The sequence below is a fragment of the Triturus cristatus genome, chromosome 8, assembly GCF_964204655.1.
Source record: "Triturus cristatus chromosome 8, aTriCri1.1, whole genome shotgun sequence".
Taxonomy (NCBI): Eukaryota; Metazoa; Chordata; class Amphibia; order Caudata; family Salamandridae; genus Triturus; species Triturus cristatus.
In genome coordinates, this window is record NC_140591.1 from 30346715 (window position 1) to 30418803 (window position 72089).

The 72089-nt window shown below is 46.7% G+C and overlaps 1 protein-coding gene across 2 annotated transcripts; it reads left to right on the forward strand.

Moving 5' to 3' along the window:
* Positions 1 to 1202: 1202 nt before the first annotated feature.
* On the forward strand, positions 1203 to 60095 carry LOC146799884 (uncharacterized). 2 transcript variants are annotated; one of them, XM_085620815.1, is made up of 3 exons: positions 1203 to 1341; positions 20834 to 20945; positions 54538 to 60095. In XM_085620815.1, exons 2-3 carry the CDS (start codon positions 20870 to 20872, stop codon positions 55722 to 55724), a joined length of 1263 nt encoding a protein of 420 aa, XP_085476941.1. In that variant the 5' UTR covers positions 1203 to 1341; positions 20834 to 20869; the 3' UTR covers positions 55725 to 60095. The 2 variants fall into 2 exon arrangements, with proteins under 2 accessions (XP_085476941.1, XP_085476942.1); XM_085620816.1 differs by having other exon boundaries at positions 54541 to 60095.
* The last annotated feature ends 11994 nt before the right edge of the window (positions 60096 to 72089 follow it).

The window sequence follows — 72089 nt, forward strand, 5'->3', positions numbered from 1 at the left end:
AGGATTGCACAGCATACAACCAAGGAAGGAGTGCACCTCACAGCACAACCAGCAGCAGTAGAGGATTGCACAGCATACAACCAAGGAAGGAGTGCACCTCACAGCACAACCAGCAGCAGCAGAGGCCTGCACACCCCCGCGTACAAGAAGGAGGAAAGGGAACTTACTGCATCTGTACCAGAGAGGACTGCACTGGAAGGAGCACAGGACTGCAGCAGCACATGACATCACACAACCAGTACTAGCCCCCAGCAGTAGAGGACAGCACCCCGTACAGCCAAGGAAGGAGTGCGCCGCACCTTACAGTATCACGAGCATCAGTAGAGGACTTCGCCCCCCGCGTACAACAAAGAAGAAAGAGAACGGCATCTGCACATTGCACCACATAACCCCAACAGAGCTGCAAATGACGCCAAACAACCAGTACTAGAGGGCCGCACCTGCACTTCTCACAATACTTCCTGCAAAAACACAGCTGCTCTTCACGATATACAGCAATAACCAAAGGACTGCAGCTGCATGTCACGACGAATAACCGGCAGAGCTCGGACTGCATCTTCACAATAAACTGCACATTTAAGAACCACGCAGAGACGGGCTACAAGTGCACGACACAAGCCAAAGGGGAGAGAACTACAGATGCAGCCAGGAAGACATGGAACTACAGCTGCACAACACCACTTATGACCCGGAAGAGAGTGGGCTGCAACTGGAGAACGCAACATACAATTTGGAAGAGAAGTGACTGCAGCTGTCTGGATTGTACGGAAGTTGTAAAGCTAAAAATAAGCAGAGCGCCGTGCATTATACAGGGCAAAGGCTTAACGTGGAAGAGAGGACAGCTGTACAACACTCAAGACTGTGTACAATCAGAGAGAGGACTGCAGCTTCACAAGACAGTGTACAATCACAGAGAGAGAGAGTAGACTACAGCTTTATTCACAGCCAGGAAGGAGAGGACTTCAGCTGCCCAACAGACAGCATAGCCTAGAAATACGATGAGAGAGGCAAGCTGATACCCGGAAGAGCAAGGACTGCAGCTGACGAGAACCAGCACAACTGTAAACCAGGAAGTGGCCTGCAGTGCTCAGCTTACTACCAATGAGAGAGGGGACTGCACAACTTCAGAGTTGGCTCTAGCTGAGCAGCATCTGCCCCTCTGCATCCAAAGAGTCGGTGACTCCTCCTGGTACTCGAGTATAATACGACTGGCAGGTTACACACATCTCTTCACCAAACGCGAACTCTACTTGCCTTCCTTTCTGAAAGGGACAATTCCTGTATAAGTAAATACAAAAGAAAGAACTAAGACCCCTGCTGTCTGCCAGACCTTCTGCTGAGGTATGTGCTTTGAAGAATTCTGTGTGTTTGTATTTGCCCGTCTTTTTTCGTGTAGTTTGTGTTATATTATCACTGCACGTGTGAACTTTTAGTATTGTCTGCATTCTGTTACTGTGTCTATTTTTCTAGTATCATTCTTTTTCTATCCTATGATATGTGTGAAGACCTTTATTGTATGATTATTTAAAATCTTTTACAAAGGAAGCAACAAAAGTGCAAGTTAAAAGCATAAGATCTGATTTAAAAAAAACATGTGTAAAAAGCAGAAATACTATACAGTGATTAAACACAGTCCATATAGTAGCAGCATATGCAGAATTTGGCGTATGGAGTGTGCAAAGTACAATTATCGGAGGTGCTTGGTATGATTATTTAAAATCTTTTACAAAGAAAGCAACAAAAGTGCAAGTTAAAAACATAAGATCTGATTAAAAAGACGTGTGTAAAAAGCAGAAATACTATACAGTGATTAAACACAGTCCATTTAGTAGCAGCATATGCAGAATTTGGCGTATGGAGTGTGCAAAGTACTATTATCGGAGGTGCTTGGACATGGATTATTCAGCTGACTCTTCTCTGGCTGTTCGTATGATCATTTCAGCAGCCGCGTAAAACTTCTCGATTAGTGCCAGTTCCATCGGGACAATAGTGGTGTAAATATGCCTTGAGGCCTCCTTACATGATCTCACGCTGTGTTGTATGAACATGGTTCTTAGGTACAAGCGCCTTGGAGAAAGCAAGACTGGGCAACAACAAATGACACGCTCTGCGGTTTCTGTATGATATTGACACAGGCAGCAGCCGAAGCCACTTGGTGACCAGTTTTTCCAGTGGGCTCTGTAGTCTTGTATTGGCAGGGTTAAGAGCCTCACTCTCATAACATTTTGTAGGGCTTTTCTTGCAAGGCCGGCTTTTAAATAAGGCTGGCATGTGGTGCTTTCATGTGAGATGGTGAGGCCTTCTGCACCATGGACCAATCTGATCCGTTCAAGGTCCTGTTGCCTCGAGATATTCTTTCCACACTTTTTTAGCAGGAGCTTTACTCTACCATTTGTTAAAGATATATCTGTAGGAGGTTCGATTGATGGACCCAGTGTTTGTTTGGCACTCTAGAGATACCTCGCCCAACGACTGTTATTGTCTGTGAAAACCACCTGCAGCGCTGCCCTGATAGAGCCCGGACTTGCATTGGTCACGTTGTGTTGGAATTTGACTATCTTTTTTACATTCAATATCCATTGCTGTAATATTGAACTCTAGTCTGATCAATGATCGCCTGGTCATATGGGGTAGCTTAAAGACTTTTCTATACGCCATTGTGTATAGACTCTCCAGTTTTTCAGTCAAGAGACCAGGAAAGACAAGATGGCCATAGCTGTGGGTTGGCAGTAGCTTTGCTTGCATGACACGTCGGATCCCCTCCGTTGAGTGACTTACAAGCTTTTGGTGTAGTCTGCACAAGCCGTATGTTAGTTTAGCTGCTTTTGCCTCCAATGCTTTAACCTGCAGGGCAGGTCTGCAGGTGTCTGCAAATTGTACTCCTAGATAAGTGTACTTGTTGGTCGTGCTTATCTTTAGAGGACCCAGCTGCCAAGCCAGTGTTTGTTTCTTTGGCTTGTGACCAAATATCAGCACTTTGGTCTTAGATGCATTGGCTACAAGCTTGTTTTCCATATTATAGTTGTGTAGCATCTCTAGTGCCCTTTTCATACCAATTCGTGTGTAGTCCAACAGGACAAGATCGTCTGCATACTGCATGATTGGCAAACTAAGGTGGCCCAATTTTGGGGGAAAGATGTTAGTTTTTAGCAATGCGTCTCCCAGATCAGCAGTGTATAAGTTAAACAGGGTGGGGGCGATCACGCAGCCCTGTTTTAACCCCCGGTTTGTGAAGATCCTGGCAGTTGCGCAAGTGCTAGTAAGCTTTACTCGCACCCACGTGCCGGTATAAAGTGATATAATGGCCGCAAGCAGTTTCCGTGGTATGCCCCATTTAGCCAGTTTTGCCCACAGAATGCTTCGATCGACTCCATCAAAGGCTGCGTTATAGTCCACAAAACATGCATATAATGGTGGGGAGACGGGTCCAGATGCCTTCGTCGCCAGATATGAAAGGGCGATGGCATTATCCATGGTCGAGTTCGGACGAAAGCCAGTCTGATAGTGCGGAATTACTTGATTTTACGTGATCCATGTCTCTAGTTCTTTCAAGAGCCTTTTTGCAAATGCCTTTCCTTCCACATCCAGTAGTGCAATCAGTCTATAATTCCCAGGGTCTGATGCATCCCCCTTTTTGTAAATGGGATGTAGAATGGAGCCTTTCCATGAGTCCAGAACAACAGAAGAATTATAGCAATGATTGAATAAGGTTTGTATGTGGGGTGCCCAGAATTCACGATCTTCCTTAAAGATATTCCCAGGCAGCCCATTGGGCCCTGGCGCCCCATCCTTCCTGATGCCCTGGAGGATGGTTAATATTTCTCTTTCTGTTTGGTGTAGCTCCTCTGCGTTGCTCTCCTCATGTTGGAGATCTTCATCTTTAACACTGCATTCCATAGTTGTTTTCTGGTCGACATATAGGTCGGTGGCATGGACAGCCCATTTGTTAGCGGGCATGGCATTATGAATTTGATGGCCACCATATAGGCCATTAATGTATCCCCAAAATTCCTTGCTTTTGTTGGGTGCTAACAAAGTATAAATGGTTCTCCATTTTTCCTCTATGCTGGATTGTTTTAGTTGCCAAACGATTTTTTTGTGATTTTTTTTTTCTTGCTGTCTTCAGTTGACTTTCCGTGTGGATAGACTTTTCCTTCTTATACCTTAATTCTGCCAGTCGGCAGCTCCTTTTGCTCTGAGTGAAGATTTTTCTATCCTATGGTATTAAACCTTCATGTGTGTACGTGCATGTATATAATACTCTATTAAATGCCAATCTTTAATCCTTATAGAAGGACCCGATTACATCTCTATTTCCAACCCACCTTCAAGACTATTGTGTTTCTCATGCATTATTACTTTTCTATCGCTGTCTTTTCTTGTTATTCATGCAAATACATCAATTAAGCACATTAAGTATAAAACCCTATGTTACCTATGTAGATATTATTTTTTTCCATTGATCTTGTAAAGCGCTCCGTTAGCCTTGAGGCAAGTCTGCATTATGTAAATACTTTAGATAAATATGTATGTACCAGACCGAATGTAATCTTCTGTCTTTACTACTGTTGCTTGTGGGATAAGAGCAGACATTCGCTGTAGACAAAGCCTGCTTGCATCACTATCTCTTCTCCCTTTCTCAAAATTAGCAATCAATAGCTTTTATTACAAGCATATGATCTCTCTCATATATATATATATATATATCTTGTGCCAAATTTAGGTTGCTGTCAGCCTCTGCTTAAATCTTCAAAGCTCCCCCCCCCCCCTTTCAGCCTTTTTGGGCGAGACCCTCAGCTGTTGCTGTGTGGTGTCGCTTTCACATTTTGTATCAGCTTGCTGGGGTATTGTGCAGATATTCATTTTGCAATGGTGATTTTGTTTTGGTTACACAAAATGAGAATACCTTTGTGTCTCCCCGGTTATAGCGAGGGGCTGCCTGGGACCTTCCTTGTGAGGGTCGCCCTTTAGCATGTGAGAGCTGTGCCTATCCCCAGGGGGCGAGAGCTGCCTGCTGCAGACTCCGGACATGGCTCAAAATAATGTTTTGAAACACTCTCTGGAGCCTCCTGATGCCCATGTCTGCATTTTGACTGCTTTTCTTCTCGTGGGTCTTTCTCTTGCCCTCCTTACCTCTACCCACATCCTCTATGGTTTTCTAAAGAGGACATACAGGAGGGTTGATTGATTGCTGCACTTTATAAATTTAAAATCAGTTACCTGAAGGTGTCAAGGCACTATAGATCACCGTCCAAGGAGAGAGTCCACCAGTGTTCTCAAGTTGGAAGCTGACTACAAGCATAATAGCCAGGTCTTAAGGGCCTTCCTAAAGGGCAGAGGCTGAGATATGGCCTTTGTGTTTATTAGAGTGTTCCAGAGTTTATTGGCAGCAGTGCTAAAATCTTTCTTATGGTTTTCGGTACATTAAGCTGTAGTTTAGAAACTGAGCAGAGAGGGAGTACCAGCCAAACATGGTTTTTGGTCTTGAAGGACATCGCGGGTGCCAAATTTGGCTTCTGTTGGACGCTTTCTGAGCAAAGACCATCTCTGATCCTTGTGCACTGTTGCAAAGTGACCTGAGTAGGCATTTTACGTGTACTCCACCTGTCACTGTAGTTTTCCTCCTCTACAACTCTGGAACACGGCCTTACCTCTGCCCACTCAGACTAACTCCGGCTGCCCTCAGAGATCCAGTTTCTGTCATCTTTGTGAGGAGCACAACAAGAGTAAAGAAAAACAAATGTATGATGTGTATAGTTAGTATTTTAACATGCCAACATTCATGCATACCAAGCTTCCATCTGTTATCAGTTATTTAGGGACCATTGGGAATAGCAGGGGCTGCTGGGTTACTGAACTGTAAATGAGCGGAACTGAAACTGCTGACCTTTCGCACGTGTCCGAAACATTAACAATGCACCTGGAAAAACTGAATTCCAAACCCACTCACTAAACTCCTGACCAAGGAGACACCTTGCAGCGCCCGCATCAGTGGAGACCTATTGGGTTTGCCTGTCTTTCATCGCCAGATGTCTGCAGCCACAGCTGCTGTCTACTACAGGCGTTTGTCTTTGCTCACCCAGCTTGCTTTACTTACCCTTGTGATGCATTAATGAAGCCGAGTTTCCTTGTCAGACCTTACCAGCATCTCTCTGTGAGTTACGAATTAATACCGTCGTATTCGCCGAGCAGTATATTTATAGGCGTTGCTTGCTTTTTGTTCAGTGTGATTGTTGCAAGCGTTATAACCGGTTCATCCCTGTGTTGATGCAGTGAGCTGAGCTAAATCACGCCTGTCCCCAAGCTTGTCAGTAATCTCTATCTGCAGACCTCTTAAAAAAACAGACTCTACATAACCAGTACATTTCAATAAACACTGAGGGATTTGCACTTTTGAGGAATTTGGAAATACATTTTAAGCATTACTGAATTAAAACTGTACACTTGAGTACATCTGGTACAATTTTACTGGTCTATTTGTGCATTGTAATGCTGTCACATTTTCCAGTATGGGAGGTGAAAAGAAAGGACATTGATTTACAGAGGACATTTGATAACTTATTATGCCATGTGCCGAATCGGCATGTTCACTATAATTTTTGTATGGACAGGGTTTATTACACAGTGGCGCTTGTAGTTAATGTTCGGTCAAACCTTCCATAGGACGATGTTTTTTTGTTTGGCACCATTTGATAAATCCTCATGAAACTTTCCCCAAAAAATTCATCAACCTCGGCTACTTCCTGGAAAGATTTGGGGTGTTCCATAATGAGGGCTTATAAAATGGGGTGGAGGGTCCCAAAACTAGTTTTTCCGGTGCCATTTCCCATAGGAAGATTAGGCATTGATACAGAAAAAACTGCTGAATAGAATTGCACCAAATTTGGGGGAAAAACTACCCCTTTATTCAGAAAGTGTACTGTTGTGATTTGTTGTAAATCTTTTTCCGCCGTTTTTGAAAAATTAAGGTCCAAAAATAAGTGACAGATTGTCCCAAGGGACTCTGCAGAACCGTAAATTAAAAAAAGAAAGAAATCTGATTGGCAGAGAGGTTTTTAGGTCTTGCCTGAGCCAGCACATGCATTGCTCTAGCAAGACTTTTAGTTACTGGGCTTCAAAAAGCCGACCACAGCTTTTTGTGAGGCACAGAGCGTGCGGTTACGCGCACAATCGCACGCGCCTCGCTCCGCCTCTCCATATTGCTCGCGCTTCAACGCTACTCCCCCTCCCCCACCACAGAGCGCGTCTCGCGGCCGCGCGTCTTTTTGTTGCTTGTTATTTTCTCCTGCCTGTGTCATTGGCAGTTGTTCAGCTTCAGTGCCATCTCTGCTCCCAGCTGCTTGTGCCATAAGTAAGTGTTCAGCTTCACTGTACAGCTCTCCTCACAGTTCACTTAATCTCCCTGTGGCCTCCTCCCGCCCGTCATTTTTAGTGTATTTACCAGTATCAGCGGGGCGTTCCAGGATCAGTCTGCGCTGCTCAAGCATGAGGCGGCCTACTGCCTAGGACAGATTGGGGACCGTGCGGCCGAGCCGGCTTTCAGGATAGTCCTGATGGACAGACAGCAGGAGCCCATGGTGCGGCATGAAGCGGGTGAGACTGCCAGTCTACCCACCCCCTCTCAAATCACTTTTATGTATTTTTTTTACCTCATTTTGAAAAATGTTTGAACTACAGGAGTTTCCATAATCACATAATGTTGATGAGGCGATGCCAAGTCTCAAACCCATTGTTCCTCAGTCGGCTTCTCTGGCCGTAGCGTTGCATCCTTCTCTCCCCGCCACCACCACCACCACCTACAATGCAACTTAAGTTGGACATAAAGAGCAGAGGCTTTCACTGTGACATTTCCAACAGCCGACTCCATTGCTGCGACTGGCCTGATTGTGTCTTTATGCTCTTTAGTTAGTTTTCGTTCGTTTTTTTCCCTTTGCGATCGGCTTCAACTTTACCCACCCTCCTATCTGTTCTTCGTCCCCCCCCATGTCGACTTCACTCACAGTTCCTTTTGCTCATTCCTCATATCACTTCCACAAACCACTTATGCGTGTTTTGAAGCTTATACCACCCTTCATGAGCACCTCAGCAACCTACAAACGATGATGTCCGTACCAATAGTTCGCTCAAAAGCTGCTGCCCAAGGTTAGCCAATTTGCACAAATAAACAGTAAATGGAACAATTAAACTATACAAAGACACGGAGGAAGCAGCACATTCATGTTTTTATTTCAGTATGCTGCAATAATAAAGCCTATTGTTTCAGTTCGGAATTTGTGTTAAGAGTCGTTGTCAGGAATTCATGCCTGTCCTCTGGAGTCCCTCTAGGGATGTCACTTTGATGATCCGACACTGACAGGGTCCCAATACCAGCTCAATGAAGACAGGAAGCAGGTACACAGGTCTGCTGTTCCTTGCGGCTTCCGTCCCTGCATTACACACATTCACAAGGATTTGCAGACCGAGTGCTGTCTTAACCTCTTCGCTGCGGCGCAAATTCCGCCGCAGCGCTCCCGCGGTGCTGACATTCCAATCGCGGGCGTGGTCATGTCGTCTCCCGGCCGTCGTCCGCACATGCCCATCGTGACTCATGACGGCCGGGAGACGTCATGAGCATGGAAGAGGTTAAGAAGAAGAATTTTTACAATAATTGCAGTACTGTTGGAGCAGCATTTTGGTGATGCCTTGCAACGGCAGCTTTATGCCCCGTGGAGGGGTTACATGTAACACAGCCCAAAGGCTTGGTTTAGTCGCCAATGCAACACCGACCGCCAGTCTTTTAGCCCCCTCGGGCCCATGGTCTGTATGGGGCGCCAGGCTGCTCGTCGAAGCTATGTTCACGCTATATGAGTTACCTACAGAACTGCATGGAAGTGATGCATTTACTTTCTGTGATCAGCAAGTCAGGACACACAAACACATTTGCGTTGGACTAAGGTGAACCGTGTGCTAATGCCCCAGAGGGCCAGAGCAGCAGGAGAGTCACCAGCCCCTGGGATCCAGCACTCCCGGGGTCAGAACTGGAGTGAAGTTTCAACAAGCATTGGCATAGCCAATAGGTGTCACCCTTGGGACCTTATACATTTTTAGCCATGCAACAGTTGCATGTTGTTGCACCAAGGCTATTGTGCTGCATAACTAAATACTTATAACATCCCAAAAGCGAGACCTATTGGCCATGCCAATGCTTGCTTTTCTTGCAGATCACTACAGTACTGCAGAAACGAAGAATCTGATTGCCTGGCTACATAACGAAAGGTGTTGCAGTCGTTATTACAGGACTCGTGGACTCGGTCCATGTGTCTTGAACTTAACTTTTTTTAAAAAAGGTACCTTGTGGTGGGCATCACAGAGGGACCCCGCTTGGGGCCAAAGTAAAATTAAAACAATTGTGCTGCCAATCTTGGTACTTAAGCTGGGTTTAGCGGTAGCTTCTGCGGCACTCCTGCTGGAGCCAGTGAGGCCCCCTGTGTGTTCTCGCCCTAATATAACAGAACCCTGAAGAAAAATGAAAATATGATTTGGGGGTCTGTAAGATGTTGAGCAATTGCAGGGATTTGTAGCAGAGCCGAACTACTGGCTAGGCCTTGCGCTCAATCTCATGCCATGCACGGCCAAAGTCCCGGTGTTACCCGTCCGCGGGGGTTGGGTGTCTGGCCTGGCTGTGGGCCAGACCCAGCGTCCAACCCTCTGCTATGCAAGGGCAAAAGGTATGCTCAGTGAGTGAGTAGTGTGAATGTGCTTAAAAGAATCCAGAAAGAAATTATAAAATGGCGTTGCAGTTGGAGCCCCAAACGTTCAAGTGACATTATAGTTGGGTGAAGATGCCTGTCATCTCGTCATGTTTTAAACCAGACAAATCTCTGAAATTCACTAGTTGTACTCTACAGTGTTAGCTTTTACCTGTGCCCTGCTATGCATTGCTTAAGACCTCCCATATTATTTAACTCATGACGTGTTCAGTGAAATTATTGATGACATCTCGTATTACACCTTTGATGTTATACGTTTGTTTTTAGGTCTCGCCTACGCAGCGTGCATGCGCTGATAGGAGGGGACCTTTTGGAATCGATCAGATTTTTGCCCAAAAACGGGCACGTTTTTCATTGCTTTCTATTGCAACGCGTGCACGTTTGGCGTTTCCCTTGCGGGGAGCGAGCGGCACCATCTTTTAGCAATTATCGCGCTCTCTCCCGCAAGGTAAACGCTGTGTGTCCCTGCTCTCGGCCACACTACTGGTGAACGCCCAGCAGCCCCCCAACCATAAAGGTGTAAAAACAGTCACAAAACAGAAGAAATGACAAAGTGAAAAGGCTAATGGCCAACGGCAGACCTATTGGCTCCACCCAGTACTTTAAACGGGCCGGTACTCGGTACCGGCACTTTTTTTTTATTTTGAGGGGGAGAGTAGCGGCACTTCTCAATAGAAATGTAATAATTCTAATTGAAGAGTACCGGCACTTCTAATAAACAAGCAGGTACTCTGGTACACAGTACCGCACATTTGTTTTTCCATTTCAAGCACTGGCTTCACCAAAGCTTGTTTAATTTATAAGTATACAGCAAGGTGTGAGGCTGGGGAGGAGTTGAAGATGAGATGAAGCCGAAGCCCTAACCTCCTAATCCAGGGAGTTTCAGTTCGGCACAAGGCTGGCACTCACCTGATCTTTGCCCCACAATTCTTGCCACCTACCCCTCTCCCCTTTTTAATCGGTGTGGTGTCACTTTCCACTATGATCTTTGGCACCTGGCTAAAGCATGTGATGTTTTGCATCAGACACTAGCATTTATTTTCGCAGCATTTAGACACCAAAAATATGGGGTACACCCTTTCCTAGGTCAGCAAAGTTTTCACCCCTTGCAGGGATATATTGTGTGTACTACAAATCCTCCCAATTCAAGGCAGAGGCATACTGCCACTTTTTGTGACAGAATCCACAATTCAAGAAATGTCACTTGTTCAACAAAGATGAATGGTTTGTCTACCTGGGGGACCCAAACTAGCAACAAATACCCGGTTGTTGGCTGTGTCCATAGAATGTCAAGGAGAGGCCCTCCTATGGTCCTCGGGTCAGTTAAAGGAAGTGGGTACTTTTGGAAAGGGTGTGCATCCCCTCTGCTGGTAACCTCTACATGCCAGGTGCCCTCCTGCGGCAAGATGATTTTCATTTCTGTTGCCTGCAGAATAAGCTCATGTGTCAAGCACAGTCCTGAATGCCAGGCGCAGACTTGTACATGAGCGATAGTTCAGTGCAAGTGACAGTCACTCAGCCGGGAAGCGCAGCAAAGGAAACTCAGTGTAGTTAAGAGGTAGTTTCATTCATCCCTTACACACTGAAAGAGGAAGAATCCGTGCCCTTCCTAAAGGACCGCTGAGTCAATCCTGCTGCTCGGGCTGTGGGCCGAGTCTGACTGATTGTTCTAGACTCTGGATTCATGTACCTAGAATCTTTTTTGCTGTTCCCACTTGATGCAAGATTTGGGTGTGGTGAGCAGCTTGTGGTTGTCACCGTTCCAAAGACTGTTAGGTGTGTAAGTGAGAATTGTGTTTCAAAAAGAGCCCATGACTCGCACAGATCTGCTGACATTCGGGCAGTGAATGTTCTTCACTCTCAGCTTAATCAAGACAAGAGAAATGTTGTGTCTTGTTTACTTGGACCGAAAGCAGGCCGTGGGCTTTCAGCTTTCTGAAGTTTGTTAAACTGATATTGCAGTAGTATTTGGCGCAGTGTATTGTATAGCTTGCAGTGGTACCTGTGAATTGTGCCAGTATCTTATGTTGGAGTCGGTGCTTCAGAATGTTCTGCTCAATTGGGTAAATTGTTGAAGAAATGCTCCTGAACTCCTGACACTCAGTCTGAGAGCACCTGTACGGTCAAGCTACCCCCCCCCCCCCCCCAGGGATCTTTTCATTGGGGTCAAAGGGGCAGAGCTGCTGAAGGAGCAGTCAGTGGGTGAGGGAGTATTGCATGGGGCAGGACTTGGGTAAGAAGACTTAATATATTTTCTTTCCTCATTGAATTTCAGGCTGCTCTTGTGCACACCCTTTGATGGTATCTAGGCTATTAGAGACTTAAGAAAAGCAGTCCCTGGGGCCATAAACTTTCATTTGGAGTTGTATATTATCACTTTAGAAATTGGAGAGCAAGTGGCTTAGTTTGACTTCTTGAAGTGCTTGCTCTAGAGGGATGAAGGCCACTTACGGATGTGCCTGTGAGTGTTGGTGACATGCTGAAGTCTATCAGTGAGCGTGCTGTGGGATCTCATGCCCAAGGTGGTGAGCGCTTAAGGAGGCACCTGAGAGTCAGAGTTTTAGACTTGCCTGGGCTGCAAGCTCACCATGCACAGCGATTATGAGTATTTCTGCCCAGTGCCGATGATGGAGGCTAAACTGACCAGGATCTATGCTGTCTTCCAAGAAATGCATTTACAAGGAGTTGGAGTTATGGGGAGCAGGCAGGAGATTAGGCCCTGTAGGAGTTGGCGGGGGCACTGGGTGGCAAGAGGTGGTGTTAGGCATGAAGATAAAGTGCAGTTAGCTGGGATTTTGAGTTGTTACCGCTGGTGGGCTGGATGGGGGTGTCGGGGAGATGGTGGTTGGGGTAGTAGATTAATCGTGGGAGGCAATGTTTTTGGTGGGCACAGTGGTTAGGAATGCTGAAGTTCAAGTTGGTAGTGGAGGAAGAGGAGCCTATTGGGTATGCCAATGCTTGTTTCCAGTGAAGGGTTACTGACGATGTGTTGAGATACGGATTCAGGTATCCGTTGGGGAACACTAATACCCCATTTACGATTGGATCATATCCGAATCCCTGACAGACTTGGTCTAGGATTATGGATATTATTGACTGGCATGAAGCCATACATGGGCAATGAACATGGATGTTGTTGATATCCGCCCATGAGTGGAGGGCGTCCTAGTTATAATTACTCTCTTGTGCGCCTTTTTTGATAGATGATGGATAGGAATAAGCCCTGAGTGAGCTCTGGATGTTGGTGAGTTCGGAGTACACAAGAAGGTTTAAGGCTGTCCAGTTTGGTATATAGCAATGGGGAATAAGTAGGTGGAGGAGTAGAGATGTTGATTTCTTATTTATGGGGGTTATGACTTTGCCCATTTTATCACTGAAGAAGTGCTTGATAGCATCGCACTTGTCAACTGAATGAGGACCAGGGGAATCTCTGCTTTGGTTGTGGTGACATGAGGTTTACAATCAGTTGAATGAGGTCATCGAGAAAATGCTTTTCCTTTCTGCTTATGGTGTGTTTCTTATCAGAGTTATGGGTGTACCATGGTGTGGAGGCTTTGGAATTAGTGGGTGGAATGTTCAGTGGAACATTGAGTTCTGCTTGTGTGTGTTTTTTTTTTTTTTTTTTGGGTGGGGGGATAGTGTTGTAGATGCAGGATGTTGAAGTTACAAGATGGTCCATCTAGTCCACGGGTATCAAATCCTAGCAGTCGATTTAAGGTATCTGAAAGAGACAATTAGTAATAGATTCCTTACCTTTAGAATTACACCCCCAGGCATCAGACTGGATCTGGAGAATTTCTTCGTCAGCAGTACCCCTGCGCGTCGAAATGTGGTGTCGGATTGCTCCTCGTTCATCGCTGGCATCGTTGGTGCACGTTAGAGGTGCCTGGTTTCAAGGCTTGCGGATCCTGCCGAAAACTGATGTCGTTGATGGATCCTCACCGTGTGTCTGTGGTGCCTGGAACGCCACTACGATCCCAAGTCATGTTCCGACTGCCGAACCATGAGTTCGAAATCTTTGCGGGAGCGGTCCCGAATTCTTCTCGAGCCCCGCCAGTCCGCTGTGCGCCGTTTGAGATTTCGGTCGTGTGGTAGGTCGAGGAGCCACCACCTCAATTTGTCTTCGAAGTCTTCGCACTCCTCCAGTAAGTTGAAGCACAAGAAGCATAGTCGCTCTTCGACCTCACCCCGTCCATTGGCCGGCGCGACAAGGGACGTGGGTGGTGCCCTTCCCACGGCTCCGCGTACGGAGCCCGAAGGGTCGACTCAGTTTCCCTCCCTGGGACCCGGAGCAACCCCTGCCCAGCATCGAAGTTTTTACAAAGAGATGCATGCCATCTTTGGGCGGCCCGACTCCGCTAGCGCGCCCTCGGGCCCTGCAGACTCGGCTGGGAGCTCTGGGCCTTTGAACTGGCGGTTTCGGCCTTGGCACCGCAGGGTCCCCTTGGATCCAGGCCTGGATCCGGATTGGCGCCAGTCGACCGCATAACACCTCCACCGGCACCACGCCCGCAGCCGACGGCGACCCCGGCCTCCACCCCGATGTGGACATGGAGCCGAACCGATTTCGGCCAGATCCGGCGCTGACAGGTACTTTTGTACCCCTGTTCCACCCTGGTTCTTTCAGGCCAGATTGGTAACCAGAGGGGGGTGAGGACGACTGGGAGGGGTCTGGAGACCCTTTAACTGACCAGTTGGAGTATGATCTGGACTGGAGAGAGGAGTTGGGAGATGTCAGTGGTCTGGATTACCCCCCCCCACCCCCCGACCATGGCATGTTGTCTCCTCCTACCGTGGCTATGGAGGAGGAAGCTGTGGTTGTGCGTAGGGTGGGCGAGGCTCTCAACCTCGAGCTACCAACGGTGGCGTTCAGGACTAACCTCCTGACGGAGGTGCTTCAACCGGTAGCGAGCTCTTCGGAACCATTCTGCCATTTAATGTAGCCCTAACTGACATCCTTTTGGGCACCTGGTCCAGGCCCAACACAGGGGCTCCTGTGGATAGGATGATCGTCTGATGCCACCGCCCGGCTCCGGGTGACCCCACTTTCCTCTCCCAGCACCCCACCCCTGAGAGCTTGGTGGTCCAAGCCTCGACGTCCAAAGGCGCATTCCCTAACGCTCCAAAAAAGCTAGATCATCTTGGGAAGATATTTTTTTTTTATCCAGCTTGGGACTGCGGTCGGTAAACACTGCATGTCTGTAGGGCCGTTACACGCACTCTGTGTGGGATACGGTAGCGCAGGTGCTGCCCCAGTGCCCGGAGGAGGCTCGTGTCGTGCTCTCCCATACAGTTGCTGAGGGTAGAGACGCAGCCAAGTTTACCATACGATGTGGACTGGACACCGCCGACTCGCTAGGCAAGACTATTTCAACGTCGGTAGCCCTTCAACACTACGCCTAGCTGAGGTCGACTGGTTTTTCCGGGGATGTCCAAGATACCCTGATGGACATGCCCTTCGATAGCCTTTGCCTGTTCGGCGATAAAGCTGACAACACGCTAGAGCGCTTTAAGGACTCTCGGGCTACGGCCAAGTCCTTCACCCACCCTGCCCAGTCTGATTTTTGGCCCTTTCGAGGCTACGGAAGGGGTGCCCCACCACGTTCTACCCAGAGCCACAGGCCGGCGCAAGCTGTTCAGCCTCTAGGACGTGGGAACCACCACCTTGGGTCTGGGGGCCAGCGAGGGGGCCATCCCACTACCGCCCCTCTGCAGCAGCCTCCAAACCCTCCTAGTCCCACCTTTCAGGGCCTCCAATCGCCAGTGGGCGGTAGGATTCGACATCACCTCCCCCACTGGCGCACCATCACGTCGAACAGGTGGATTTTGCAGATAGTCCGAAGGGGCTACTCCCTCCCCTTTGGAACTACCTCCCCGGCCATGCCACTTCAGTACCATCAGGCCCTTCACCAACTGGAAGATGCAGCTCTCTTGGCCAATGGAGCAATCGAGCGAGTTCCTACCCCAGAAGTAGGTCGTGGTTGCTATTCCCACTGCTTTCTGGTGCCCAAGAAGGACAAAGGCCTGCGTCCTATCTTGGATCTCAGGAACGTAAACCGCTTTCTCTGGAAGGAAAAGTTCGAAATGTTCACGCTAGCTCAGGTCCTGTCTGGCCTTGACCCTGGAGACCGGATGGTAGCGTTGGACTTAAGGGACGCTTACTTTCACATCCCCGTCCTGCAGGCCCATCTGTGTTACCCGCGGTTCATGGTGGGCCACAAGCACTTTCAGTTTACCGTGTTCCCCTTTGGCCTTACTAGCGCCCCTCAGGTGTACATGAAAGTGATGGCGGTGATCGCAGCTCATCTGCGCAGGTCAGGGTTTCCAGTCTTCCCCAACCTTGTTGACTGGCTGTTGAAGGCGGGCTCGCCCCAGCCAGTCGTCTCCCACCTCTAGACTACAGCGGACCTCCTGCATTCGCTGGGGTTCACTATCAACGTTGCCGAAGTCACACCTGACTCCCTCTCAGAAGCTCCTTTTCATCAGAGTGGTTCTGGACACGACGCAGTTTCGGGTTTATCCTCCTGAGCAGCGAGTCCGGGATATTCGGGCTATGATTCGGATCTCTCAGCCTCTATCTTGGGTTTCGGTCACAATGACCCCGTGGCTGCTGGACCTCATGGCTTCCTGTATCCTGCTGGTAGAGCGTGCCAGGTGGCATATGCGGGCTCTGCAGTGGGACCTAAAGTTTCAGTGGGCACAGCATCCGGGTAATCTGTCCGATTGCGTTCAGATCTCGGAATGCACTGCACGTCAATTGCAGCGGTGGCTAAAAAACCAGTCTGGGCTCCACATCAACCTTATGGAGCTTCGGGCGATCTGTCTTGCACTGAAAGCATTCCTTCCTTCTGTCCGGGCAATAGGAGTGCAGGTGTTCACGGGCAACGCCACTGCCATGTGGTACTGCAACAAACAGGGCAGGGGTCGTGGACCCTATTTCAAGAAGCTGTCAGTTTCTGGACATGCTGGAACATCAGGGCATATCCCTGGTCGTTCAATACCTGGCAGGTTCTCTGAACACCAGGGCGGACGAACTCTGCCACGGATGCATGATGGATTACCAATGGCGTCTTTACTCTCAGGTGGCTCAAGGTCTCTTTTCAGGGGTGGGGCGAGCCTTGGTTAGATCTATTCGCCAATTCTGCGAGTTGGAATTTCCGAGGCTAGCTAGGCTGCGCTTTTTGAGTTGCGGTCTTCTATACGTCTTTCCGCCTATACCGCTTCTGCCCAGAGAGCTGAAGATCAGGCGCGACCAGGCCCAAGTCATCCTTGTGGCTCCGGATTGAGCACTAAGAGTGCTATCCCAAGCTGTTGCACATGGCCATCGATCCTCCGATCAGACTGCCGCTTCGGGAGGATCTTCTATCGCAGCAGTGGTCCTCCACCTGAACCTGTCCAGTCTCCACCTCCTTACGTGGCGATTGAGCGGCAGCAGTTGACCGCCTTCGACCTTCCTCCCAAAGTCTGTGATGTTATCTTGGCAGCCAGGCGTCCCTCCACTAAGACGGTATACGCCTGTAGATGGTACAAATTTGTGGCATGGTGCACAACTAAGGCTGTGGATCCCCCCCTTTTCGCCCCTCTTTCTGAGGTTCTCTTGTTCCTCCTTCCTCTGGCCCAGCAGGACTCTGCTCTGGGCACTCTCAAGTGCTACCTCTGAGTAAGTTCAGCCTTTCCTAGGCTTCCTGATCAGCCTTCTCTTTTCAAGTCCCCTGTTGTAAATCACTTCCTTAAGGGCATTACTCCTCTTTTTCCTCCTGTTCCCTTCGTAATTCCTCAGTAGGACTTTAACTTGGTTTTTACTTACCTTATGTGCGCTACCTTTGAGACACTTCATAACTGTCCTCTCTGACTTCTTACTTTGAAGACTGCCTTTCTGGTTGCCATCACCTCTGCTCGCAGGGTGAGTGAGCTCCAAGCTCTTTCTTCAAAAGCTTCCTTTTCCGTCTGTTCATCAGGACAAGGTTGTCCTCAGAACCAGACCTTCTTTTCTTCCCAGGTGGTTACTTCTTTCCACATTGGTCAAACCATCACTTTGCCCACCTCCTTTCCGCCTCCTCATCCTTCTAAGGCGAAAGAGAGGCTCCACCGTCTGGATCCAACACGTGCGCTTCCCTTTTATTTGGATCGCACCAAGCAATTTTGGGTGGATGATCAGCTCTTTGTTTGCTACGTGGGCTCCAAAAAAGGTCGGGCCGTGCACAAACTCACCATCTCTAGGTAGGTCTTTTTTATGCATTAAAACTTGCAACTCTTTGGCAAAGAAAGAGCCTCCAGTGGGATTGCGTGCCTATTCCACCTGGGCGATGGCAGCTACCACTGCTTTGGGACTGGAAGTCCTCCCTCAATGACATCTGTCAGGCAGCTACGTGGGCGTCTCTGCACACGTTCACAAAACACTACTGCCTGGACAGCCAAGTCCGGAGAGACGACTTCTTTGGCTGTTCTGTGCTCCAGGACTTTCTGGTGTGAACGTGGTTCGCAGACCCACCATCGTGGTTGGTATTGCTGGGGTATCTATTCTAAAGGTAAGGAATCTATAACTAATTGTCTCTTTCAGATGAACAAGTTACTTACCTTCGGTAACGATATATCTGTAAGAGACATAGATTAGTTATAGATTCCTTACCGCCCCACCCATCCTCCTTGTTTTATGAACTGACTTTCAGGGTCAGGGAATTCCTTTCAAGGCCCTTGTTTTGTGCACCAGTGGTTAGTGTCTTGCATGGCTCTGTGCTTCTGGTGTGGAATGTCGTGTAAAAACAGACGTCCGCGAGGGCGGCATCTAAGTAGCTATCGCGCCGTCATCCTGGCGACCACGACTGCAACGACGAACACGGAGCCGACTGACTCCACCTTTCGAAGCACATGGGTACTGCTGACGAAAAAATTCTCCGGATCCAGTCTGACGCCTGGGGGTAATTCTAAAGGTAAGGAATCTATAGCTAATCTATGCTCTTATAGATATATCATTACCGAAGGTAAGTAACTTGTTCGATGGTGACTGGCACAGGTTGAAGGTATTGTCTTTGGAGTTTGTTGGTTTGGTAATGTGCTGCCTTCTTGAGTGTTATGGGGTATATCAAAGGATTCCTTGAGTGTTTTTGTGCTGGAGTGATCAGGTAAGGTGGAATGTAGTGTGGATGCTTATGAAATAGCCATACCTATTAGATTTGCAATGATGTTTCATGTGTAGTAGTTATACCAATCTATTCAAACAATCGGGGTACACGCAGAGAAATCAAATTGGATGGGCATTGGGACTAGTCACTGTGTTGTTTTCATCGGTAAAGTGAGTGTAAAGTGCAATCTCTGGGGCATTAAGTAGTGTGTTCTCACATTAGGTAAGCTGCACTATGGTGATACTGTGGCATGGGGTCTTTGCTCTGTAGTAATGAATAGTAAAATTAATATTTATTAAATTTTTTGAAATACAGTGTTTTATTAAGTCACATTTATTTATTTCATCTTAAGGGAAAATAAATGAGGCCTAATAAAACATTTTATGTGGAATATGTGTACTACCAAACACACTTTAACAAGCAGAGAATGAAAAGCATGAAGATGCAGAGCATGCAAAATTAGAGAGGAGTTGAGTTTCATATTTATTGATTACCTAGGAAGTGACGTCACATATGTTTTTGTATGCATTAGATCACTAGAAATTACACAACTTGAGTGTACAGAAGCATTGGCAAAACCCAAAGGTCTGGCATTTGCTGCCAACCTTTTGATATTGCCAATGCTCATTTTGTTAACGAGTAGTTTCTTTAGGAAGACACGCGACATGAGTGGCTTGGTAGCAATGTTGAGGGAACTGGTGGTCCATCATCCAAGTAAAATGAGCATTGTCTGGGGGGAAAAAACACAATATTTTTTATGTAAAAACACACATTGCACAAATAGTCCCTGGCTCTGAAGTGGATTACTCATTGTGTGGATATGTACATTGTGTGGATATGTACATTGTGCAGGATCAGAGTGGTGGCACTCAGTCCAGATGATGGTTGATATGGGCTGACCCTGTGCCGTGGGGCAGAGAGAACGAAATGTGAATGGCCCTTGGAAGTAGCAGTGATGAAGAGGGTTGACTGCAAACCCCTGTAAGCAGCTATATGAGATATATATATATATATATATATATATATATATATATATATATAATATCTCTCTCTCCTCTCTCCATCAATGCAGGATGTGTACATGGCCAAGAACTCCGGGACTGGCATTACAGGTATTCAGATTTTATGAAGAACAAAAGGACTTAATCACCAGATTTAAAAACGTCACAATGATTCCCTATAGGCCTATGAGGGCTGGATGATTCTTTCTCTCACTTGTGCCACCCATGTCTCATGTCTTGGCCATGTTCACTTCCTTCAAGATAGGCCACAGACGGGTACCGTTGGGCACACTGTTAAGCTGTATCGTTCTTTATAATAGGCTACAATGGTGCAGTGATGGTTAGAAAAAAGCCTTTTTCAGCTGCTGTCCAGGCTCTTCTCTTCACTGGCCTCCAAGCCAGTGGACAGTGCTGACAAATGTCTTCCTAAGGGCAGGATTGGATGCAAATATACCAGGTTCTTATTTGCACCTGGGATGAGAACCAGAACAGCCAATTGGCCAGCAGAAGTCTCTTCCACTGCCAGTGGCGTCCCGCTACTCAGCTGAGCTGTGCACTGCGGCTCACAAATAAAGGTCGTGGATGGGTCTAACCATGCTATGCGATAAAGCATCGGATAAGGGAACCTTTTCTATTGAGTATTAATACTGTTTGGGTACACGCAAAAGATAGGAAATTTAGATGATGTAATTATGGCTGTGGATGGTAAAGAGCATAGCAACTTTGCAGTGTCTTCAGCATAACCACAAAAAACTGAATTGCTATTTTTTTTTTTTTTTTTTATTTAAATCTTGAGGTTGATTTTTGTTTTACATTCATGTGCTAATGACTGTGGTCTCATGGACTCATTTTTGTACATGGTTCTGAACTTACATAAAGTAAACTATGAAAAATCAACAAAACAGAACGCTGGATCCTTGTGAATATCAGATTATTTTAATGATGTTCTTTATTTATTCAGATCCCCGCTAAATTGGATAGTGCTGCATCGCCCTTTATGATGCCGAAGAAACGCCAAAAGAAGCTTCCCAGGCACTTGGTCAAAGGGGAGGAAAGCAAAATGATTCCACAGGGTAATGTTGTATTATACGTTAATGAAATTGATTTAATGTAATCTCTAATCATTTATTGGATATTATGCGTGAGTCTGTTATAAGAGATATTGGTGGACTTCAGAACCTCACATTATATTCAGCCGCACGTGCCACAGATTGTGAATAATAGGCTCACCAACCTCCATCATCACCCTTTTCCCTACTGTCCATCTCTTGTTCTTGTTTTACTTAGCCCTCGAGTTTCTACTAGCGTGACTATACATCCAGACCCTTCTACTAGCGTGACTATACATCCAGACCCTTCTACTAGCGTGACTATACATCCAGACCCTTCTACTAGCGTGACTATACATCCAGACCCTTCTACTAGCGTGACTATACATCCAGACCCTTCTACTAGCGTGACTATACATCCAGACCCTTCTACTAGCGTGACTATACATCCAGACCCTTCTACTAGCGTGACTATACATCCAGACCCTTCTACTAGCGTGACTATACATCCAGACCCTTCTACTAGCGTGACTATACATCCAGACCCTTCTACTAGCGTGACTATACATCCAGACCCTTCTACTAGCGTGACTATACATCCAGACCCTTCTACTAGCGTGACTATACATCCAGACCCTTCTACTAGCGTGAATATACATCCAGACCCTCTCTCATCTTGAATATCCTAATCATGGTACCTCTACATGGCCATCCTAAATATACATGTAATTTTAAATCCACTATTTCTTCTCTCACTCCTTTAGACCACCTCAAACATCCCACCGATGTCAATTCAATAGATTGTAGTGTTTATGGGAAGTGATTTTGCAGATAGATTGGCATTCCAATGATATTCCAGACATTAGGGATGGTGTCTGTGGATTAAAGACCATTACATGATCTTTGGCCTGATGATATCAGAGGGAGGGTTTAACTAAAGTTAAGAAAACGGGTACAAAAGTGAATGAATAATACAACTAAATGTATCATGTGGATAAAACCTTAATGACCACACATAAATTAACCAAACTGCTCCCTTGAAATATCAGAGGTGCAGCCCTCACCTACACATAGACAGACAGCTGTCATAGGCCAGACACTGGTGCCACATACTAAGTGGCTCAAATGTCCGGCAGTTTAAGGTGCCCAGGTGTAGGCTTCCTATTCCCAGGGCCAGTCGGGTTTAATGAAGTAGACCTGTTCAATGTCTGGCACAACGATCAGAATCCCATGCAGAGCCCTAAACACCTACCATCCAGTCTTGCACGTCCACACACAACTCTCATATGACCAGGCACAAAATCCTTTGCCCAGACATTGCTAGAAATGCCCTGGCACATCATTCGCATTCATAAGCAAGACCAATGCAGAGGTAAAACCATGTTCTGTTCAGATATAGACTTCATTTTCCTTTACAGCCGCACTCTGCCTGCTTCATCTTAAAATTATCTGTGCGGCCTCCACTTGCACAGGTACAATATGGATATGAATGCATCATCCTACCTTAAAAATCTCGGGGGGTGCGGGTTGATGAATATCAGGAGCAGAGAGCAGTCTGACACACACAAGTTCAGATCCGTGCCAGCTGCCACCAAATGCATCTAAGGTGCGATCCCAAACTTTATGGAACTGTCTACCTGAAGACCTCCGTCCGATAAAAGTTCTCCTACAGTTTAAAACCTACATGTTTAGCTCTATATTTAAACATTACAACTTTATGACTCATTTGTTTTCCTTAACCCTTCGTAACCTACCCATCATGTTTCTCCCTTGCCCCGGAAGTCGCTCCATTTTTCCCTCTTCCCTTTTACTTGATAACCTTCTTTGCTCAGTGTTGCAAGCTACTTCGCTGATTCCGGATTCAATGCAAGTGTTTGTTCATTGTTTTTTCATCTCACTGTTTTGTAAAGAGAGCTGATCGCTACTCTTGTGTTGGAGATCCAGATCCTCCTGGATGGCACTTCTGTAAAGCCCTCGACCGTCGCAAGTAGAGTTGTGATTTCTAAACGTGGTAAATGAACACAAATCACCGTGCAGTTATGATCTCAAGGGCACAAGATAGTCTCCATACGTTCAGATACAGCCTCAGTGCAGATGCCATTGCAGACCTCCGACACCCGCACCAGTTTTCCACGTGCTGGTAGGGCCTGAATATTTCCATGTAATCCTCCCTCAAAGCAGCCATGACCTCATGTGACAAGGGCGGTCTGTCCACACCGTAAATGCCCAGTGTAACCTCTTACAGTGCAGGTATTGCCTCAAACAGTCAATGCAGCGCCTCTCACTGCTAGTTGAGTATCATCTCCTCCTGTGTATGTTTGGCCTCCGCTTTTCTACCACTGCAAAAGAATGTGAAGAGAGTTTTCAATAAATATAATTGAAAAAAATATTTATATTCACATGACCAAAGTTTCCTGTCATTTCGAGAAATACAAATGGCCTTATTCTCTTTAAATTCTGAAATGGTGGAGAGAAAACGCCAGAATAGCTTTTTACTCTGGTATGTGTCATGGTTAAGAGATTTTAATGACCATCATAATACATTTTCATTTACATAGAAGAACATTTCTGATCTGTTATTATTTTCATAGAATACAAGTCCATTTTTTATTCTTTTTTCGAAGTTCTAAGAATTCAGAAACAAAGGGGCCGGTTTCTTCTGAGAACATGCAAAAGAGCACAAAGCGTAGAGTGTAAAAAAAAAAAAATAGTTTCAGTACAAAAAGGTCTTTCAGAGTAATAAAATGAAGCAGATTAAAAGCCTCAAGCTTAGTCACTGCACTAGCGACAATGTGTGTGAGATCTGGGACATTCAGAGGTTACTTGGAAGTGTGTATGATAGACGCTTAAGTTTACTGCTGGTGACCTGGGGCCTCAAGGCTATAGTACTCTAGTTGGATATATATGGCAGTCCAAGACTGGGAACAATAAACAGTTTGACTACTCTTGGAGCTAGTGGAGGGCTTAGAAACCAAATACTGTGTGACGCAAGGGATTACACATCATAAAGTCAATGACGAGTCAGAGCTATATCAGAGCTATATCTTTTATATAAATATAAAAAACACACAAGGTTCTGTGTCAAGGGTCAAAGACACAGAAAGGCTTGCACTCCACACTCCAATTTTAGTCTAAAGCAATTTATTGGCTAAGCGTTTCAACCCCACAGGGTCTTTTTCACAGCCTCATGGTAGGAGGCTGGCTTCGTATATGGTGCTCACTTATGTAAGTGGGCACCCTGCACCAATCCAGACAACCAGTATGGTGATTTTAGTGGTCTTAGACAACCTTAGAAAGCTCTCCAAGTGGTAACTGTGGAGAGCAGCCTTTAGGCTTAGTCCAGAAGGATTGTAAAATAGTTTGTTTTACCAATACTTAATCTTATGGTATAGGCTCAGTGAAAAAGAACCACACAGTGTAGTGATAAAAATATGAATTTATTATAAACCCTCACTAACACATTGCAATATCTCCTACCCGGAGATATAAACACAATACATACAATACTTTGATAATAGAATATGTAAGTACCACAAATACACAGTGGTTTCCAGGGGGAGACTAAACCATATACTAAAATAGTGGAATGCGAACCACGAACTAAGCCGAGACTGGACGTAGAAGAATTGGGGACCCAAGGAACCACCCAAGGTGAGCATCTAGGAACCCCACGGAGGTCGTGGGCAGAGTGGGAACACAACCGCGTGCTCAATACAAGTCAATGGGTAAGTTGTGTTGCAGTTTTAAAGAAGGACCCTTCCCAGCAGACCCGGACGAAACCCTGTGGAAGATGGAAGGATGGAGAGTCCCATTTCCCCCCCCCCCCCCCCCCCCCCCCCCCCCCATCTGTGGAAACACCAGGAACCAGGATACCTACACCAGGGAAGCTGGGTGCATAGGTTCAAAGTGACATTTGAAACTGTCGTAGACCACAATGGAAGAGGTGGATTCAGGACGAGAGGTACCGGCAAGCAGAGGGGACAGAGTCTACGACACCCGGGAGTGACCAGGAGGCACAGAAGACTAATGCCCACCGATGTCAGAGCTTTAGGTGAGTTGACGGCGGCCTTGAAGTTGCAGCTGTGCAGACCAGGTGACTATGTGGAAGAGTAGGAGCCATTCACAAGCGGTCCCACGTCGGATTTCAAGAGCCTGCGGGTCAGGGTCCCACAGGGGCATCAACAAGCCACGGCAATCAACGTAGTAATCGAAAAAGGAGCAGTGTCGGGACCAGCAAGGTCCAAGTGACTCGCCAAGAGCAGTTCAGTCAGAGCAGGCTCCGAGCAAGCAGGGGAGCCACTGGAACCAAATAAGACCTTAAGAGGACCCACAGGCTGAAGGCACAGAAGTCGCAAAAGGACCTCAAACGGCTCCTCAAAGGATGATGGCCCAGGGAGCAGAGGATGCGGTGCAGAGGATGCAGTGCAGACCAAAATCTTGGCTGCAGGAGATGCTTGAGGCTGGAGCTTCTTGAAGCCCAAAGTCTCTGGGGAAGAGAGTCAACAAGCCTTGGCAACGGCAAGTCACCTCGGTGCACAGGGGTACTGCTCCAGCAGTTCCGGCGAGGGATAGTGGCTTCAAACTTGCTATGAAGACAGTGCAGGCCTCGAGGGAGTTGCAGAACCACAATCTGTGTTGCTGAACCTTTCGAGGTCCGTAGGAGGTCAGGCACAGCAGACCGGTCAGCTTTGTTGCGGTGCCTGCAGATGGAGGGAAGCGACTACTTCATTTCAAGGGAGATTACTTTGGGTGTCTTGGATGTCCACAGGCCTGTAGAAGAACCTATATGGAGCACAGACAACGCAGAAGACTGGCAGGACAATGAGATCAGGAGCAGCAGGAGTCTTCCCAGTTGCAGTCTCTGTTCCCAAAGCAAAGTCCAAAGTGCCCAGACTGTTGAAGATGAAGTGGTTTCGGATCTGAATCTTATCCTACGACGAATCTAAGGAACCATCCACAGGTAAGCCATTAAATACCTTAAGTAAAGGGTTGGGACAATTCAGTGGACCCTCCCATAGACGGGGCTGGACAGTGGGGAGGATACTCCCATGTCATTTGTCCAGTTAAACACCAGTGGGAGCCAACGGCTCCCTAAACTGGTGCCAACTGGAGTATGCAAGGAGGCCACCAAATGTGCCCTTTAAAGCCGTCTAGTGGCGCTGGCAAGCGCCCCCACCCTGCCCCAATACACTAAGTCCTGTCTGAGAGGTGGTCACACCTCCCTGTGACAGGGAACCTATTGTCCTGCCTTACAGTACTCGAGCTTGGCTCCGCAACAGGAGGGCAGAATTGTGTCTCTGGTCGGCAGCAGCCATAGTTTGCTGTCCGGGTCTAGAAGACTGGTACTCAGAGAATTGAGGGTCTCCCGGAGGAGCTTTTACAGGACATGGAATCATACCTCCAACACCATTACAACATTTTAATACCAAATGCAACAGGGTTCGTTACAGCCATTTTAGAGTTAGCCATTGCGTAATGACACATTGCCACTCTATATATCGTAATGGCCGATACACTTACATCCCAGGATTGTAGGGGTGTTCTGCTCGTGCAGGAGCACCCTCACACTTCTAATCAAGCACCCTGCCTTCGGGATTGAAAGGCCTGCCTTAGGGGTGACTTATAGGTTTTAAGTGCAGTGACCTCAGATACAAGGAAACTTATATCTGTCATAAGTGGTGCTAGCACTAGCTTACTCAGGCAGCAATGGATGGCATAATATATGCTTTAGCCGATTGGGGGGGGGGGGGGAGGGGGACGCCTGGGTACCTTAGTACCATATGCTAGGGACCTACAAGGGTGCATCAGTAGCCAATCTGGGGTGTACTTAAGTACTCACCATGTCCAATTTAGGGAAGAAGCACAGAGACTAGGGTCCTGATTAGCAGGATCCCATGCAGACTAGTCGGAAAAACATAGCAATACCAGGCAAAGTGGGGGTTACCATGCAGAAGGATCCTACCTTCCTACACGCATACCTCAAATTCAAGTCCTGCCGCGAAGACTACACCACTACAAGAGCATAGTGTGGGACTACCGGGGCTTGGAATTTTTCATAGCCTCATTGCTGAACATCAGATCGGCATGTAAAGAGTTATAAAACTTGGTATGTTGTACTCAGAGGCCCACTGGAGGGCGATGAACATTTCAGCATACACAGCAAGTTGACTCACCTGAGAGGCCCTACCCGGGGGACTCTTAAGAACCACCCTGGACTGCATTTTACAGCATGAGGGGTCAAATCATCAGCCGCCCGCCCAGTGCCTTAAAAGCAGTGCACCGCTCCCTCGACGTGGGCCCGTCCATGCCCTTTAGAACTTGGAGGAGGCTGGGCTAACCTCTATAAAAAGGTACTGGTAAGTAATGCCTTTGTGCCACCTGCAAATGTGTCATTTGGCATCACGTACTCATTGACTTATAGACTGATTAACTGTAAGTGCCATTTGGAATGTTATATTTAGGGCTCCCGGTTTTATGGTATTTATATTTTGCCATTTCCGTCTGTATTTATCCATATTTATTTTGTGTTTTGCGTATAAACGAAGTTGTAAAACTGTACACTTCCATATCCATTTAACTGATAGACGCACACTCATACTTTGATGTCTGTCGTTTTAGCTATTTAAGCTGCCAAATATTACATAACACTACATCCAGCGGTAAATACTAGCATTATACCATAAATGTATGTTGGCATATGCCGTTATTAAAAGTAATTTCATCCTGTTTTTTAATTTCCCATGCTGTCCATCTGCTCAGCTGGTGGCCTCTAATTCATGAAAGCCAGCACGGAAAGTCACTTCAAAGAAGCACAATTTTTTGTATTTATCCACTTTTAAAAATAAGTGCAGACAGAAAACGCATTGTTTTCTGTCTGTATTTATCTGTAAAAACGGAAAACTGGAAGCCTTAGTTAATTTTTAAAATATTTTTTATTTCGAACGTGTGTTTTTTCTTTTTACTGTTACAGGTTAGTGGAAATGGTTAGTTCGATATTTGTATTAGGAGCTATAGTGTCCTTAAAAGGAGTATGGTGTAAGTAAGAAGCAACACTCATTCTTTTTCCCAAGTAGCAGTACAGTGTTTTAAACTGTTTTGGTTGTGGCAGTCTTTTTGGCGTGTTTGTAAAGTAAATTAAATGGGTAAAAAGGAAGGCTCTCGATGGAGCTGTTGGTTCCACTGTAACAAAATTAAACCCTTTAATCGGCAGCGAACAATTGTTTGATGATTAGAATTGATAATTTACTGGAGGAAGTTGAAGAAATTTTAAATCGTACTGTCTCATCTGCCTCCACTATACCCTCATTCCCAGCTCCGAGTATAGACGCTAGATGCATTTCGAATTTCTTTGAGAAAATAAAGGTACCCGTCTGAGCCCCGCACCCAGCCCTCTCCTTCCATCACTGAATCACGGGGACAAAACTGTGAAACACCAGCGCCACCATCTGGTGACTCCCTCTTCACCTGGGTATTAGCAGAGGCTGCCTTACACCGTTGCCTGTGGCCCTAGGGAACACATTCCAGCTGGGCAGGGGCCCGTCTTGGGTGACCCGATTACTTGGCGCCCACCGGACGTGCTATTGGGCCAGGCCGCCCGCTATTGCAGTGGCCCATGGAAACTACTTGACATAGTGCCCGTGCCCTGCTTGATGCAACTGATGCATGGACTCTTCGGACTTTGATAACTGAGACCACTGATACTCCTTGATCGGGGTGTGGTCCCACTGTGGACAGACGTACCTTTGTGGATGCCAGCCGGCGAGCACAGACCTGCCCACTGGATTCTTATCCTCCGACAGAATTTCCCCACGTACCTATGAAACCTTCCAGCAGCTATCCTCCAACGTTGTGTTCGTGTCTTGATGACCTCCAGTCATGAAGGTCGAAACGCCATTGACCTATATTTAAGTAAATGTAAATGTATGTATGTGTTTTTTGTAAAGCGCACTGCTGCCGAGGTGTCGTGGCGCTGTAGACCGCTGGGGAACCCGTCCTGGCTATCCCTGTGAGATGGTCCTCATGGGTATCTCCAAGGTGAAACCAGGCATCCCCGGCGAATGTGGGGGGCCGTTGTGGAGATGAGGCAAGCTAATGCCCAGAGTTGCAGAGTGTGATCCCTGGTTAGAGTAGGCACCGAGGCGAGAATTATCGAGTCCGCTGGCCCTGGTCCAAGACTCTGCCGCGTCGGGAATTGAACCCTGGTCCCGGGCCGTCCTCTGCTTCCGGGTCTGCTGCCTCTAACCAGTGAGCCACACTACTCCACTAAGGCCAAAGTAACAATCCTATCTACTATTGGCCAAGGCTTCATCCTCGACCTGCCCAAACGGATGCACACCACCCCACACCTTAGGAATCTCCACTGGCTCCCCATCGGAGGCCGATCCTTTTCCTGCTTCGCCCCAAAGTCCTGGAACAGCCTTACCCTCCACCTCTGGACATCACCCTGGCTGGTTGATTTCAGGAGAAGACTTAAGACCTGGATTTTCGGCTGAGCGCCGCAACCCAGCACCTGATTACCCTCACAGGTGATTAGTAGCGTTTTACAAATGACTGGCTGAATACCAACTGATTGGAAGACACATAGCTCAGAATAGTAAAAAATGTGTTGTTACTAATTGGATTTTGCTGCATTTGTGACTTCCAAATGTAAGCCTGTGTGTAAGAAAGAGGACATTTTGAAAAATGCCCTCTAAATGGTATGCTAGTACAGGTTACAGGCTAGTACAAATAACCAGTGCTGCTTAACTCCACATCTTGTGCCCATTTCAGAAATACATAGGTTTGATTGATAAACATTTTTCACTGTACATAGATTACCGTATGAATTGGTTTATACTCTGTACATAATGAAAAACCATTGTACAGAGCAGCTCATTTGTTGACTGGGTACCTTGGTTTTTTAGAGAACCTACAAACATTATATATCCTCTCGATCAGAAGCATCTAGCAGACGTAACAGAATATTACTTTTGTAAAGCGAACATTGTGACAAAAAGTTAGATGAAAATGTTGCCACAAATGGCATTTTTTCACTACTCCTTTTCAATATTTCAAAAGTCAGTTGAGAGCACCAAAAATAGGAAAAATGGCCAACATCTTTGAAAAATGCCAAAACTGTGGTTCCAGCTCTGCATGTTCCTGAAAGCTGTTTGTTGAGACAGTGCTCACTCCCCCCCCCCCCCCCCCCCCCAATTTTCCTCCCAAAACTCAAGAGATTGCTATACGTTGCCTATTTTTTCAGTCCAACTCCGCTTCAGGGGAATCCTCAACCCCTAGGTACCTTAAGAATCCCCAGGATGTTGGGGGGGGGGGGGGGGGGGGGAGGCGCAAATGTGCCTTGGATACCTTAATTTGACAAAAAGTTACAGATCCCTATGCACAACCTACCCCAAATAGCTAAAAAAGAACACTAATTAAGTGGAGGGGGCCGTTTTCAGCCCCAGGGACCCCAACCCCTAGGACCCAAAGCAATTCTTAAGGAGGGGAACCTAGCTCCTCTTCCCCCAAGCAATATTCATCTCCGGGGATCCAATCCTTCAGGGCCTGATGCATTTAATAAAGGTAGGGGGATTCACTGCCCCTTCCCTGAGCCTTAAAAAGATACTGGGGATCCCTCCCTCCAAGGCTGTTACTCAATTAAAAGGAAGGGGGCTGCAAGGCCCTCCTCCCTGATCCTTTATTGACCCCGGGACTACCAACCCGGCCAGCCGGCCTGTGACACCGTTTTTCGGGCAGGGTAACCTCTGCTTGCTCCCGTCTGGTGGGAGCATTTTTAGGTCTCGCTGAGCTCCGCGCTTGCGCTGGCTCGGAGAGACATTTTGTAAGGGACTTTTCAAAGTGCTACCGCTGGCATAGAGCTACAGTGCACGAGGCGTGCACGCGCGCAAAGCAGCCATATGGCTTTACATCGCCGCTAGGCCAGCCAGCAGCACTAGCGCGTCATCGCGATCACTTTCGCTTTCACAGCGATCGTGATCGCGATGACTTTCGTGGCTAATGCTTATTTTCCTCAACTCCGCGCATTACTTTTAACGTTAAAAATAAAGCGCAGGTGCCGCGATTATACCAAAAGTAAAGAAATAGATGTTTTTTCTATTTCTTTACTTTTGGTATAATCGCGGCACCCGCGCTTTACTTTTAACATTAAAAGTAAAGCACGGGTGCCGCGGCTGCCTGGCCAGTGCTTGTTTTTTTTATTTTTATCTCGGGTACGTTAAAATATGTTCGCGCCACTTTCTCCACCCGACCTCATTCGGGTCCGTCGTGTCTGGAGCCTTGGGAAGTGGTTTATGTTGTATATTATATGCAGCGTGTGCAATTCAATGCCTGTGGCCACAAGAATGTGACTGTCAGATGTCCTCCACACCTTCACAATGACCCCTTCCAACAGCCCCCTCTCGAACTCCGGAGCGTGTACCCGCCCCAGCCACTACGATCTTGGAAGCGGTTTGTGTCTTTATGGAGCCACGATTACACGGGGTGCCAGTGTGAAGGGTGGCCCGGGGACTGCAAGTTGTGTAGCTATCCTAGCTGTCTCTCAACGATCCAGTTCAGTGGTGAAAGCGGTTTATGTGCCTTTTTTGAGCCAGGCTCACACGGGTTGCCAGTGTGACGGGTTGCCCAGGGACTGCAAGCTCCCTTATCCTATGGATCGCTCAGTGCTGAAAGCGGCTTGTGTATGTGATTAAGACGCTTTCACAGGTCTTGCATACATCTCTGGCCGTGGGCGCTTCACACCTCTCACCCAGACCACACTCACCGGTAACCATAGCAAATCGGGGCATTTAAGCAATAATGAAGAGGATCGATCTGCTGAGAGGGAGCAAAATCAGCCCACGGTGCATTAACACGCACAGCACAGCACGTGCAGGACAGATGGGCTCCATTTGGATTTTAAAAGTGAACAATAATAATCTGATGGTGGACGCGCTACCTGTGTGATGGAAGAGACAGCACTTAAACAGGCAATGGATCATCTAAAGAAAGCGCCCACCGGGGCCTTCATGGCACTCTGAGTTTGATTACTTCAGGCACCTTAAATGACTACATTTCAAATCTGGATTCTTAGGTCTACCTGTCTAGCGATCTGCTATCGATCTGCTGTCTAGCGATCTGCTTTCTATTTATTTATCTAGCTGCTATCTATTTTTCTAGCTTCTATCTATTTATCTAGCTGCTGGCTGGCTGGCTGGCTGTCTGCCTATCTGCGCATTGTATCTATCCCTTTAATCTCTGCTGACACTTCCACCCGTCACTTTAATCTCTGCTGACACTTCCACCCGTCCCTTTACTCTCTGCTGACACTTCCACCCGTCCCTTTACTCTCTGCTGACACTTCCACCCGTCCCTTTACTCTCTGCTGACACTTCCACCCGTCCCTTTACTCTCTGCTGACACTTTTACCCTCCCCTTTACTTTCCAGAAGTGATACCCAGTAGATAAACTGAGGCCAGCAGGTTCAACTTATTTTATTAATGGTGTGATGTAAGGTGTACGCTCTTGCAGTCACCCCCATAAAGTCCTTCTCTTCTGCTGTAGGCCTTCCAAAGAGGGTGTTTTTCAACTATTAATCCAATTCTTAGGTCTCATGTTACCCTAAATCTCTTGAGTCTACAAAAGTATACATATATATATTATACCTCCTTATAGGAGTTTTGAAGTGGATATCTACATTCATAGGTCTTATTGTGCCCTTCACATTTTTTCCGCCCACCACTGCATACAGCAAGGGGTAAGCCCTCTTCCGCCTTTGGCTGACTTCCCTGTGACTCACTGTGTGCGGTCCTTTCAAAGGACACACCAACACACAACATAGTCCTCCAAAGTTCCACAGACAATAGCAATGAGTACTTTTTAGAGTTTTTTTTATTTTAGATAGTTTCTGCAGCTTCTCCAACAATGTTTTTCAAAAACCATGGCAAAACAAGCATTGGAAATGCAACAGGTCTCGCCTTTGATTAAGTTAAAACCATTTGCCTTGCTAATGGTATTGTATAGCAAAGCAAATCGCTTTAACTTAATGAAAGGCGAGACCTATTGCATTTTTAATGCTTGTTTTTATCTCCTGCCAAACGGGAGCAAACTCAAAATCTGCTCCCCACACCAGCTTTAAAAATGCTTCTGCTAGCTGACTTGTGATCTGTTTTCGTGCCCGCACTGATGCATGCAGGGAAACGGATCAATGTATTGCACCATAAATAGCCACTCACTGCGGGCGTGAGCCGTGCCGACTCCTGCTGCATGCAGGGCCTGGCTGGGGCCCTAGGACTCCCCCCACCGCCCCAAACTTGTGTATGATGGGTGCCCTGGGTGGGCATCCACCTATATTAAACGCAGGCCCCAGGAGATGGGATCCCTGGGGCTAAAAAACGGTTCGGAGGGCTTAATAAGGCTTAAATTTGGTCCTAGGGATGGGGTTCCCGGGGTCTAATAAGGCTCGGGAGGTGGGTTGCACGCCATTTTCCTCTGTTTAATTATGTTTGGCCATTGGGGATGGGGTCCCCAGGACCAAGTAAGGATCGAGGAAGGGGCTGCATACCCCTTTCCCCTCAATATACATGTTATGGCCCCAGGGAATGGCGTCCCTCGAGCCTGAAGGCTACCCCCACGCTGTGCATGCCAAAGGCTGTGCGTTCTGGGTTTGGAAGTCTGCTGGTGGCAAGCCAAGCCAAGCCATGTTGCCACCGCGAAAGGCTGTGCGGATCATGGGGTTTTCTGCCTAGGGATAGTGGGAAGCAGGGCCTGGCTGCAATACCCGCCCTGTGGCTAACCACGCATGAGCAATGCCCGCTCACTGAGTGGGGTTGGCTGGACGCAGCCTGGCCCTGTGGCCAGCCCCATGCTGGGTGCAGCGAATGGCAGTGCGCAGATTGAGGTTGTCTGCCTGCAGGTGGTGGTGCAGGGGTGTGGGGGGTTTGGCTGCCTCCATTTGGTTCAGCCACAGCGGGGACAGTGCGGTACTGCCCACCAGTAGTTCCATCAATATGCAGCTGCCATTTTGAAGTGCGTTCTGGCACGTTCGACTGGTCTATCGCGCAGCAATCCGTCTCCTAGCAGCAGCATCATCCCATACACATCCCACAAGGGGATTTCAGGTTATTTGTTGTGTCTTCGGTGATGCGCACACCTTTGAGCTTGACAGCGGTTTCTCAGTGATGCGCAAACCTTGTTGTTTGACAGCACATTTGTCGGTGATGCGCACACCCTATGTTTGCCAGTGAATTTTCGGTTGTGTGCACACCTGGTAGTTTGTTAGCGCATCTTCGGTTTGCACTCACCCTGTATTCTTTTCTAAGGTACTGATTTTAGTTGGGTGCATCACAGGCATGTACACATTTTTCTCTTATCTTCTGCATTCAGTTATACAAAGAGAGATGTTCCCATACTTATTGTCATAATACTTTAATTCATAGCATAATTGGCATTGTTACAGACATGGGTGAAACTTCTTAGAGTCCACTTAGTATAAGTGTACCTAATGTACTTCTTTCACACGTCTCGGTGACTCCACCACTGTGTTTCCTAGTCCTTCCAGGACCTTCACCAGTGCCATGGGATGACTGGCTTTTGATGTTCAACAGCTACTTAGAAGCCCTAGATGGACAAGATTTCCGTGCATCCAGGAAAAAGCATGATTATTGAGTATTTTGGGAAATGAGGGCCAGAGAGTTTTCTGGTATTTACCTCAGGTTACTCAACAGAATGTTCAACCTGTTCTGGATGTGTTTGTAGAAGCGAAACATAGCTTGGAGGTTAGGTTTGCCAAAGAGGAAAATTAGGCGGTCAAGATATAAGCCAACCCAAGAGAGTCAATGAGTCTGATGAATTTGTATCCAGATTGCGTGAGTTGTCAACCAAGTGTAGGTTTGGGGATATTACAGATGAACAGATTAGAGACCAGTTGATAGTTCAGTGCAGACAAAAATAATGCGAGAACGGTTGTGGGCTGCAAAGAATACCACATTGAGGATGCTATAGACCTAGCTACAGTGTTGGAGCAGTCAGCCATGTGTATGCGTGAGTTGGAAAGGAGAAACAAGATTGTGAGGTATCTGAAATTGGGGCTGTGAATAAACCGGTAGATTCGGTGTAAAAGCCCAGTAATAGATTTACTAAAAGTTTTGGACCGGTTAGACAACTTAACAAAGGGTGTAATCGGTGTGACAGTAATGCACATTCTTCAGATTCTAAATTTTGTTTTTGTAAATAACAAGGAATGCAGGAAGTGTGATTGCACTGGCCATTTTACAAGAATGTGCAGTATGAGTAGCCGTAACAAGGTAGCATTAGTATCAGAGATTGGTTTATGTCCCACTGAATCAAGTGACAGGATTCTTATAGTAGGCAATGATGATGAAGAAGACGTACAGGAAGGTCCGAGGAGGAATCTGACCTAAAGCAATGTATGTACACAATTATTCCCAGGGCCGTATTTGAACATGTATTGTCATTTAGCTATCACCTGTAGAAAAACTTGAAGCGTATTCTCTTTGGTTCTAGCAGAATATTAGAACCATTTGCTGCAATTTCATGTTGACATTGTGCGCTCTGCTTTATCTCCATGGAATCTTTAAAAACGTCAATGTCCCTAATTAACATGTTAATTTCAAACGTTCTTACTTTATTTAAATACCCACCGGCATGCTGGAAAATTAAATTTGTGGAAGGCTGCCAGTATGTTTAAAATGCAGGGACTAATTCAATAGTGCGGTCCTCAACATACATACATCTCTTGAGTGTCTTCATGGTGCCACAATTTTTTTTAAAATCATTTAATAACTGTTGTAACCCTTGGGGGGTCTTTGATATTAATAGCATATCGTTGCCAATGAGAAGGGCAGGGGCCCTACTGTCTCCGACTTTCGGGGCATCACACCCATCTCTGTCAAGAAAACCTACTACTCCATTAATAAATAGCAAGAACAGGGTGGGTTCTAAAATGCATCCCTGTCTAACTCTGCGATTATCGAAAAGGGCTCAGTTAGTTGTCCCTCCTGTCCCCACCTGACTTGGGCTTTGTTTGCTGAGTGTAATCGGATAAGACTATCCAATAAATTTTGAGGAATCCCCATCTCTGCCACCACCTTCCAAAGTTTACGCCGGGGGACCAGATCAAAAGCGGTACGCAGATCCACAAAGGCTACGTACAACTCTCCCTCCCTTTTAATAAACTTATTTCCAGTAAATACAAAGGAAACGGAAAAACCTGATCCAGGGTACTGACATTGGCACGAAAGCCCACCTGGTAGTCGGACAGAATATTTTCTTCGAGAGCCAATCCTGGATATGGGCTAATGGCTGCTTGCAAAACATTTTCTGCACAGAATTGATTAGGCTAATGGGTCTATAACTACCCAGGTTGGATAGCATATTGATATAAGAACCCCAGATGTGTCTTCTCTGTATAAATCATTAGGAATTCGATCTGGGTCAGAAGCTCTGGCAGGGATGCGTGAACTAATGGCTACCTGGGGTTCTGATAATGAAAATTCAACAACTTCTACAGTGCTAAGTGATAGATTTTCTTGCAAGGCTACATTCTCCTCATCCTCTTTGCTGCCAAGAGAGTACAGGTCCTCAAAATGGGATACCCATTCTTCGTACGGTGAACCCTAGGGTGGACTTCGGTCCATTCAGGCAAAGAGAGGCTTCCTTCCAAAACGGCTTATTGTCCTTTGGAACCAGAGCAATATGGAGTGAGGACCATAATGCACATTCCCATTGCTTCTTGGCATGATCTAATGCCTGTCTATATCTGGGCGGAACTTAGATTTCACTGCCTGTAGGAGCTCTCCCATAGCCTTCCTGCATTCCTGGTTGTACCATTCTGCCACAGAGGCTTACCTTTTCCCTCCTTGATTGACACGACATTTCCTCCTATTTTTTTGTTTGGCCCGATATTTCCCTAATCTGCAAATAGTGTGTCTCACGTTCTCTGCTCAACTTCTCTGTTATATCCACTCTGGTGAGTTTAGACAACACAGCCACCTTGTCGCGGACATTACACTTAACTTCCAGAGCCTCTGGGTTTTGCTCCACCCAATCCCATCTAATCATTTCAGATGATCACGATAGCTTGCCCAGGTCACTCCTACCCCTGGTATTAGGTTTGCACTCTCCATCGTTGAGTAACGAAAGAAACCGGGCATTATGGTCACTGTCGGATCTTTTCACTACTTCCATGTCGGGCACAGTGTGCCACAGGCTAAGGTTAACTAGACCATAGTTGATTCTACTAGCATGGCCTAGTGTATTAAAGGTCATTTCACCATTTCGATCTGATTTAGTCCTGCCATTTGTGGCCCTCTGGTCATGCTGTAGCGTTAGGGCCAACACTTGTCGTCCTCTCTTTGTCCATTAACAGTGGTTGTCCCACTCCTCAGTCAAGTCTAATGGCGTGGAGGAGGGCAGGGGCTCAGATGTACAGTTAAAATCCTCAGCTACCAATAGATGTGTGTTTCCTGTGCATTCGATAAGGTGATTTATATATGATTTATAGTGCCTATGGTATTAGTTTCCTCTGTGCCCAAGTCCACCCTATTATATACATTAAAAATTCTAATTTTTATGCCTGTATGCAGAGCAAGATCTGTTGCCTGAATATCCAAGGAATTAAAAAAAAAAAAACTATTTTCACTTTGCACTGAAGTGCATGTTTCACCCAAATCACTAAGCCACACAAGGGTCTCCCTCTCCTGGTTGCATTAATATCATAAGACGAATACCCACACCTATAGGGGCTAGTCACACTCCAGGCTTCTTGAAATAAGATAACATTGTGAGAATCCACAAAATTACCCCATTCGGGATCTATAAGAATCCTAGTGATCCTGGCAACGTTCCATACCAGGACGGTCCACTTCTTATGTTTTGCAACAATAGGGTTTGATTCTGATCTATACTCCAAAATTACACACCCTTCCTACTCCTGGGTATCACAACAGTCAACGTTGCCGACTGCCACATCAGTCATGAGACATTGGGGGACCGCAAACATTTTGCTGTACATTTACGGGTAAGGGGCCCTCATGCTCTTTTACAGGCACTTTTGCCTGGATTGTTGCTTTCTGGGCCCATTCATTGCTTGCCCTCCTCTCCAAATCACCAACTGCCTTTCTTAATGCTACTACCTCCTCCGTAAGATACTCAATAGTGTCCTTTGGGCGTTGGGCTATGGAATAGGCACAGTCATGTGGCGTCCAAATCCTAAATTTGCACACCCCTCTACTCTATTGTCCACCATTGAAAGTGCAGCATATCCATTGTGACATTCAGCTTGATCTACCTGGTATGCCACATAGGGGTCGGATGCTGTCCGAGAGTACAAACTGGTGGCTCTCTGATACTATCTCCTATGCCTTTCCTACTACTCCTACGGGGTTTGCTAAACATCTGTTGAATTCGTTTTGTACCTGTCTTTACAGGTGGGAGAGTTGGGGAAAGCTCTAATGATGCTGGATGGAGAGTGGCAGGATTAGCGGATGGTGTAGGGGAGGGAGAGTATCTATGGGCCGTTACTTCTCATTCCGTTCATAAAACCTCAATCCTACCCATAGCATTAGCACAGATGTCTCCACAGAGTATTTGCTTAGGGAGAGGATCTCCCTGTGTTTTAACCTTAGCTTTTCTTTAACCCATTGCTAAGCCCTTCCATGTGTCGGAAGCCATCCGACGCAAAGTGCTCATGTGCGTCGGACAGCTCCCGTGTGTCCGACGCCATGGCATTGGAAATCCCTCTGGTGCGGGAATCAGAGGGATTTCCTTTTCTACCAACACCCTCGGGAGCTTTCTAAGACCTTCCCCAGCTCCTGAGGCTTTCCCCCTGGTTTGTCTGAAATGACGATCAGCACGCACGTCGTGCTAGCTCCCTTTCAGAGAAACCGAAAAGGAAATGAGCTGAAAGGCTCATTTCAGTTTCACTTTGTACATGCTTGTAGGCTATCTCAGCCCCCGAACACGTAGAAAGACAGGACAGGTATCATTGGAAAGGGGAGACTCTCCCCTTTGCAATGGTACCCCTCCCTAGTGGATCTTGGGCATAAATAGCCAAAATTGGCAAGCCAATGCCCCCATTCCCTCCCCAAAAAATTGCCAGTCTTTCTGCATGGGGGCAATAGCCCTGATCTGAAACCTCCTTTACCCCCCACCCCCCCAGCAGGTATTAAGCCCTCTGGGCACCAGGATTCGGTTTTTTAAAATTTTATTATACATGGGGATTGGGGCTGCTGAGAGTGGGCATGCTAATGCCCCCACCGCCAGAAGTGTCTTTCACTGGGGGCTGGTTTTGCAGCAGTTCTGAAATATCGGGCCCCAGTAACAAAAGCAGGAGCAGTGCTTTTTACGGCTCCGAGTGTAGGCACCCAGCAGCAGGGTCCCTCAAATTGCGGCACCACCAGCAGTTCAAAAGGGGAAAAGAAGGAAAGCGGGGGGGGGGGGGGGGTCCCCAATCCCCAGTCACATGATCCATGGCCCACCAGCATCACAAATAGGAACCAGTGATCTTGATTGGGGAAAGGGGGATGACCTTCAGATCCGCCTAGGCCACAGCTGCCGATGGGCCCTGAATCGCTGACCCCAGGCGGACACACATCGAGGCTCCAGAACACATCATACAGTCTCAAGATTCATAATACAAGTCACAAAAAAAACATTGTTGAAATTTCTTCATATCTCATCCAGAAATGTCAGGGCAGGGGGGGCGTGGCTTGGCTGGCTGCAACATGGCCGCACATTAAGTGGGCTCTGCCGGACAAGCTTTAAAATCCGTGACGATCCTGCGGCATCGCGACTCACCTGGCACTCCAGCGCGCGATCCGGCTTCCCCGCAGCGAGAGGCATTGACTGGTGCTTTTTGACGGCTGGCTGACTGTGGGTCGGAGCATGGGGCCTCGCCGGGCCTGTGTTACAGCTCCCGTGTGGGCCGCGGCTGCGGCTGCTTTTCCTGGGGGCCGCGCTGGCTCTGGGCGCCGCCCGCTGTGAGCAAGGATCCGGGACATGACGTACGGCCTCCCGGTGAGTGGCGCTGCCTCGGGGGAGGGGGTGGGTGGGTCCTTGCTGGCGTGGTTGGAGGTCCGCGGGCCGTACCACCAGGTCCGGGTGGCTGCTGCCGAGGCTTCCTCGCATCCGTCTCGGGCCGATCGTGCTGACAGCTGCTGGTGATGGGGCGGCGGCCCCCCGTGTCTCCCTGCCGGCCCGGCCCCCTGTTGTGCTCTGTTCCCTCCCGTGTGCGCACTGGAGGTCTGCCCGCCTGGGCGGGGATACTCTGCTGGGCAGCATTCCCTACTACGTTGGTGCAGCCATCCCTGTTGCGGCCTCCCGGTAGCGCTGGGCCTGGTCCCATCATTCCACCTGCATCACCGCCTGGCCCCTTCAGATCACCAGTGGAACCCTACACTTCGTGGTCCCCGGGCTTTAACTGTGTCTTGGGCCTGCGCCCGCTTTCTAGTGCTTGTTGTCGCTTCCTCTGCTGGGCTCTCCCCACGCCGGGTGCCCCCCCCCCCCCCTGTCCTTTTGCTGGCGCTGCCGATTCAGGGGGGCCCCCAGGACGCTAACTGGAGCTGTGGACCCCGCCTGCGCCTTATCTTCTTGCTTGGTGGGGCCTCCTCTGCAGGCGGCGCTCGTGCCTGGATCACTCTTCCTTCCTGGAGGGACCTGGGGGACCGCCAGGGGGCGGCAAGCCGCAGTTGTTGGTTGGGTTGTGGTCGCGATCGGCCCCCTCCTGCGCTCTGCCCTCGTCTGGGGGTTCGGGTGCTCGTGGTGCCCACGCTCCTCGCTCCACACTCTTCTTTGGCACTGTTGCTTGCTGGATGCCGCAGGGCTGGTGCCAACTCACTTGCTGACTGTCGCGGGTCCTACCTCTTGGTGGACGACATTGCTTGCTTAATACACTTGCCAAAGTGCAGCCTCTGCTTGTTCCTTCACGCATCCTGTTGGTGCTCTGTCTGCGCCTCTCCGCGCTGCGGTACTGGGGATTCCTTCCTTGGGGGACACAGGTCTCGCCCTGCTCGCCTGGAGGTACTGGTCAGTGTCATTGGAGTGCTAGCCTGCTTCGCGTCTTCCACACCATGGGCAAGTCCGATCCGAGGCCGCCCAAGATCGCCTTTGACCATCGTCAGTCTAACCGACAGGAGGGTTCCACTGCTGAGGGGGGAGGCCACGGATGCCTTCGTGGCGCCACGTTCCCGCGACGACAACCTGAATGCAATCATGCTGGACGTGAAGTCCACTGTCACTGGCATAGCCTCCCAGCTGGATCAGCTGTCGGCCCGGCTGGACTCTGTGAAAGCCTGTGTGGATAGCCATGACAGTTGCCTGACACACGTGGAGTCCTGGATCTCTGATGTTGAGGATGCTGCTTTGCAGGACCGAACGAAGCTGCTTCAAATGGACAAAATCTTGGCAGTCATCCGGGAAAAGAACGAGGACTTGGAGGCCCGATCTCGTCGAAGTAACCTCCGTATAACGGGCCTTCCAGAATCAACCAACATCAACCGCATGGAGGACTTTGTGGAGGCACTGGTCAGGGAGCTCTTTGGCGATGTCCTCTCATCTGTGTTTATTGTGGAGTGCGCCCATCGCTCCCTGGGCCCTCGTCCTGGTCCCGGCCTACCCCCACGTCCCATCATTGCTGAACTGCTTAATTTCCGGGACCGCGACACCATTCTCAGAGCTGCTCGGGACAGGGGCACCATCGTTCATCAGGGCAATACCCTCTCCTTTTTCCCGGACTACACCGCGACTGTACAGGCTGCCCGGCGTGAATTCCTACCTGCCAAGGGCATTCTACAGAAGCACGACGTCTCCTACTCCTTGGCCTATCCGGCAAGGCTCCGGGTCCACCAGGGAGCCAAGAATCTCATCTTTCCTGACCCGCAGGAGGCGCTGGCGTTTGCCAAGAAGATCGAAAAATCGGCCCGGAAACCAACGGCTAAATTCCCTTCTGAGGCTGCGGACCGCCTCAGCGATAATGACTAAAGTGACTTTGTTGATTGCTGTTGCCTTCCCTCCTTTTTATGTGATGCCTAACTTCACCTAAGCTTGGCCACCCTGCCTCACTGCAGGAAGGTACGCCTGGCCCCGCCATGCCCTCACGGGATGATTCCCAACTGTTCTGCTGTTATTCACCTTCCCAGTTGTGGGTTCCTGGGGTGGCAGGGGTTGGTACCTCAGCCTGATTGGGGGGTTGGAGTGGGAGGGGGGTTGGTGGTCTTCTTGATGTTCGTTTTTAGTTTGATTATTAAGTGTGTCTTGTTTGGGGTAAACGCTGGCTCACTACCTTTCTTGTTGTGGCCCAGGGTGAGTGGCTTGGGCTGTTCTGCTGAGTTCGCTGTTTTTTGTGTGTTTTTTTTGTTTGTTTCCTGGATTGTTGTTTCCTTATGGTATCGTTTGTACTTTTTGCACTACATGCTCAGATTTATTCCAATACATTGTATTGTGTTTCCGGCTGCATATTCTGCTGGTCTAATGGTTTCTCACTCTCTGCCTCCACGCTGCTTTTTATGGGTGTTTCCAGTTCCTCTTCTGGGGTGTGGCTTCCGTTTGCTCCTATACTCTCCTTTGGTACTGTCATTATAGGTTTTGACAGCGCTACTGCATTGTGTTACACGCTCTGTTTTGTTTCAGGGCACTGGCTATTCCAGGGCTTTGTTCATGCTGCTTCACTGGTCCCCCCCCCCCCCCCCCCCCCCTCTTTCACTGGTCCCTCTCCCCCCCCTTCCTTGCTGCACCTCTTGTGGTCGGGTCCGTGGCACACCGTCCCTGTTAATTGGCGTGCTTTGCTTCCAGTGCCATCTTCGCCGGCCAGACCCCTGCACGTTCTCCCTGCGCTGCCCGGTTGGCTTCCCCCATCTGCTTGCGGGGCCTACATTCTGCGCCGTGTCTGGTTCCCCATCGAGTCTTGCCTCTCTCCTGCCACTGGCATTTGCGTGTGGCGTCTTCTGTGGGTGCTGCGCAGCGCTACGCTGTGTACCCACCTCCTATGGCGGATATCGTCTGCTGGACCTGGAATGTGCGTGGTCTGAACGACCACCGTAAGGCCCGACTGATCCATGCCCACTTACAGTGACACAAAGTAGATATAGGTCTCCTACAGGAGACACACTTGCTGCCTGGCTCCATTTCTAGACTTCAAGCGCGATATTGGGGGGAATCCCACTCCTCCACCTATTCATCATATGCCAGAGGGGTCTCAATCTTGTTGCGCAGAGGTCTCCCTTGACAGACCGATCGGGTGCTCACTGATCCTGAGGGCAGGTACGTGATTCTTCATGGTCTACTATCGGCCCAGTCCGTTACGATTGCTGCGGTCTACGGCCCTAACTCGGACGATCCGGATTTTTTCCCACCACATTTGGCACCTCATTTCCGCTTGCGGCCCCGCTGCGGTCATCTGGGGAGGTGATTTTAATGTCACTCTGTCGACATCCTTGGACCGCTCGTGTTCCCACTTGACCCATCCACGTGCCTCCGCGGCTCTTTTGTCTATTAGCTGATAATTATCTTTATGATACTTGGCGCAACTTCCGTCCCGATGCCCGTGAGGGCACCTGCGTTACTGGTGCAAGGGGCTGTTGGTCACGCATTGACTTCTGACTGACCCCGCCAGACGTCCTGTCCTGGCTCATTGACACGGGACATATGGCTCGTACCTTTTCTGCTTCCGCCCTCCTCATTCTCTGAGGCGGCCTTTTACCTGGCGACCTCTCTCTTCCCCCCCCCCCCCCCCCCCCCGGTGCCCTTCAGGACGCGGCCTTTTGCGTGGGCATCCGCACTGCTATATCCAACTACTTCGAGCTAAACACTGGTTCTGTGGACTCCGCCTCGACATTATGGGAAGGTTTTAAGGCCGTCATTCGGGGCGAATGTATTTCTAAATGGGCTGGGTCCTCCGCTCCATCCGCACCTCCTTGGCTAAGCTCGAGACGGAAATAAGAGCTTGATGCCGTTCAGGCGGCTACTTCCGGTCCTGAGACGCTGGCGTTAATACGTCAAAAACACACTGAATCCTCGGAAGAGGCGGGCCGTGAATTGTCCTTTCTGGGCAGAGAGGGTCGGGCTCGCCGTTTCGGTGACGGGAACTGCCCAGGGCGGACTCTTGCCAATCTTCTTTGCCCACCGCGTACCGCCTCTAATATAAAGGAAATCCAGTCCCGTTTTCTTGACTTTTATTCTCGGCTATATTCGGCCGGAACTCCTTTGTCACGGGTGGACTTTGAACAATATTTCGAATCTATTGCACTTGTTTGGCTGGAAGACCACCACCGGAAATTTCTGGATGAACCATTTTCTAGGGAGGAACTACTCGCGGCCATCAATAACTTACCTGGAGATAAGGCACCCGGCCCGGATGGCTTACCAGCCCCATTTTACAAAATGTATGTTGATCTTCTAGAGCCCCATTTTTCGGCTATGTATAACGAATCCCTTGACACTGGTCTCTTCCCGCTGTCGCTACGTGAGGTGCTGATTACCTTGCTTCTTAAACCCGATAAACCTGCCGACCGTCGCGACTCATACCGTCCCCTCTCCCTGATCCATATCGGTAACCAAACTTATGCCAAATTGATCGCCTCTCGCCTACTTTTAATTATGCCCCTCATAGCTCTCCCTGATCAATCGGGTTTTATCCCCGGTAGGGCAACCTCACATAACCTTTGAAAAATATTTTCAGTGTTGCATCCGATTAATCCTAACCTCCCGGCTGTGGCTGCCCTCTTAGACGCTACGAAGGCGTTAGATACGCTGGAGTGGCCCTTCTTGTTCTATCTCTTGCCGCGCATGGGCTTCAGAGAACTTTTTATGCATAAGGTTAAACTCCTTTACACTAACCCTTCGGCACATCTCCGTATCAATGGCAAGGTTTCCAGTCCCGTCTGCATTGCTCATGGCACACGGCAGGGTTGCCCTCTTTCGCCCATGCTGTTTGCCATTGCAATGGAGCCCCTAGCTGCTAGGCTCCGGCAGCACCATACTCGGAGGGATAGGTTTTTCGTCCCGCTCCCTCCTCGTCTCCATGTACGCGGACGATGTTACCCTATACGTCCGACACCCTCAGGAGAACCTAAGCCCTCTGGTCAGGCAAATCATACGTTTTGGCGGCTTTTCCGGCATTCAAGTGAACTGGAGCAAGTCTGTCTTATTCCCCTTGACTGATGCCACTATGCCATTCACACCGGACTTTCCTTTCGTGTGGGCTTCCGGTCCCACGTGTTATTTGGGCATCTGGCTGAGTAGAGACCTGGATGAATTGTGGAGATCCAACTTCGGGCGTGCGGTCGACTGGCTTGAATCTAGGATCCCTTTGTGCAGCCGCCTTCCGCTCTCTTTGGCGGGCCGGATCGCCATCGCTAAGCTGGTGGTCCTGCCTAAATTTATTTATTTGTTTTTAAACCTTCCTATTCCTCTTACCACTAATTACTTTCGCAAATTACGCTCCCTTATCATTTCGCTGGTTTGGGCGGGTAGGCAGCCGCGAGTTGCCTAGGACATCCTTACTCTCCCCATGTCTGCTGGTGGCATGGGCGCACCTGATTTCCGGATCTTTGCCCTGTGTGCCCAGGCCAGTTTCCTGCATTTTTGGATACATCCTACTCCTTATCAGCCTCATGTCGCTGTTGAGACTGATTTAGCTTCCCCTTGGCCTCTGTCCACGGCTTTGTTTGTTCCCGCGGTGCGCCCTCGTGCGGAGGTCGACACGGTTAGGAGGCTGCGCTGGGCTTGGCCCGGCTTACGCCTGCTTTCCGGCCTTGCCCGGCTGTCTGCCAATGCCATGCCAATAGTGAACCATCCAGACTTTCCTCCACTCCAGCCTTCTGGCATGTCTAGGCATGCGTCCCGTTTGGGTTTGGGGACGGTGGCGGATCTTTACCTAGACAACACTTTCTATTCTCTCCCTGACTCCTCTGGGCTGCTGGACACACTCTTATTTTATCAGCTACGGGCTATATGCCGGAGACTCCACCCTACATTCCCCCAACCCCCACCTACAATGCTGGCTTTGGATCTCGTGTATACGTCCCCGATGCCACGCAAATTGGTTACCAAATTATACGCGCTTACTTTAAAGGCCGCCCCCAACTCTTCGGATCGTGCCCGGGTGGCGTGGGGTGTGGATCTTGGTGCAGACATTTCGCAGGCCGACTGGCAGTACTGTTGTAACCAGACAAAAAAGCTGTCGCCGAACTACCGGCTCCGTCTGATACATTTTAAGTACTTGCACAGGTTGTACCGCACCCCTGTTCAGCTCCACAAGCTCGGGCTCATCCCGGCGGACGCTTGTGTGCGTTGCGCTGCCCTTTCCGCAGACTTTGCGCACTTATCCATGCTATGTCCTAAGGTTTCAGAATTCTGGCGGATGGTATGCTCCATCATTTCTGACATCACCGGCGCCGCGGTGCTTCCTGATTCTCCCCTGTGCCTCCTTGGTTTCGTAAAATTCTGCCCCGATGCTTCCCGTCGCCTGATTTCGATGCTGCTGATCCTGGCCAGGCGAAGAGTGGCCATATGTTTGGGTCGCCGGCCGGCCCTAAAGGTTGAGAGCTGGCTGGAGGACGCCTCTCGGTGTCAGATTCTCCTATCGGAGTTCTGGGACTTATTGCCCATTCGGTCCAGACCTATGGATATCTGGGGCCCCCTGGTGACCTATCTTCAATCCCGTTCCCATTCTAGTGGCGCTGCCTCTCCCACGCTCACTGCCGGCTCTATGCCCACGGCGGCCGTCGGTGCTGGTCAGCAGCTACCCCCTTCCCCTTCACGGACACCCCCGCCTTGCTGATACTCCCCACTGAAGCTTTTAGCGTAGATGTATTCCCCTTTGAGTAACGTGGCCTCTGAGTGGTGGGGCTGTGATTCTGACCATCATGTTTTCTGTTTGCGGTATGATGTGGATGACTAGTTGCCAAAGACTTTCACTTGACATGTATTCTGCTGCTTTGAATCTTTGATCTGTTTCTTCTCAATAACGGATTTTGACAAATTAAAAAAAAAAAAAAGTCGGGTCACCGAATCCATCAAGTTTATTATACAAAAAAGTGCAAAGTTCAGTACCATGGGGCGATCGTATATGTATTAATAAACAATGGTCCTGCATGTTTTGGGATGTCCAAGATAATCCCAGTTTCCATCACCCTCCTCATTTCATCCATAATGATTTGCAGAACAAGAAATATATAAGGCAAGATACATAGCACAAAATGTACATATTTAGAAATACTCAAATTATAGAATATCAAAAAAACTATCCGATGCGGCTAGTGCCCAAATATACATTATTTGCTATATATATTATCAAAAAATATATGGCAATTTCAGAGGGTTAAAGCATCTAAGGTCGGATACAGAGCAACTTATCCATCACATATAGTACAGCAAAACATAGGTAATACCATGTTCATTTAATCAAGATCCACACCAGGTGATCTTGAAAATTCTAATAATTAACTATTCAGGAATATATCGGATTTAAAAGAATGACTCCCCTTAAAAGTGAGAGAAAAAAATGTATAAAAGAATATAAAAATATGAAATGCACAATCATGATGTAAGGGAGAAATTTAAAATTACAAATTCCTAGCTGGAAATAAGTGACTCAAGAAGACTAATGAAGTACTGGGAAATACATTCAAAACTCAATGTATACATAAACTTCCTCCCCCAAGACCCATAGTTGTTTCTCACGATCTCAGCCTCTAATAGATTTTGAAATTCCATCCATCCCTTGGAAGCTCAGTAGCTCACCATTGCTATTCTGTTTTTGCGAAAAATGTCACTCCTCGGTTTGGGATTGGTCCACATTCTTCTTTTTTTTTTTTTTTTTTTTTTTATTAACATTTTCATTTCCAACCATTTCTGCAATACCATATCGTTCTTTACAACGTACATTACATCTCCCTCGTTTCAGCCTTTGTAGTGCATTAAGGACCCCTGTCGTTTCTCCCTTTACCTTTGCACCCGTCTCTTTAACCACATCAAAACACCTCTCGTCAGTGATCTCTATACACACCCTTGCTAGTCGGAATTGTCTGATAGGGATCCTTCCTGCGGGGGATCACAGATGTTGCCCCGATATTCATTCCATTTCCCCCATATCTTATTCCATTTTTTTGGGGCATCCTCTGTGTATGTAGACCGATTTTTCGGTTACGATTAATTCGTCCATACCATTACACCACTTTCGGAGTGTCGGGACTTGCCTGGCTCCCCACTGCTGCGCAAGATCTCTTTTTGCTAAGGCCATCCCTAGTGTTACCCATGCTTGCACTGCCTGATTGAGGTCCATGGCCTCCCAGACGTTTAATATGCAACACTTTGGTTCAGGAACCAACGTTATACCAGTTACCTGCGCGATTGTGCGCATTATTGCTTTCCAATAGTTCTGGATTTCTACGCATTGGCATATGTGCCAGAACGTGCCCGGTTCCCCACACTGTCTAATGCAAAGCGGTGTATCGGCTCTATGCAATTTATGTAGTAGTGTCCTGGTGTAGTAGGTACGATGCAGTATCTTCAGTTGTATTAATTTAAATCTAGCTGAAATCGCCACTTCTCTTGGGGATGCCAACGCTTCCTGCCAGTCCGTCTCATCCAGCTCACCCACGTCAGTCTCCCATCTAGTTTTTAGGGTTTGTGTCGGGTCTGGTTGGTTATTTATGATTTTTTTGTATGTGAGTGATCTAGCTTTCTTCGTCATATGGTCAGTAAGGAGCCTGTCCTCGAGGGGTGAGGATTCTGGCAGTTTCGTGCCGTGCGGTATTAGTGCTGTTAGTGCATACCTTATTTGTAAGTATCTAAACGTCTCTGTGTCAGCCAACCCATACCTCTGTTGCAGCTGCGTGAACGGGACGGTCTCCCCCTTTTTCCACACGTCCCCCACCTTCGAGATACCGATCGGGTCCCATTATCTGAATCCCTTCGTGTTCTTTAGCCTTCCTAGTTTATTTGTGTCCCAGAGTGGTGTCGCCTGTGTGAGGACTCCCTCCCAACCCATATCCCTGTGCACTTCGTGCCAGATCTTAATTGTATGGGCTGTAGGGCCTGTGAGATGTTTATGTTGATTCATGTTGTAGAGTTCTCCCATAATATTGTCTGCGCCCAGTAGATGCCTATCCATGTGATAGGCCGGGTCTTCCTGATCAGCGTGAAGCCATTGGTTAATTACCGCCAGGTGAGAGGCCCAGTAGTATACCTTAATGTTGGGGAGCGCTATTCCTCCATCGTACCAGCCCTTCACTAGTTCGTGCATCGCTATACGTGTCGCCCTACCATCCCACAACAGCTTGTTTATTTCATTACTGATTTCCCTGAAGCATGATGGGGTTATCGGAAATGGTGTATTTTGCAGGGCGTATAGAAACCTCGGGAGCGCCATCATTTTAAAAAGGGCTGCCCTGCCTAATAGGGTGAGCGGCAATGCACGCCAGCACTGCACATCTCTCGGAACCGCTCCAGAGGTTTCCTGAGATTTTCCGCTATGAAGTGTGCATCCTGCGCCGTGATATGGATGCCCAAATATTTGAACCCATCAGGCACTATCTTGGCAGCACAATTATGTGGGAGTCGAGGCTGATCGCCTGAGAGTACGTAGATATGCGATTTCGTCCAGTTTATCGTGTATCCTGAAACCCGGCCGAATGCCGTACAGATATCCATAAGGCAATTGAGGGAGCGGGTCGGCGAGGCCAGATAAAGGAGTATGTCGTCCGCGTAGAGCGATATTCGGTCCTCCCACCCCGGAGCCCACGGATTACTTGATCTTGTCGTATCCACGCCGCCAAGGTTTCCAGCACTAGTGCGAATAGAAGCGGTGACAATGGACATCCCTGCCGTGTCCCTTTTGCCAGTGGCAAGGTGTCTTGAGATTCTCCCATTGGCCACCACATGTGCCATTGGTTTCGTATATAGCATTTCCACCCATTTTATGAATTTGGGTCCAAAACCCAAATGGTGAAGTACCGTGGCCATTCCACCATATCGAACGCCATTTGCGCGTCCAAGGAAAGGATTATAGCGTCCTCTTTAATTAGGGGTTTGCGTGCCATGACACTATGCACTCGCCTCAGGTTTTGTGCCGTGTTCCGGTGCGGCATAAACCCCGATTGATCCGGGTGAACCACTGCCCCCAAATAAGGCTGCAGCTGCATTGCAAGCACCTTGGCTAGTATCTCTGCTTTTGCCTTGATCAGGGATATGGGCCTGTATGACATGCAACTGTTTGTTGGTTTGCCTGGCTTGTGTATCGCTACTATCGTTGCCAGGCGCTGGTCCCTGGGAAGTTCCCCCTTCTCTAAGCTATCTTTGTACATGTTCAATAGGTGGGGTGTTAGAACCGTAGCCAAGTGTCTGAAGAGCTCCACTGGGATTCCATTAGGCCCCAGGGCTTTACCTGTGTGGAGTGCGAGTATCGCCTGAGTCGTTTCTTCCTGTGCAATGTCCGCCTCAAGTGCGTGCACTGTCGTTTGAGCCAACGTTGGCATTTTGATGTCGTGCAGGAAAGGCTCTGTTGTCTTCTATTGTGGCCGTGGCTGTCGGCGTATATATACGTTCATAGTGTGCCGCCAGCTCCTCTACTATGGCCTGGGGGTCTGTGATTGCTGTGCCATTCTGTGTGTCTAGGTCCGCTATCCACCTATTTGCTTTATCATTTTTGTCTAACCATGCCAGCAGTTTACCTGCTTTGTCACCCTGTTCATATACTGTATGCTTTGTAGTCTGAAGTCTGGATTTTGCCTCCTCCCATACAAATGTCTTGTATTCTTGTTGTGCCAGCTGCAGCCCGTGTGTGGTTGCTGCAGTGATGTCGGCGGCGTAATCCGCCTCTGCCCTTTGCAAGTTCTCTTCTAACGAATGGAGTTGCTTTGTCGTTTCTTGTGGTGTGATACGGATGATTATGGCCTGGTCCCGCAGGACCGTTTTATAGGCTTCCCATAGTGTTGCTGGTGACTTCACCGTGCGTTCGTTCTCAGTAAAGTATAGTTTTGTGGCGGTGACCGCGGTGACCAATGTTTTCTTAATCTCTTTAATTGTTAAATAATATGGGTAGATCGGGAAGAGCCTGCGCCTGTCTGGGATGCCTGATGAGTAGGTTAGCATTATCGGGGAGTGGTCTGATATTCCCCATGGCAAGTGTCACTTCTGTTATCTGTTCCAACCCTAGCATCTGGGTAAATATATGATCTATCCTCGACTCACTGTTATGTACTCCTGAGTGGAAAGTATATTGCCTATCATGTGGGAATTTCGCTCTCCAGGTGTCCGTTAGGCCGACCGTATCTATGAAATCTTTCAGTTTTGATCTGGAGCTGCTGGATCCTCTAGGGGGTCGCCTATCTATAGTCGCATCAATCACAGCGTTGAAATCCCCCCCCCCCCCCCCTATAATCGTTGCTCCTTGCGGGAGCGAAAGCAGGAATGCGCCTAGGTCTGGGAGCGCGGTACCATGCAATGCCGGCGGGATATATACTGAAACAAAGTTGTATCTTCTCCCTTCCCACTGGCCTGCCAATGCCGCGAATCTGCCCTGCGCGTGGGTCAAGGTCTTTTGTATTACCAATGGACATCGCTTGTGGATCAATATTCCTACACCCCTGGATCCGGAGGTGAACGCCGAATGGACTCCCATTTTATATCCCCATCTGTCTAAGGCTTGACACGTGGAACCTACCAAGTGCGATTCTTGTAATAGCGCCACCACCGGCCCTTTCCTTTTAATGTACTGTAATACCAGCCCCCGTTTTATCTTGTCCCCCAACCCGTTGACATTCCACGACAGGACCGCAAGGTGTTTGTAATTACTGGTGTGGTCTGTGATGTGCGGGTTGTCGGTCTTCCTTAATGACTGTTCTACGTCCGGCCCCATTTGTTATATTATCTTGTATGCGCACTTTACAATGAACGTAGTGAATAGTCTATGCAGAGGTCCACATTCTTAATGTTTCACAAGTGTTGGCCTCCTCTCCATGCTTGTGTGAGGTTATATACGTGGACTTGCTTAGGTGGATAGGGTTCTTTGTTAGTAACAGAAGAGGTGCAAGGTTCTAAGAAGTGTTTCATAAGCTGTTGGTGGGTTGCATGAAGCAAAGAGGGAGTGGTGGGAGCTGAGGAGATGGTGTATTTTTTTACAAACAGAACTTATGCCTGACATGAAATACTGGTGATGGTGATGCGTAAGCCACTCTATAGTTCATTGTGGGTATAGCAATGCCTCACTGCTGATTTTTCCGGCTTTCTTTGATGTTTGCAGAGATGTTTTTTCTCTCTGGTCTAGCAGAGTTTCTGAGTGTTGCAGAGCTAAGAGGGAGAAAGCTCGGGATCTGGATATTTATGGCTTTGTGTTTGGAGATGGCAAGGAGGTGTGGTGGGCTAATAAACCGAGATAGTGATTATGAGGGTAGGTGGGGATTTTAGAAGAGAGGCCAATTTGGGCAGAGTACAGGTTCTCTTTTAGAGACAAGGGAAGGGGTTAGAAGAGTGCTGTCATGTGCAGATGGCTATTTTGATTGGTTACAATAGTTTGAGATAGCAGATGTTGTGGTCTCTTGACGGGGGTGTCTGCTCCAGATTAAAACCCGGAGTGAGTATAAATTGTAGGTTAGGAAAATGTTGATGGATATTATGGAATTGGATAAGGATGGCTTCGCATTCGATGTGATGCAGTGGCCGTCTTATACTTATAATCAAAATCAGATGACCACCAAGAATGTGACGGTGAGAAAAGTGACAGAGGACCATGCTTACGCGACGCCCAAGGGATGGAGAGGAGGAACTTGAGGATCATCAATGGTCCAAGAGAAATGAAGGAAACGGGCATGTACAGTGCTGGTATTTTTCTGAGACGATTGAGTCGTTACTCTACCCTCTCCATGACCGACAGGTCAACGCCGTCGCCCCCACCTGCTTCAACACCCTCCGCATCCTCCGAAAGACCTTCAAATGGATTCCCCCCGAATCAATGAAGACCGTCGCCCACGCATTCATAACCAGCAGACTGGACTACGGAAATGCCCTCTACGCCGGTATCAACAAGTGTCTGCTCCGCAAGCTCCAGACCATACAGAACACCGCAGCCAGACACATGCGCAACCTCCACTGGCTCCCCATTGAACTGCGAGTAACTTTCACCCACGCCTACAAATGCCTCCAATACCGGACTTCAATATCTCAAGAACAGAATCTCCTTCCACATACCGAAGAGGAACCTCTGATTGGCCTACCTCGTCCTCGCCGAACAGCCGTGCATCCCCAAAGCAAGAACAGGTGGCAGAACCTTCTCCTACATCACGGCCAAGACCTGGAACGAGTTCCCGATCAACATGAGACCCGCCCCCACCCTGCACATCTTCAGGAAGACCCTCAAGACCTGGCTCTTCGTCTGTCATGGGCTGCTTTCCCCCCCCCTCCCCCCCTCCCCCCCTCCCCCCCCTCCCTGCCCCTTCCCAAGCGTCTTGAGACCCTCACGGGTGAGTAGCATGCTTAAAGAATCCCTGATTGATTACCACTGGCATGATTAAATGTGGGAATTAACAGAATCCTGTTTCAGCTCCAGGGTTTACATTAATTGCATGGCTTGATCTGCTGTTTTTTTTAATTTTTATTTTATTGTAAACAGGTGGCAATTGTTTTTAAGCAGTGGGGCTACCCACAAAAATCAGTGCAAAAAATGATTGAGACAGGTGAATATATTCTTTGAGAGGGCACCGGTTGAAGGATTGGCTGCGATGGGAGGGTGGGGGGAGGGTGGCTACCTAGGTAACCCGGATTAAAAAAAAAAAAGAGGGTAAGGCCACATGCATGCAGTGGAAGGGCAGGAGACGACTTCAGTTGTCTGGGAGGAGTGTAATTTCAGAGTAAGCAAAGGCTGTTGCCATGAGAGAAGTGTTCTGTGGTCGGAGTAGCAGATGAGGATTGCAAGGTTTTATGCAAATATGGAGGCTGTGTACAGAGTGAGGAGATGAGTTGTTTAGTAGTAAATGAATTTGTCCCGATCAAGGATAAAGCAGAGTGGGGCAGTGTGTGTAGCATAGTGAAACTAACGCTACACTTGGGGTAAAAGGTGCTAAATGCGGAGTGCAGTTTACCATTGAACAAGCTAATGAACGTTGATAGAGAGAGCAAGGCAACAAATTTGGGAGGAGCAAAGCAAATGGTGATTAATTTAAAAACATGCATCTTCTGAGTGGAATGGGCATGAGGTTGGAGCTGGTTTTACTCTTTCACATGCAGCATGGTTAGAAGTTGCTGGCTAAGTGGCCTATAATGCCTTTGTTTAGAACACAAGCAACAATACAATGCACAAAAAGCAATCATGAGAACAAAAGCAAGCAAATAACATGTTTTTCTAATGATGTTTGTTCCCTCAAAAAGCACTCCTTTGTTGCAGTGGGAAGACACCTACACCAGGGGAAGAAGGAAGGGAAAAATGATTAGGCTTGGTGTGCAAATGTAGGTGGGGAGTCGCAATGAATGTGTTATTAAGGGCTGGGAGGCTATAGCAGATTGAAATGGTGAGTCAGCAGTAGGAACTACTAGTGTGTGGAATTAGCGTAAAATCAGGCATTATTGTAATTATAAGTAAATGTATTTCCCATTTCTGAATATCTGTTTCTTTTTAAATATCTTCCTTCAGTAGAGACCGAATCCAGAAAGAAATCGTATAAGGAAAATTGTAAGAACTACACCGAAACGCTGGAATCAGGTGTACTTTGCCAAGATATACAGGTGAAGCGTACTGTGCGAAGAAAAAATAGCAAGAGATGGAACAAGTCATCTAAAAAGAACACAATCTCCGGTGTGAACAGAGTTGCTCAATCCAGTGGACATACAGGAAATATTAACCATCTTGCCAAGTTCACCAACGAGAGTATTCAAAAAGATGCAAATGGAAACCTGTTTAATGGTGGCAGAAAGCGATTCAGTATGCGAGTAGCACAGATTAAATGCCAGGCTAAAGATGCTGAAACAACTCCAAGTCTTCAAATGCCACACACCAGAATTATAAAAAAATCTGTCAACCAGGCCATTGCAAAATGTACAGATCAGCAGATAAACACAAGGAAGAAGCATGCCTGCATAGAGTGTGGTAGGCGTTTCCTCTGTGCATCTATGCTTCTAATCCACAGCCGAATACACACTGGAGAGAAGCCATATGCATGTAGTGAATGTGGAAAATGTTTCGGCCATTCCTCTACATTTTTTAGCCATCGGAAAATACACACTGGTGAAAAGCCTCATAAGTGTAGTGAATGTGGGAAGTGTTTTAGGCAGTCCTCTACATTAAACACCCACCTGAAAATACATACAGGAGAGAAGCCTTACTCATGTAGTGAATGTGGAAAGTGTTTTATTAAGTCAGCACTTTTAATGAGGCATAAGCTAATACACACGAGAGAGAAGCCGTATACATGCAGTGAATGTGGGAAGTGTTTCCGGCAGTCCTATGAAATAGTCACACACCAGCGACTGCACACAGGAGAGAAACCATACAAATGCAGTGAATGTCCCAAGAGTTTTCGCTATCCTAATTCTTTAGTAATCCACCACCGAGTACACACAGGGGAAAAGCCATTTCCATGTCGTGAATGTGGAAAATGTTTCATTGATGCCTCTTCAAGAGTTATCCACCAACGAATGCACTCAGGGGAGAGGCCCTATGTGTGTACTGAATGTGGTAAGAGTTTTTATAGGTCTAGTCATTTAGTTGAACACAGGCGAACACACACAGGAGAGAAGCCATACACCTGTAGCGATTGTGGAAAGTGTTTTCGTCAATTATCAAATGTTACAGAACACAAGAGAAACAAGCATTCAGCATAACTTTTAGGAAAACTTCAAGTAGGTGGTAAGCCACTCGCAAACAGGAAGGGGTCACCTGGGGACCTCTTCCCCTTTGTGACTGTATGTGAAAATATTTTTTAAGAGCACGCAGTGGTCCCAGAGATCACTGCCTACTCTTAAATAAAACAAACGTTTCATTTTTCTTGTTTAAATGCATCCCGTTTTCCTTCAAGGAAAACTGGCTGCATTAAAAAAAAATGCTTTATTTAAAAAGCAAAGTGGTACAAAAGGGGGTGGTGATGGACGGAGCATCAGAACCAATCAAACACTCACACCCAGTCAACAGATCTGGGTTTGATCCATCACCGTTCTTTAGCCCACTCTGCCACCCCAGTTCAAACATGGCCATATGCAAATCAGTCTGACCCTGTGCCTCCTGGGAACAGTCCAGCCCGAACTGCCAAGCCATGCCTTCCCTGGACCGGGAGTGGGACGGGTATGCTCAGACGTGAGTCCCGTGCTCTCCATGCCACTGGAATCAAGCTATCCTGGCTGAAAAGGGGTGAAACCCCGAAACCGGTCCTAGGATGCTTGTTTCCAGTCCAGAGAGGACCTGGCTTGGCAGTTCGGGCTGGACTGTTCCCATGAGGCACAGGGTCAAGACTGATTTGCATATGGCTGGGTTCAAACTGGAATGGCATGGTGAGCAAAAAAACGATGGATTTAGGCCCAGATCTCTGTACTGGGGTGAATGTATGACATTGTTCTGCATTCTGTCCATCAATTGTTGTGTTTGCAATTATTTAAAAAGCAGTCACATACATGGTGGTCTGCTGACCCCAGCAGGCCACCACCTGGGAGTGCTAGCCATTCCTAATGGGGTCGCAAATAGCACTTGCTTCATGAATATTAATGAGGCAGGCAATATGCGACTCCATTAGATATTGCTGAGTGTCTGAGACACTGTTGTAAATTGCATTTTGCATGTTGCAAATTTCAAGTCGCAAAGCGATGTAATTTGCGATTTGCAAAATGTAACGGTCTTGCATCTGGCCCTGTATTACTTGCAGCGTAAATCGGCCTGGTTCAGATAAATCTAATTAGAAAGATGATGCTAGGGTCTTTCCCTAGTCGGTACTCCGCCTGTGCTCTCAGCTTATAGGGTGTTGCGCTGGGGAAGGGTGGGGTGAACGAATACTATACAAGGGCATCAATCCATGATGTGCAAAGTGCTTTATCAGCCACAGAGGAGAACACAGCGGTTTACATACACGTTTCTATCTTCTCCTGAAACTGAGGTTTGGGTCAGGCCTCTGATCCAGCATTGGCACATTCTGAAGCTCATCACCAGCCTTGGAGATTTTTCTAAATTTGCGAATAACCAAGAGGCCAGTTATGCTGTTTGGGGTGCGTGGGCAGATAGGTGCTCCTACAGATAATTTGGAGTAGAAGACCAAATACATTAGTTGTACACCAAAGACCCATATTCAGAAGTTATTATTTTGACTAATAGGATACCATTGATGACTTTGCACAGCTGAGGATTTATGGCTTCTTTTGAAAACGTTTGCATCTGGACTGATTGGCAATTTGTTTTAGTTACGTAATTGTTCATATTTTATTAGAAGCTCCACATACAGGGTTTTATATTAATTCAGAATGTCTGTGGCACGGTTCAGATGCCTTTTAACGTGGGTTTGTGGGAGGTGATGTTGAAGTAAGGAACAGCCACACACGAGATTGTAACTTTGGCCAGTTTTTAATTGGCTTTTTTTCACAAAGCAAAAGTACAGCTCTTGATTGGGAAATACAGAGTATGGTCTTGTCATCTTGTCACTCAATGGCCTCAGAAAGCAGATATAGCCACCTTCAAATGAAAGAAAAGCAAGTTCTTTTAAGCAGTGGGAACTTCAAGATACTCTTTGCCACTTTCCTCCCAAAGTTGTTGGTTAGATTACGTCTATGGACCTCCTAAGTGCATATGGTTGGTTCCCTTCACCTAGTTGTATTCTCTCCTCCTTGCATCTTAAAACACCCATATCCCTCCACACATTTTGTGTTTAATCCTCTCATGACAGTCTCCCCCACAGTTGCCCAAGCACTTGCCTAAAGCCTTGATATATCCTTTGGAACACGGCTGCATGGCACTTGGCACATAGCGTGACTAAGCAGCTGTCCTTGGTGTTTTTTCCAGCATATGGGTTCTGCAAATCCTTCCTGACTGGTGAAAGATCTGACCTGTCATTCTACATCTTCTGAACAGAAGTCACGTCACTGTCTTACATGCAAGCAATGAATCTGCCTCCCTCATTGCAGCTAGGCAGGCATGTAATCCATGTCTCTCAGGGCTTAAGTTGACAGTCTCTCCCTTTCTGCGGTCAGTTTCACGAATCTCCTTCATTTTTTTTCTGTCGAACATCTGGGTATATTAACCTGCCTTTTATCAAGGCAAGGAGTTTGCATTCAGATCAGGATTTTTAACCTCAAGGACCATGTCCCGGTGAGTGCCTGGCATGAAGAGAAGTGCCACAAATGTCAAGCAGGAGATGAGTTAGGTGAGTCTCCGCACTCCACTCCAGGTCTGAGTACTCGGCTAGACCCATCACAGGGTTGTAACTGCAAAGCCGCTTTAGGTGATCAGGTCCTTCACGTTGTTCATTGAGAATCTAGGCTCAAGCATTTTAACTCGGACAGGGCGGGAATACTAACGTCTTCTTAACGAAGGACTTGTGACAAAGAACCCAAACGCTATTCTAATGCCACATATTGGACAGTCATTACCACAGTTTTACTGTTGTCACACATCCAGGCATGATTGTTGTGTAGTGACTAGGCAGGGTTTCTGCATCATTGACAAAGTTCCCAAGAGGCAGATTTGCAGCTGTGTAACTAGGATAGGATATAAGGTGTTGAAGACAGATGTTAAGCATGCATGGAGACAGTAATCACACAAAGGCCAGTGCTCTAGGTTAATTCATATCCAGTGGCAGAACCTTAATGCATTTTGCTGGCTTGATGCTGTACTGGGCCATTCCTACGTGCTCTGCTATAATAAGGCACAAGCAGATGTTCTACTCCAGCTGGGACCCTCGTCCTGAATTTAACACTGAATTCAAATCCTTTTGTTTGTTCCCACCCTTTTCATTTAGACTCTGGTGCTCTGGGTACATTTTTCAAATTTCTACTATTGTATTCCAAAGAATTCTTCCACCTTCACAATAACTTCAGTAGAGGTTGAGAAAACCCACGTTGGAAGGAAGAATATGAAAATGTGGTTTACGGATAAATTAGACTCTGGCAGGAATAGTGTGTTATTCGTTCTTTTGTCTCAAGAATTTCTGTCTGCGTTTATTTGCATCACCTTCTTGCTCCTTAATGCTAGGATCATTTATTTTTAATTCATGCTTGGTGTAAAAGATTACTTTTCTGTGAATTTAATTCTGGGATCTGGGATTTTGTATTGAGTTTCGATTTATTTAATTTAGCTACCTTACAATAAACTGAAAAAGGTAGTGATCTTAACCATTCTAAACTAAGGGCCTAATTTGAAGTCTGATGTTATGTCTGCCATCCCAACGGTATTCAGTCCCTCCAATTTAGAGATGACTGCCATCTCAGCAGTCCTCTTTGTACCTTGAAAGGGACCACTGTTACACCAATTCCCTTCAAGCTGAAAAAGTTTGGTGAAGGGCTGCCGTCTGTTTTGACGGCTGCTCATCAAGCACAACTATTGTTTTTTTTTCTTTCAGAAATAAACACCTAAAGTGGGAGCGTGTTTCGAAAACAAATGACCTACCATACCCTCTGAATTTTTTCCAGATTTTGGGGTCATTATTTTGGTTTTATATTCTTCCTGTCAGTGAAAAAAAAGAACTACAACTTCTCTTAAAAGGACAGGTGGTATTGTGACCGTCTTCTGATGGCCCGGACTCCGTCGTAGTAAGCTTTCTGTTGATGTAAAGCTTTTGGTCTGCCCATATCTAAATGAGGGGGGCAAACCAAGAGTTTGGTGGGCAGGGTACTCCATCACATTCGCGACGGAGTACCCTCTCTTACAAATTCTACATTGGGCATTAAGGGCCAGATGTAAGTAATACTGGTCACAATATACAGGTTGGAAATTTTGACCAGTATCTTTGTGGGGAATTTGTTAATCGACCTATGGACTAATAAGCTGGTTTGCAAATTACCGATTCCTAGTTCGTCCCAGTTTATGAATATTAATGAAGTGGGTCACAAATTGTGACCTAATATGAATTGCAGACATCACAGGTATGGTTGCCTGCTGAGGCTAGCAGATCATCATGGCTGTGATTGCTTTTAAATAAAGAAACTGTATTTTTTTAGGTTTTTTTTTCTAAAGTATCCCATTTTCCTTAAAGGAAAATAAAAAGCATTTTAAAAAAAAAAGTTTTAAGTAAAATATTGGTCTAGGAGTCCACTGCCTACTCTTAAAAAATATTGTTTTCAACATTCTGCATTTGAAAGAGATGCCCTCAATTTGCCCCTTCCAAATTTCGATTTGGACTTTGGTCGCAAACCGAAATTGCGATTCGGTAACATGTTACTGAATCGCAATTTGTGGTTTGTACATACAGAAAAGCCTTTTTGCGGTCGCAAATAGCTCATTCTGAAAATATGACCTTTTGCGACCGGAAAAAGGTTGCGTACCTCTGGCCCTAAATGTTAAAAATGTTTAGTTGGAAATATTGAAAAATAAAGGCTGAATATTGTCACGCATGAGATTTTGATTGATCTATTCAAAGGTCTGCCAGAGAGGACAGCAGTCTCTTGTACTCCCCAGAATTTCAAGAACTATTCTGTCTACTCAAGTCCATGAACTCTCGGTCTTTTAATGCTGATAATGTAAGCCAATATCCCATCTTGTACATGACCTGCTTTGTGAGTAGGATCATTAACTGATTGTAAATACCCTCTCACAATCTAGGAAGCAGGGAAGGATTCTTACTATGATTTTAAAAAAATTGCTTTTGTGTCCGGAAGGAATCCATCAAAATAGAAAAGTAAACTATAAACCTTACTATAAATCTTACTTTACTTAATCATTGAATGTGCGTGACTATCTTGCAGTATGTGAGCTCCCATGGTGTAGTAGAAGTTTTATAGCAGCAAACCGCCTTAAAGAATGACATAATGTGAAAATGTTAGCAATCATATGTAGCATAGGTAATTCACAGGTCCAGCAATAGCCACACCAAGAGAAATGTGATGTTGATTTACAGAGAAACACAGCTAATAGCCTTAAACTCTGCCAGTGATCGAAAAAGGGGAAAGATAACAAATAGCAAAAAGATTCACCGTGGCTAAGATAAATCACCCAGGCCTTGTCTTTGATATCTGTGTGATCCAGAGGCTATTGACTCTCAACACGGATGACCAAATCAGTGTTCCGAAATTGATGACCCTAGTGGTATCATAGTGGGTAATAGCAACATCTGTTATTTATGATGTTTAGAAAACGCAAACATTGGTGTGAAGTTGTGTATGAAAAACAAGTTCTTATCACTTTTGTCTGAGCATGGAGGATCTGCTGTCCTTGATGAAATGGGAGTTTTCATCGAAAGCCTTCCTGCATTATGTGGGTGGAGATTTTAAAGGGCTGTTGATATGATAAGGAATCAATCTGATATTACAAAACACCAAAAGAGGAGACCAGAAGGGAGGTGGTTTGTTAGAGCAGCAGACATAAACATCCAATTAAGTCTCTGAGTCTTCGTTTTGTTGTTGTTGTTCTCGGGTTGATGTTAATGTGTTGCTTAATTATACTACAATCCTATTCTTTTTTTGCGGGCTGTAGTAAAAAAAAAATAATAATAATTCCTAAATGTATTCCTACAGCGATTACAACAGATGGTGTGAAACTTGATATCATGTAGGATATGGGGAGGGAAAGACACCAGCACCCATTTGAAGTTAATATATATTGCAGAAGCCAAATAGGGAGTACGTTGGGAGCAAAAAGAAAGTGGACGAAAGATCAAATATTTAGCACTCACATTAGACACACTTGAGATCCTATGATTAAGGATTCGTTCATACTGACTAAGGACCCATGCATAGCACAAGAAGGCCATTCCATCCTGCCCTGATGAACCTTTGCTGACGTACTGTGTGATTTTTGTTTTACCAGACTACCGAATCCCTAACCAATCACCTAATGTTAGTGGTATTAAAATTATCTCATGGAATGTGGCCGGCCTTAAAAATAAATCCTCTAACCCGGAGTGGAGCTCATTCATTTCCTCATTTGATATCTGCATGCTCCAAGAGACCTGGTTGCTTAAAAAGATTGTGGCTCCGGGCTTTGCAATATTTGATATTTTGGCATGCAAGAGTAGCAGGGGAAGGCCCTCGGGAGGGTTGTCCATATGGGTTGGCTCCCACCTGGGTGTAAAAGCAAAGGCTATTTCAATCCACTCACGGGATGTACAATTTGTTCTCCTGGAAGTGGAAAAAGGCGTGGATATTGCCCTGATAAATGTATATTCAAGACCGACTAAGAGGGGCCTGGAATCAGAGGCCATTACTGTATTGTCTAACCTACTGCAGTCGCTTGACTCCTCTACTGTGATAATTTTGGGCGGGGATTTCAACTGCCATTTTGAGCCTTTATTGGACTCAAGTATGGGAGACCGCGATGAAGTGGATATATTATGGAATATTCCTGATCCACTTACTCCACCGGTAAAAGCATGGACTCCCCTTGTCTTGCAAATGCAGTCTCTCTCTTTAAATGCATCATTGCGAGCGTGTAATGGTAGGGTAATACCAGATAGACCTGGGAAAAAGACCTTTAACAAAGCTAGCTACACCTCAATAATTGATTATATCTTTATTGAAGCTAAGTATTGGGATAGACTCTATGATTTTATGGTCATGGAGAGGTTGGACAGCGATCACAACGTTCTAGTCCTGACACTTAAACCAGGAAGCTTCGGGCTTAAAAACTCGACCCTGGTTGAAAATCCTGTACCCGAACCACTAATAATTAGAAACTGTAGAAGAAGAGTAAAGTGGCCAGTATTCCAAATCTCTAGCAGTAAGTTGGCGGAACTGTATGGTATAATAATTCCATTTATTGAAAAGATGGGGGCCGCCGGACCCTTGGTCAGCCCTACCGACATCCATGGGAAATTGGTCATTGCATTACGGGATATTCTGTACCCAGTAAAAAGGGCCATATATCCTAGGACTGAAATGGCTAGATGGTTTAATAAAACGTGCCGCCTAGCTAAAAAGGACCTGCTGTTTGTAATAAAAACAAAAGATAGAGAAGCAATTAAAATTAATCGTTCTCTATATAAAAAGGCTATTGTTGAAGCAAAGAAAGCAGGGGAAGTTGTACTGTGGGAACAGTTGGGCCATGCGCTCTGTTGTAAGGACACTAAAACATTTTGGTCCATTGTTGCAACTGGAGTAAATGGGTACTCTTCTGCACCTGCCCCAAATATAGCTGCCTCAATTTGGGAAAAACACTTTTGTGACTTGTATGGAACACATGACCTTGATAGAACTTCTGCAGATACCTTTGATTTTTCTCTTGTCCAAATGGATCTTGCCTCTATTGAATTTTTTACTTTGGCCGAGGTGGAATCTGCAATTGGGAAAATGCTCTCAAATAAAGCACCAGGTCTTGACAAATTGCCCGGAGATCTATTTAAGTTCCAACCAAAGATCTGGGCACCCTACCTGGTTGTCTTATTTAATAGCATTCTACAGGGGGGTGAAGTGCCCTATACTTGGCTTGGGGCAGAAATTGTACCTGTTTTTAAAAAGGGTTGCCCATTGACTCCCTCCAACTATAGGCCTATTAGTTTAATAGACACCTCACAAAAACTAATGGGGAGAGTCCTTTTGGACAGGGTCCTTGGCTGGATTGAGGAGAATGAAATCCTGACCACTTTTCAGGGAGGCTTCAGGGCTGGTACTTCCACCTTAGACCAGATCTTTCGCCTGCAGGTCCTGTATTGGAAAACTGCCTTGGTTGAGGGTGGCAGCCTCTACCTGGTGTTTGTGGACCTGCGTGCTGCTTTTGATCTGGTCCCTCGTGTCAAACTATGGCAAGTTCTGGCAGACCTGGGCCTTCCATCTTACCTATTGGCTGTCTTAGTTAGGCTTCATGCCAATAACTATGCCCAAGTAAGATGTGGTAAATATGGTGAACTCACTGATCGCTTTTCTGTTTCAAAAGGAGTTCGCCAAGGGTGTGTCCTGGCCCCTACACTGTTTAGCCTTTATATCAATGGCCTCATTGACCATTTAAATTCTATAAAAAATACTGACACTCCCAGACTAGCTTCAGGACGTGTGCCCGCATTGATGTTCGCGGACGATACTTTGTTATTATCTAGAACGTCAACGGGCATACAAAACACGCTGAATGGTTTCGCCAAATTCTGTGAAATAAGAGGACTCGAAATAAATTTGGAAAAAACCAAATATATGATCTTTAACCCCCCTGTGCGGGTGCGCCCCAACCCAGTTTTATTTGGTATTCCCCTCGAGAGAGTTAAAACCTTTGTATATTTGGGTGTGACTTTAACTGAGAAATTTTCTTGGAATTCCCAGATTGTTAAGTCAACACTCAAGCTCGCTCAACTGACAGGGGGCTTGAATAAAGTTTTTAAAAGATCGAGTTTTAAGCCAGTCTCTCCCGCCCTTGAAATTTATTGTAGACAGGCTAGAGTGGCCGCAATATACGGGGCCGAACTTTGGGGACACAAGCAGTCAGTGTCTCTTTCAAGGGCTGAGCAATCCTTTTTAAGATCTCTCTTGGGGCTTCCTTCCAGCACACCGTTGATCCCTCTTAGGCTTGATCTTGGGTTGGTCCCCATAGAGGAGATCATCAGTGCAAAACCTATCCTCTACTGGAAAAGGCTTTGGTCTGTGCCTGAATTGACCTCATTTAAATTAGAGTTTGTTGAGATCTGGCCTGCACTTAAATCAAAAAAGATCCCTTGGCTTTTGTATATTAATAAAGTTTGTACTTCATTAGGACTTCCGGAAATGTGGGAGAATCCGGAGGAAAGTTGCCCTGCGATTTCAAAGAAAGAAATTCTTTCTTTGGTGTCCATGGAAAACTCTTCTTCACACCAGAGTTCTTCAACTACGGGTAGGCTGACCTTGGAATTCCTCCTGGTTAAACAAGACTCCAAACTCGAGGAATTCATGGACCAAATAGAACCCCCACTTGCACGCAAATTGTACATCCAGCTAAGGTATGGTACCTTACCGGTTAGGTCTTTTACCTCTAAGTGGCAGGCACAAAACTTGGAAAGCTGTCCTGCTTGTAACCATAAATCTGAGTCTGTTTTACACGCTCTGCTATTTTGCCCCGCGTATCACTTAATCAGGAAAAGTTGGCTGATCCCCATTTGTAGGAACCTGGGTTTTCGTCATTTTAAGCAGGCCTACAGGATTCTAGTTTATGACACCGTCCCAAAAATTGTTTTCGCTGTATCCCGCTATCTCTACAGCATGTGGCGAAGGAGACTAACGTTCTTAACCTAACTACTTTCATATTGATGACTTCAAGTTTAATCTCTTTTTTAAAAAAAAGAAAAAAATAGGATTTTTAACTTTGAAATGTTATTTATTGTTTTATTGTGTATATGTATTTGAGGATGTATGTTTGTACGCTTTTATGGTCTTCTGACCGAAATAAAGTTATCAAATGAAATGTTTTCCTCCAGTGGACTCCACACACTTTGGCTTCTGCAGGTGTTTTACATGTGCTCCGTGTTTTGCTGATTTTGCCCTGCAGAGCACTAAAATCTGCTTGCCATGCAAAGCATCCAAATAGCTGGTCCACCCAAACACAAGGGTGGTTACTTTTTCATCAAGAACTCGTCCTCTAAGAGAAACTCTGCTACACCACCTCTAAGAGATGTTGCCAGGAACAGGATTTTGTCATTCCTGGTGATCTAGTTACCTGAATACTAAAAGAACATTAACCGTGTGACTTTGAACTGTTCTCCCTTGCCAAACAAGTAGCCTTTTGTAAGTGTAATGGGAGTTCCAGCTCTCGGTTGTGAAATGTGTTTTGGCGTTCGGAGGTTTGGATATTTGTGGCAGCTTTTTTCTAGCAGTTTGTCCTCCGATTATGAAAGCTGCCTTATTTGAATCCAAGGCAATCTAAAAACTATAAAGGGCAGAGAGGTCATAGCATCGGGCAGTATTTGTATCGTTCTGATTGCAGTTCCCAGGCAATGGGAAGAGATGCCAATCAAAATCCAAGGAAGGGCATCGAAGACCTAGAAAGTGTCTTAGGGTTTCCAAAGTTGCTGGAGTCTCTTTCCCAATACAATAACCGTTCTGATAGGATTCCATGTTATCTGTATTCTACTTCCGTGCAGTTTAAGGTCTGGAAATATATTTTTGACCAAATAGGAGGTTCTGAGGTGCATGGACGTTCTTGTTGTTTTGTATTTTGCTTAATCTTAACCGCCCTGTTGTTCTATTTGTAAATAAAAGACCTGTTTATTTTTAAAGAAATACCTCTGTTTATGGACATTCTGTTTGTGTGCATATCGCAGATAAGTACCAAACTTTGTAGTACCTCCTAGAGTAAGCCTTTGGTTGTGAAACTCTAGTGCAAAAAGGGGGTACCTTGATTATTGTATTTATCAAAGCATATTGGGGACACTTAGCTGAAGTCTCTTTCAATTGATGAAGTCAAGAGAATGTGTAAGAGCAACAGTTGACCTTATGTATTACTTTGTATTGCAAACCAAAATGTGCAAATTGCACACCAATTTGTTAACAAGCTGGGATCCAATTTGCGATTCACCCTGGGTACATTGAGATCACACTTCAAATTGACCATTCACAGTGTCCCCACATAGGCAGCCTAGTAAATTTGAATTAGGTAGGTTTCAAATTGCAGTCCCATGTGTTTAAAGGAACATTGGCCTGATTGGAGCAGCAGACCTCAGCCCTTGCATTTGTATTCCCACACGGGAAACTTTTTTTAAAAAATTTATTTTGATTAAGCATCCCTTGTCCATTGAAAGAACAGGTGCAACTTTATTAAACAAAAATATGAATAGTTCCCTTTTGCGAAGACATCAGGAGAGCCGGCAGTGGTCCCCTACACCACTTTCTGCTCCCCTTCAGTACCTGAGACCAGCTGACATGATTTCGAAAGGGGAAATATCTCATAGGGACAGCTTCTCCTATCTGAATCTTATGCCACCCCAACATAAATGGTTTTATCTGATCAATGGTTTGCTACTGAAACGCATTCCTCAACCTTTGATGTATGTCACTGTGCCTTGCAGCTAGGAGGGGGTTACCCCTTTTACACTCCCTCTAATTGTGACATGGAATGAGTTGTAGAAACCCTTTTCTCACTACCAGGAATTTTGTTCATCACAAAAACTATTGTTTTGTAGTCTGAACCCCCTATGATTTTACATAACGAAGGGTTCATGTCTGCAAAGGGGTTTTGTGTAGAGGGCCCTAAAATTTGTTATGGGTACGTGTTGAAGGAGAAGTTCATTGGTAAGCTGCTTGCCTCAGATGCTTATTGGCCAGATAGGGGCACTACGGGTTGGGAGCCTAGCGACTGTTTGGACTCCTACTACAACATCCCTCTAAAGACCCTGCTTGAAGTCCACTTACCAGTCGATTCAAGAGATGCTGGGTATCAAGTGCCTCGAGCTGAAGACGTTTAGGGAGCAAATCAGAGAAAAATATTCGGTAGGAGGAGATGTGGCTACATTATTGACTGAGATCTGGTTTGCACGACCCACCTTTACCACTTGATGTATTATTATTTATTTCTGGGCGAATTGCATCATCTCCCCATTCCAAAAAAGACTAAATGTGATGCTGTTGTAAATATTTGAAATGCAAATTCTTGTGAATGCAAATATGTGTAAATCCTTATTTTATGTACAGTCATATACTGACTCCCAGCCCGGTTACTCTCATCCACTCCCTGAATTGATGTGCACCACTCGATTGCATACACATACAGGATGCTGAGCAGAAGTTCAGCGTATAGCAACAGGATGAAAGGAAGGCACTAAGGAACAAGAGGGAGAAGAGAAGGCAATGCACTGTCTACTGGAGAATGAGAGGCTGAATAATGCTCCTAGTCTGAAGGAGTGGTTAGTGAAGATGACCTCAGCCCCCTTTGCGGCCCCCAATCCCTGAAAGTCTGGTGCAGAACAACAAAACTGATGCTGATGTAATTGTGTGCTAGCGTAAAAGAGTCATACATTTGGCATGAAGAGGTGGGTTTTAGTGAGTCTTCTCTGTGAGAATGGAGCCATCCTCAGACCGAGGGATAGTGTCCGAGTGAAGTATGACTGCCTAAATGATGATGTGAGGTAGTTTATGATGGCCACAAGAAGGAAGATGTCCATGGAGGTATAACCTACATTTCTCTTATTGGATTGTCCTATGGAACTGTGAAAGGATCTAGCTGATTTGCAAATTGCAGATCCGAGGCGCAGTTCGAACCAGGGAGGAGGCCGCATTTGAACTGTTGAGGGCCCAGTGGGAACAGAGCCAAGCCTCACTTTAATGTGCCAATAGAACTGTCTGGGGTAACTGTATGGTTAGACCTTTAGAGGCTTTAGGTGTAGTTTTATTGATGTATTGGAACCTATGTGAGGGTATGATTCCAAAATCAGATCAGTTGCCTTCCATGCTGCTTCCTGGATTGTAGTTTGGTTAACCGTCTTAAACCTACCTTGGTGTATGTCTTTTCAAGAAATGCCAAGCTTCCTCCTCACCAGAAGAGCGAATTCTTGTATCATTCTGCATGGATTCCTGTCTCCCGACTGGCTCGAGATTCCTGACTTGGAGAGTTCCACTTTTTGGTGGCATCAGCGTCAAAAACCCATTTTCCATACATTCTCTCTGGCGTCAGCAGAGTAACTTTGAACCTGGTCTCCTGTGGCAGCTCCCCACGAGCTGTTTTCTGCCTGCATATTATGGTCACCAGATGATTTCATGTCACCAAAGATGCAATGCTTCAGTTCTTCACAAACCATTGTTGTCAGCCATATGAGTTCAATTGGATCCACTGAAATGCACCAGGACTACAGCTCAAGAATGCATGAATATGTCAAATGAAAACCAAGCACCGGAGCATAGCCTGTAAAAGTGTTCAACCAGATTATGACTAAACTGGATCAAGAGGGGATGGGCAGTTTCTGATACAGCATTACCGGCAGCTGAAAATATAGTTTCTACTTTGAGTCAGGAAGGTGCATTGTGAGGAATATCTTGGGGATTTTTTGTGTTGCCTTCCTGCCCTGATGTACCAGAGGAAGAGTTGACTAATACAATGAAACTTGAGCTGGTCTAGTGTGTCATTAAGAGATTACATCAAGCAATACCAGCCAAACACATCAAGCTAAGAGAGCAAGGAATAGCTTGTCCCTTAAATTTCACCACCGAACTAAGCAAGCTATCCTTACACTCTGTGCTAAGAATCCTTTATAGACAACCTATTAGCCAAAATAATTGATGCCACAAACAGAAGACTCCTAGGGATAAACCCACCAGCCAAAGAAAGACTGCCATTGGAAATCCTCCGACAGTTGCGGTGCCTTTGGGAATTTGTGCCCCCCAGAATAGCAGGTAGAAGATGGTTGAGCATCGGCAATAAATGGGACTGGCCTGTACCAAAGAACCTTGGCAGTGTGGACCAGTGAAAAGAAGAGACTAGTTGTGCGCCATGGAAAGGAAAAATAAAATAAAAAAGGAGGGCATCAAGCTACTTGAGTGATCTTAAAAAAGACAGAGCTTCACCGTGACACAACTTCACCAAAGCATTAATTGTTCTAGATCACTCACTCCAGAAAGTAGATATCAAGATAGGCCATATTGAGACAACCATGGGAGAATAAGCCCACAAAAGAGAGGAAGTCAAGTTAGAGATACAACTCTAGAAAATTGCTAGAAACTCTTTGATGAGAAATTCAAAGATTAAGAAAACAGATCCAGGAGCTACAACATCCAAATTTGAGGTATTTACATCAAGATACCCAGCGCTGAACTAGAAAACAATGTGCAAACTCTTTTGAGATTTGCTCCAGCTACCTGACAGTACAGAAATCCTATTAGGCCAAACCCATAGAGTGTAGTCAGCCATTCAACAAAGAAACTACTCCCAGATGTACCAACCAGAGTACAGTTATTCAAACAAAAAGAAGAGATCCTCCATGCTACACACAAACATGAAATCATCACTGTCACCGGTGACATCATCTCTGTTCCGAGATGTTTCCTTCACTACCTTGGTAAAAGGTGGGGAATTCAGAGTCATCAGTGTACACTTCCACCAAGAGAAGATATGTACAGATGATGTTTCCTATTCCACTTGCTCTTCACCCTGAACAATAAGGAACAAACAGTCAAACCCAGGAGAAAGCCAGAAGCATTGGGAACATCCACGACCAAAGGATGACCAACAAGCAGATTGAGGAAAAAAGCTGCAAGGCTGGAATTGCAAGAAGAAAATGTCCCCCCACCCCCGACAACACTTCTGAAGAAGACCCTAAAGTATTTGGGGCATCATTCTATAAAGCATATGTCAACCTCTTAGTAGGCATCCTCACAAAAGTCTACAACCACATCTTAACCACAGGTTCCATATCTAAAACAGTAGCAGATGCCAACAAAGTACTCCGTTTGAAACCAAAGAAAAACCCTAATAATTGTGACTTATATAACCCGATAACATTATTAAACATTGCTGTAAAGAGCTCTACGTTTATCTTACTACAATGCTTATACAGTCTATGGGCTACAATAATACAGTCACAGTAATCGAGAAACCACCACGCCTACAATAATACGAGATTGGCTACCGACTTCATAGATGTAGTGGACAAAAGCAAACAACGGTTGGACTTTCTCGCCCTTCTTCCAGGGAAGGCATTCAATAGCCTAAGTGGAAGGGGACAGACCAGCCGTAGACATCTGACCGACCGGACTAGAGCAAGTCAACCAGTTATTACTACTCCTAAAAATGGGCTGCGCGAATGGCACAGTGAAGAGATGCAGGGGCTTATTTACAAGCCCCTTGAGCCACGGGCATGTCACTTTTAATATGGGAAAAAGTGAGGTTGTGGAGGGAATCGGAGGATGCAATCATGGCATATCGGACACAGAATGATACGAGCGGCCAAAGCCTGTACTCATAGCTTGGCAAGGGCAGTGTTGAGGCGGATATAAAGGCTGTTACAGTAGTCTAGATCGGGCGGAACAACTGCTAGTACCAGAGCGAATTTCTGGGAGAAACAAAGCAATGGCAAGATCCCCTTAATGTATCAAAGGTGTAAGAAAGCTGTTAAGGAGACTGGACTTATTTGTGAAGAACATAAGAGATCTCTATCATAGATTACACTTAGATTGCAAGCTTAATTCACAGGAGTTGGGGGAGGGCCAAGGTCCTTGTGTCTTGAGACCGAGAAAGAGGATGGGTTTATCTGCTCAAAAGTAGGATTTCAGGTTGAGACACAACCAGTTGTGTTGCTTCTAGCGACATAGGTGGGTTAGGCAGTGGGAGAGCTTGATTAGGGAGTCCTGATCATCATTACTTAGATCGAGCTGGGTGTTGTCCACATACAAGTGGGAGGCCAATATGGAAGTCGATGGTGCCATGTGGATGTTGAAGTGGATAGGAGATAATGCAGAGCCGCAATGGCTGTTAACTAATTTGGAAAGAAAGGGGCCGATCTTAACTTGCTGGGTGCAATCTTGAAGGAATGCATTGAACCAAGCTAGAGCCATGTTAATGTCTGGACGGTTGCTAACCTTTGATTGAGTACCTCTTGGGCTATGGTGTCAAACGCAGCCGAAGGAGTATTAAGGCGCAATGATGGCTTTAGTTGAAAGTCAAGTAGATTTCCTCTGCTATCTTTAGTGGCGTAGTTTCAGTGCTTCTTGCCCTAAATCCTGACCAGAGTCATTGAGGAGGCCGATGATCTCAAAATGGTGGAAGAGTTTTTCTCTGGGCTCTGTGGTCAGTTTCTTTAGGATGGGGATAATAATTGCAGGTTTAAGGTCCTATGGGATTTCCTCATCGATAATCTTGAATGGAAGGGGATCATGATGTCCCAGAGCTACCACTTCTGCTTGTCCATGAACTCTGTTTCACTATTGGGTGTTGTAATTTGGTGTGAGAGGGTTGGCAATATCTGCGACAGAGGAGGCTCTACGCCAAGTTTCAGTGTTGGTAAGGAAGTGAAATCCGTGATGAGGTCATGTATATTAAAGGCATTTTTGGTGCCGAATCTAGCACGAAGAAGTACTCCCCAAATTAGATTTTTGGATAGAAATGTAGAAGAACTGAGAGTTGTGGCAATAGGAGAGTCTGGAAATGATTCAAATGTAACATCAAGGTTGATATCAGAGAGTTGA

Coding starts and splice junctions, on each gene's coding strand:
- LOC146799884 (XM_085620815.1), top strand. CDS start 20,870: ATGATGCCGAAGAAACGCCAAAAGAAGCTTCCCAGGCACTTGGTCAAA. Junction 20,946..54,537: donor AAGCAAAATGATTCCACAGG/GTAATGTTGTAT, acceptor ATCTTCCTTCAG/TAGAGACCGAATCCAGAAAG.